Below are 72,089 nucleotides of genomic sequence, written 5' to 3' on the forward strand. Positions count from 1 at the left end.
AACATCCTAGCTCACAAGGGCCTTTCCAAGAAGGTTATTGCAACCATGGTTCAGGCCAGGAAACCTGTGACGTCAAAACACTATCATCATATCTGGAGGAGATATGTCTCTTGGTGCGAGGAATGCACATATCCGCCTGCAGTGTTTCACTTGGGATGTTTCCTGCAGGCTGGTGAGGATAAGGGCTTACGTCTGGGTTCCATTTAGGTCCAGATTTCAGCTCTTTCCATTTTCTTTCAGAAGAAATTGGCAGTGTTGCCAGAAGTTCAGACCTTCTTGCAAGGAGTACTCCATATACAACCTCCCTTTGTGCAGCCTATGGCACCCTGGGATTTGGATGTAGTGTTGAAATTTCTACAGTCCTCCTGGTTTGAACCTCTGATGACGGTGGAAGACAAGTACCTCACGTGGAAGACGGTGATGTTACTGGCCCTGGCTTCTGCTAGACGTTTCTCAGAATTGGGGGCCTTATCGTATAAAAGTCCGTACTTGGGGGGTCATTCCGAGTTGTTCGCTCTGTATTTTTTTCCCCGCAACGGAGCGATTAGTCGCTAATGCGACTGCGCCAAGTAAATTTGCTATGCAGTTAGGAATTTTACTAACGGCATTACGAGGTTTTTTCTTCGTTCTGGTGATCGGAGTGTGATTGACAGGAAGTGGGTGTTTCTGGGCGGAAACAGGCCGTTTTATGGGTGTGTGCGAAAAAACGCTACCGTTTCTGGGAAAAACGCGGGAGTGGCTGGAGAAACGGAGGAGTGTCTGGGCGAACGCTGGGTGTGTTTGTGACGTCAAACCAGGAACGACAAGCACTAAACTGATCGCAGATGCCGAGTAAGTCTGGAGCTACTCAGAAACTGCTAAGAGGTGTGTGGTCGCAATTTAGAGAATCTTTCGTTCGCAATTTTAAGAAGCTAAGATTCACTCCCAGTAGGCGGCGGCTTAGTGTGTGTAAAGCTGCTAAAAGCAGCTTGCGTGCGAACAACTCGGAATGACCCCCCTGGTCTTTTACGAGGACAGAGTGGAGCTCTGGACTTGACAGCAGTTTCTGCCGAAGGTTGTTTCGGCATTTCATCTGCATAAACCTATTGTGATTCTGTCCTGATGCTTCTGCTCCTCCGGAGGCATTGGATGCTGTGCGTGCCTTGAAGATCTACGTCAAGCGTACAGCTCGTATCAGGAAAACTAATTCCTTGTTTGTGCTCTATGATGCGCAGAAAAACGGTTGCCCTGCTTCCAAGCAGTCCATTGCTCGTTGGATTCTACTTCCTATCCAACAGGCCCATGTATCAGCAGCCTTACCTGTTCCTAAGTCTCTAAAAACCCACTCTACTAGATTGGTGGGCTCTTCCTGGGTGGCTGCCTGTGGAGTTTCGGCCTTGCAACTGTGCCGGGCCGCTACCTGGTCGGGGAAGAACACCTTTGTGAAGTTCTACACGTTTGATACCCTGGCCAAAGAGGATACCCAGTTTGGGCAGGCGGTGCTGCAGATGTCTCCGCACGTTCTGAAAGCTTTGGGATATGCCCATCGTACCAATGTGTCCCCAATATCCCTTATGGATGCTAGAGAAAATAGGATTTTAAATACCTACTGGTAAATCCTTTTCTCGTTGTCCATAAGGGATATTGGGCGCCCGCCTCTGTGCGGTGACTTTCTGCAGGTTTTCTGTCAGATGTTACTTGTTAAGCCGTTGCTGTTTATGTTGCCAGCTGTTGCTGGCCCAGTTGTGTTATGGTGTGCTGGTGTGTAAATCTCACACTTCTCATTATGTTCCTTCTCTCAAGTATGTCATTTCTCCTTCGGGCACTGTTTTACCTACAACTGCCTGTAGGAGGGGGCATAGAGGGGAGGAGCCAGCACTCCCAGTGGAAGAAATTTAAAGTGCACTGGCTCCTTTAGACCCTGTTTATACCCATCGTACTAATGTGTCCCCAAAATCCCTTATGGACTACGAGAAAAGGATTTACCGGTAGGTATTTAAAATCCTATTTTTTGGTTAAGGCTGCTGACCATAGACATGCTCCTCAGCGCCCTCTGTTGGTCTCTCATAAACGCACGGTCCCACAGGTGCTCCAGTCTGACTCCGATACTGAAATACCAGAGCTGGATGAAGGAGAGGTAGAGGTGGATGATGACGACAATTCTCTGTCTCTGGGTGTTGAGGCCCTGATTTATTCTATTAGAGAAGTCCTCAACATACCGGATAAGGAGGCAGAACGATAGATGGTTTTTAAAAAAAAAATAATAATAGGATTTTGGCTACCTACCGGTAAATCCTTTTCTCGTAGTCCATAGAGGATGCTGGGGTCCACATTAGTACCATGGGGTATAGATGGGTCCACCAGGAGCCATTGGCACTTTAAGAGTTTGAGAGTGTGGGCTGGCTCCTCCATCTATGCCCCTACCAGACTCAGTCTAGAAACTGTGCCCGAGGAGATGGACATCTTCGAGAGAAGGATTTAACACAGATAGTGGCGAGATTCATACCAGCTCACACATATAAGGCGCATCAAGCTAACTTAGCTTGAAAACTCAGCAACCGCTGAAACAGTACTTACCAAGTAACAATGCAGTACTTAACTAAAAACAAAGTTGTACTGAACCAGATAACAATTGCAGGAAAACTAAGCGCTGGGCGTGTGCCCAGCATCCTCTACAGACTACGAGAAAAGGATTTACTGTTAGGTAACCAAAATCCTATTTTCTCTTACGTCCTAGAGGATGTTGGGGTCCATATTAGTACCATGGGGATGTACCAAAGCTCCCAGTACAGGAGGGAGAGCACGGAGGCTCCTGCAACACTGCTTGACCAAACTTGAGGTCATCAGAGGCCAAAGTATCGAACTTGGCAAACGTGTTCGACCCAGACCAAGTAGCTGCTCGGCAGAGTTGTACCGCCAAGACACCCAAGGTAGCCGCCCAGGAAGAGCCCACTTTCCTGCCGTGGAATAGGCATGCTGGATAGTGAACCTGATCCAGCGAGAGATCAACTGCTTAGAAGCAGGACACCCAATTTTCTTGGGATCATACAGGACAGAGAGTCCAATTTTCTGTGATGAGCAGTCCTCTTCACATAGATTTTCAAAGCCCTTACAACATCCAAGGACTTTGATGAAATAGAGGAGTCAGTAGCAACTGGCACCACAATAGGTTGGTTGATATGAAATGCCGACACAACCTTAGGAAGGAACTGCTGACGCAGGGCTGTCTTTTCGTATGGGCTCAATGGGCACTTGCCCAAGGGCCCCAGGAGTATAAGGACCCTAGGCTGTAAGCTGAGGGTCCCCTCTTTCCAGGGGTACCAGATTTTTGAAAATCCGCCCAGGTGAACTGGAGATATCTGACTTCAAAGCAGTGTTCCCCATCCAAGCCTGTTAATTGCTTTTCCCAGCCAGATATCTCGGGTTCTGTCTGACTTAGAGATATTCTGAGGGTATACTCCAAAATCTGGGACTCTCCCCTTTCGGTAGATACTGGCAGTTTGTCTTTACTGTGCACAGAACCAGAGATATCTGCCTTCCAGCAGCTCGTCCCTGCTCCAGCTCCACACCCCTGGTATGCAGTTTTATATTTTCGTTGGTGGATTGCTCTGGCTCCTAAACTCTGATCCCCATGTCCCCAGCAAATCCTGAAAGGTGGGACTCTCTAGTGTTTTATCCTTTTCAAAGCTAAGAAATCTTATTCCAAGAACTGGAGATATCTGTGGTCAAGCAAGCTGCCCTCCCACCAGCAAATGCTGAATATTAAGCCCACTCCACTATTCACCCCTCCCCTACGTATTAAACACCCCCTACAACCCTGGAAGTCATGTACCAGGGCCACTTCATTCAGCCCAGTGCCTCTTCCACAGTTTAGTGTTATCTCTCTCACCCCATCAGTGCAGTGAAGGAGTAATTAGCAGATATTACTTCTCCAGGAAGATAGAACACCTCCTACCACCCGTGGGACATCAGAGCTGCCACTGATAGCACCCCCTACCCCTACTACTGGAGGATGGGTAGGGGGTCCAGTGCACTGCTGTGCCCAGGGTCCTCCACTGCTGTTAAGACGGCCCTGTGCTGACGCGTTCGGAGCTCAGCTCTGTCTTTATGGAAGATCAAGTATGGGCTTTTACATGACAAAGCCCCCAACTCCGACACACGTCTAGCAGAAGCTAAGGCAACAAAGTGACAGCCTTCCACATGAGAAACTTGAGCTCAACCTCCTGTAGAGGTTCAAACCAGTCCGACCGGTGGAACTGCAACACCACGTTAAGGTCCCAGGGCGCCGTAGGCGGTACAAAGGGAGGCTGGATGTGCAGAACTCCCTTCAAAAAACTCTGAACCTCAGGGAGGGCAGCCAACTGTTTCTGAAGGAAAATGGATAGGGCCGAAATTTGGACCTTTATGGATCCCAACCTCAGGCCCATATCTACACCTGCTTGCAGGAAGAGGAAAAAACGTCCCAGTGGAAACTCCACCGTAGGAAACTTCTTGGACTCACACCAAGATACATATTTTCTCCAAATACGATGGTAATGCTTAGACGTTACTCCTTTCCTAGCCTGTATCAGGGTAGGAACAACCTTGTTTGGAATGCCCTTCCGAGCTAGTAACTGGCTTTCAACCTCCATGTCATCAAACGCAGCCACAGTAAGTGTTGTTAGATGAACGGCCCCTGCTGCAGCAGGTCCTCCCGAAGAGGAAGAGGCCTCGGATCTTCTAGCAGTAGATCCAGAAGATCTGCGTACCAAGACCTTCTTGGCCAGTCCGGAGCAATGAGGATCGCTTGAACCCTTGTGCTCCTTATGAGCTTTAGCACTCTTGGAATGAGTGGGAGTGGTGGAAACACATACACCGACTGGAAAACCCACGGAGTCACTAGGGCGTCCACCGCCGCTGCTTGCAGGTCCCTCGACCTGGAACAATATCGCCGAAGCTTCTCGTTGAGACGAGAGGCTATCATGTCTATTTGAGGTACACCCCAAAGATGTTACCTCCTTGAACACCTCCGGATGGAGACCCCACTCTCTTGGATGGAAATCGTGTCTGCTGAGGAAAACCTCTTCCCAGTTGTCCACTCCCGGAATGAAGATTGCTGATAGTGCCAACGCGTGTTTTTCTGCCCAGAGGAAGATTCTTGTTACATCTGACATTGCAGCTCTGCTCTTCGTTCTGCCCTGTCGGTTGATGTAAGCCACTGTCGTTACATTGTCCAACTGCACTTGAATGGCCCGATATCTCAGAAGATGTGCCACTTGGAGAAGACCGTTGTAGACGGCTCTTAGTTCTAGAATGTTTATCAGCAGTCTGGCTTCCAGACTTGACCACCTTCCTTGGAAGGTCTCCCCGTGAGTGACTGCGCACCAGCCCCGGAGACTTGCATCCGTCTTTAGAAGTATCCAGTCCTGAATCCCGAACCTGCGGCCCTCCAGAAGGTGAGGTAGTTGCAACCACCAGAGGAGTGAAATCCTGACCTTTGGTGACAGACGTATTCTCTGGTGTATATGTAGATGAGATCCCGACCACTTGTCCAGGAGATCCAGTTGGAAGGACCGAGCATGAAACCTCCCGTACTGTAGAGCCTCGTAAGAGGCCATCATCTTTCCCAGAAGGCGAATGCAGTGATGAACCGACACCCGGACCATTGTTTGTATCACCAACGCTTTTTCCTCTGGAAGAAACACCCTCTGCACTTCTGTGTCGAGAATCATTCCCAGAAAGAACAACCTCCTGGTTGGCTCCAAATTTGATTTTGGAAGATTCAGGATCCAATAGTGTACCCTGAGCAGGTGGGTCGTGAGAAGAATGGACTGTAACAGCTTCTCCTTGGACGACGCCTTTATCAGCAGATCGTCCAGATATGGAATTATATTCACCGCCTGTCTGCGGAGGAGAACCATCATTTCCGCCATCACCTTGGTGAATACCCTCTGTGCTGTGGAAAGGCCAAATGGCAGGGCCTGGAACTGATAGTGACAGTCCAACAGTGCGAATCGGAGATAAGCTTGATGCGGCGGCCAAATTGGAATGTGGAGGTACGCATCCTTGATATCCAGGGATACCAGAAATTCCCCCTCTTCCTGACCTGATATCACTGCCCTTAGAGACTCCATTTCGAACTTGTACTCCTTCAAAAAGGGATTTAGTGATTTCAGGTTCAGAATGCGCATGACCGAACCATCTGGTTTCGGTACCACGAAAAGGTTCAAATAGTAATCTTTGTGTTGCATATGAGGAGGGACTGGTACCTCCACCAACTTCTGGACGGCTGCCTGCAGGACCGTCCTGTCTGCCAGCAAAGCTAGCAAGCCTGATTTGAAAAATCGGTGAGGGGGGAGATCTTGAAATTCCAGCCTGTACCCCTGAGACACAATAACTTGCACCCAGGGATCCAGGCCAGACAACTCCCAGACGTGACTGAAATGCCTGAGTCTCGCTCCCACCGGCCCCACCTCTGGGGCGTGCAGTCCGTAGTCATGCGGAGGACTTTGGTGTACCTGAAGCAGGTTTCTGTTCCTGGGAACCTGCAGTAGCAGGTTTCTTGGACTTGGGCCGACCTCCCGGAAAGAAGGTGTTGGACGGCTTGGCCTTTCTGGGCTTGGCAGGCCGAAAGGGCTGTGATGCAGTTGAAGAAAAGGGTTTCTTCGGAGCAGGTGTAGCTGAGGGAAGACAAGGTGACTCACCCTGCCGTAGCCGTGGAGATCCATGCATCTAACGCTTCCCCAAAGCGAGCCTGACCTGTGTAGGGTAGGGTCTCCACACTTCTCCTGGATTCCGCGTCAGCAGACCACTGGCACAACCACAGTCCTCGATGAGCTGAGACAGACATGGAAGAAATTCCCGCAGCCATGGAACCCAGGTCTTTCATGGATTCTACCAGAAATCCTGCTGAATCCTGAATGTTACGTAAAAACAATTCAACATCACATTTCTCCATAGTATCCAAGTCTTCAAGTAATGTGGTTGGCTACTTTACTATAGCTTTGGCAATCCAAGCACTGACAATAGTGGGACGTAGTATTGCCCCAGAAGCCGTGTACACGGATTTAAGTGTATTATCAATTTTACGATCAGCCGGCTCTTTATAGGCAGTAAATCCTGGAACAGGTAAAACCACCTTTTTTGAGAGTTTGGATAGTGACGCGTCAACAATGGGCGGGTTTTCCCATTATTTTCTATCCTCTACCGGGAAAGGAAATGCCACCAGAACCCTTTTAGGGATCTGGAATTTTTTATCCGGGTTTTCCCAAACTTTTTCAAAAATAGCATTTAATTCCTTTGACGCACGAAGGTTAGCGATGGCTTTCTTATTCTCAGTGAAGTAAGCCTCCTCAACCTGCTCCGGTGTTGTATCAGCAATATTCAACACATCTCAAATAGTCTCTATCATCAACTGCACCCCTTTAGCAAGAGATGCTGCCCCCCGCAACAAATCCCCATCACCGTCTGCAGTGTCAGAATCGGAATCCGCGTCATCCTGCATGATCTGTGCAAGAGCACGTTTTTGGGAATAAACAGCGGGGAGCCCTGAGGTACCAGAACTGGGCCAGACTGCCATAGAGTTCTGTAAAGCCTGAGTTGCAGATTAATTTTGTGCAACCCTGTTTGAAATCTGAGAAATCATAGATTTGATAGAGGATAACCACTCAGGCTCCCTTGCTAGTATCTGTGCTAAACCAATGCAATCCTGATTACAGGGAATGGGATCATATCCCCATATGCAGCATATGACACAGAGTCCCTGGACATAGCTGTATGGAGACCACAGACACTCTACACACACGCAGGGGAGGAGATGCAGTCAATTTACCTCCAATCAAAATCCAGACGGTCGTAATCCCGACAGCAATTGACCGACGGTCAAAATCCCGACATGGACAAAATACCGACATTTAAAATACCGACAAGGTCAATATACCGACATGTAAAATGCCGACAGGTCAAAATGCCAACATATGATTTTTTCATTGAAACCGACTTGTTCATACTTTACCATCCCAGTGGACCTGGAGGGAAATAATAAGAATTTACTCACCGGTAATTCTATTTCTCGTAGTCCGTAGTGGATGCTGGGAACTCCGTAAGGACCATGGGGAATAGACGGGCTCCGCAGGAGACTGGGCACTCTAAAAGAAAGATTAGGTACTATCTGGTGTGCACTGGCTCCCCTCTCTATGCCCCTCCTCCAGACCTCAGTTAGGGAAACTGTGCCCGGAAGAGCTGACACAACAAGGAAAGGATTTGGAATCCAGGGTAAGACTCATACCAGCCACACCAATCACACTGTACAACTTGTGATAACCATACCCAGTTAACAGTATGAACAACAACTGAGCCTCCTTTTACGGATGGCTCATAACAATAACCCTTTAGTGAAGCAATAACTATATACATGTATTACAGAGAGTCCGCACTTGGGACGGGCGCCCAGCATCCACTACGGACTACGAGAAATAGAATTACCGGTGAGTAAATTCTTATTTTCTCTGACGTCCTAGTGGATGCTGGGAACTCCGTAAGGACCATGGGGATTATACCAAAGCTCCCAAACGGGCGGGAGAGTGCGGATGACTCTGCAGCACCGAATGAGCAAACTCAAGGTCCTCCTCAGCCAGGGTATCAAACTTGTAGAATTTAGCAAATGTGTTTGAACCCGACCAAGTAGCAGCTCAGCAAAGCTGTAAAGCCGAGACCCCTCGGGCAGCCGCCCAAGAAGAGCCCACCTTCCTTGTGAAATGGGCTTTCACTGATTTAGGATGCGGCAGTCCAGCCGCAGAATGTGCCAGCTGAATCGTGCAACAGATCCAGCGAGCAATAGTTTGCTTTGAAGCAGGAGCACCCAACTTGTTGGGTGCATGCAGGATAAAGAGCGAGTCAGTTTTCCTGACTCCAACCGTCCTGGAAACATACATTTTCAAAGCCCGGACTACGTCCAGCAACTTGGAATTCTCCAAGTCCCGAGTAGCCGCAGGCACCACTATAGGTTGGTTCAAATGAAACGCTGATACCACCTTTGGGAGAAATTGGGGACGAGTCCTCAATTCTGCCCTGTCCATATGGAAGATCAGATACGGGCTTTTACATGACAAAGCCGCCAATTCTGACACACGCCTAGCTGAAGCTAAGGCCAACAGCATGACCACCTTCCACGTGAGATACTTTAGCTCCACGGTCCTAAGTGGCTCAAACCAGTGGGACTTCCGGAAATCCAACACAACGTTAAGATCCCAAGGTGCCACTGGAGGCACAAAAGGGGGCTGAATATGCAGCACTCCCTTTACAAACGTCTGAACTTCAGGCAGTGAAGCCAGTTCTTTTTGAAAGAAAATAGATAGGGCCGAAATCTGGACCTTTATGGACCCCAATTTTAGGCCCATAGTCACCCGTGACTGTAGGAAGTGCAGAAATCGACCCAGCTGGAATTCCTCTGTTGGGGCCTTCCTGGCCTCACACCAAGCGACATATTTCCGCCATATGCGGTGATAATGCTTTGCTGTCACATCCTTCCTAGCTTTTATCAGCGTAGGAATCACTTAATCTTTCTTGTAGTTCTGGGTACCAAGTTCTTCTTGGCCAATCCGGAACGATGAGTATAGTTCTTACTCCTCTCTTTCTTACTATCCTCAGTACCTTGGGTATGAGAGGAAGAGGAGGGAACACATAAACCGACTGGTACACCCACGGTGTCACTAGTGCGTCCACAGCTATCGCCTGAGGGTCCCTTGACCTGGCGCAATATTTTTTTTAGCTTTTTGTTGAGGCGGGACGCCATCATGTCCACCCGTGGCAGTTCCCAGCGATTTACAATCTGTGTGAAGACTTCTTGATGAAGTCCCCACTCTCCCGGGTGGAGGTCGTGCCTGCTGAGGAAGTCTGCTTCCCAGTTGTCCACTCCCGGTATGAACACTGCTGACAGTGCTAGCACGTGATTCTCCGCCCATCGAAGAATCCTTGTGGCTTCTGCCATTGCCATCCTGCTTCTCGTGCCGCCCTGGCGGTTTACATGGGCGACCGCCGTGATGTTGTCTGACTGAATCAGTACTGGGTGGTTTTGAAGCGGGTGCTCTGCTTGACTCAGGGCGTTGTAAATGGCCCTTAGTTCCAGTATATTTATGTGTAGTGAAGTCTCCAGACTTGACCACTGTCCTTGGAAGTTTCTTCCCTGAGTGACTGCCCTCCATCCTCGGAGGCTTGTGTGATACGTGTAAAAGCGTACCTGGAATCTCGCATCTGTTCCGGTCCGGCCTTCCAGTTCCTGCTTGTGTGAAACCGGTTGGAATCTGCGGAGGACACCTATGCAGAACCTGGGCAGAAGGGACGGAGATACCCCAGTATAGGAAACACCCCTAAAATGTGAAAGGACCACTACGGTGGGATACAGTAACAAAGATTTATTATAAACGGGGTTAGTCACTGGTCCATGTGACTTAATTCACCGCTTAGTAGAGTTCAGTGCAATTCAATAAGCCACAATACTTTTAGTCACATACTAAAAATATAACATAACATTAACACAAGAGCATTTCAGAATTTCAACACTCAGACGTCTTATACAGCTGTTTCACGAGTATGCATGCGTTATACTGACGGGTCACTAGATGGCGCTAGATTGGATATGTTCAGTTTATGCTGCTGACAAAATGTTCCAGCTATATCACTGTCCTACAGGGGGTGCTGTAGAATGAGTTTGCACTGTGCACAGTATTTGTAATCCAACGGGTGGTGCCGTGGAGCAGCTACTTGCAATGTATAGCACCAGTTTCCAATAGAGGGCGCTGTGTAGTAAGTCATAGCACAGTGTAGCAACTGTAGGAGCTTCAAATAGAGGGCGCTGTGCAGTAAGTCATAGCATATTGTAGCAAGGAGCTTCAAATAGAGGGCGCTGTGTAGTTGAACTGATGTCAGTATACAAAGGGACACAGAGCAAATGACCCAATCCTGGCACACACATGGTGCTGCAGCTCAAACAGCCTAGGGATAAATGTCACTTTGTGTTTTCCTTGCAATTGAAGTGGTAAGGGGAAGCAGGGGGTTTCACACAACCCCATCCGTCAAGGCTCTCTGGTACAGTGGCAGGCAGCCCCAAATAAATCACACATGTCCCTCTCCTTGTACATAGAGTCCTGCTGTGATCTGTCCCAAGGGGGCTGTGATGTTGAAAGCTGTCAGGGTGATCACTGTTGGTCTGGGTGCCCATAGGTGGGGGGCTGTCTGGGGTGAGGTAGAGTACCTGTATTATCTGCTGCTGTTGCCAGCTCCTGCCGGTCGCTTCTCACTGCTGCTTTTCAGGATGACAGCCTTCTCTCAGTGCCCAGTCTCTCCCAGCGCAGCCTGCCTCCAGACCTTCGCGTACAGCTCCTCACACCCACACACACTGCATCCTGTCTCACTGCCATGCTGCTCTCTGCTCACTTTCCTCCCTGCTTCTCTCCCCACACACCACGGCCAATCAGAGCGCTCCCAGCTTCCCGCTCTGCAGGGATCCTGATGGAAAGCCCAGGGTCCTAGTGCTATACATATTTCTCTCCTGGGTGCCATGGTTGCTTAGCAACCAGTGTAAAAAAAGGATTTTAATTCTCACAGTGCATCTGCAGCTGGTTTAACTAGTAGACGGGGTACCCCAAGCGCGGGTATCACACTTGCATCCATGGTCACCAGGACCCAGTCCTGTATGCCGAACCTGCGGCCCTCGAGAAGATGAGCACTCTGCAGCCACCACAGCAGAGACACCCTGGCCCTCGGGGACAGGGTGATCAACCGATGCATATGAAGATGCGATCCGGACCATTTGTCCAACAGATCCCACTGAAAGATCCTTGCATGGAACCTGCCGAAGGGAATTGCTTCGTAAGAAGCCACCATCTTTCCCAGGACTCGCGTGCAGTGATGCACCGACACCTGTTTTGGTTTCAGGAGGTCCCTGACCAGAGATGACAATTCCTGGGCCTTCTCCACCGGGAGAAACACCTTCTTCTGTTCTGTGTCCAGAATCATGCCCAGGAAAAGCAGACGCGTCGCAGGAATCAGCTGCGACTTTGGGATATTCAGAATCCAGCCGTGCTGTTGCAACACTTCCTGAGAGAGTGCTACGCTGACCAACAACTGCTCTCTGGACCTCGCCTTTATGAGGAGATCGTCCAAGTACGGGATAATTATAACTCCCTTCTTCCGAAGGAGTATTATCCTTTCGGCCATTACCTTGGTAAATATTCTCGGTGCCGTGGAGAGACCAAACGGCAACATCTGGAATTGGTAATGACAGTCCTGTACCACAAACCTGAGGTATTCCCGGTGAGGTGGGTAAATGGGGACATGCAAGTAAGCATCCTTGATGTCCAGCGACACCATAAAATCCCCCTCTTCCAGGCTTGCAATAACCGCCCTGAGCGATTCCATTTTGAACTTGAACTTCTTTATATAAGTGTTCAAGGATTTTAAATTCAGAATGGGTCTCACCGAACTGTCCGGTTTCGGTACCACAAACATTGTGAAATAGTAACCTCTGCCCTGTTGAAGGAGGGGGACCTTGATTATCACCTGCTGGAGGTACAGCTTGTGAATTGCCACCAGTACTACCTCCCTTTCCCTGGGAGCAGCTGGCAAGGCTGATTTGAGGTAACGGCGAGGGGGAGTCGCCTCGAACTCCAGCTTGTATCCCTGAGATACAATTTGTACAGCCCAGAGATCCACCTGTGAGCGAACCTACTGGTTGCTGAAGTTTCGGAGACGCGCCCCCACCGCACCTGGCTCCGCCTGTGGAGCCCCAACGTCATGCGGTGGACTTAGTGGAAGCAGGGGAGGATTTTTGTTCCTGGGAACTGGCTGCCTGGTGCAGCTTCTTTCCTCTACCCTTGCCTCTGGCCAGAAAGGATGCTCCTCTGACCCGCTTGCCTTTCTGAGGCCGAAAGGACTGCACTTGATAATACGGTGCTTTCTTAGGCTGTGAGGGAACCTGAGCTAAAAAAGTCGACTTCCCAGCAGTTGCTGTGGATACGAGGTCCGAGAGACCGTCCCCAAATAATTCCTCACCCTTATAAGGCAAAACCTCCATGTGTTTTTTAGAATCAGCATCACCTGTCCACTGCCGAGTCCATAATACTCTCCTGGCAGAAATGGACATTGCATTAATTCTAGATGCCAACAGGCAAATGTCCCTCTGGGCATCCCGCATATATAAGACGACGTCTTTTATATGTTCGATGGTTAGCAAAACAGTATCCATGTCGAGGGAATCAATGTTGTCTGACAGGGTATCAGTCCATGCTGCTGCAGCACTACACATCCAGGCTGAAGCAATAGCAGGTCTCAGTAGAGTACCAGAGTGTGTATACACAGACTTCAGGATAGCTTCCTGCTTTCTATCCGCAGGCTCCTTTAGGGCGGCCGTATCCTGAGACGGCAGTGCCACCCTTTTAGATAAGCGTGTTAGCGCCTTGTCCACCCTAGGGGATGTTTCCCAACGTAACCTATCCGTTGGCGGGAAAGGGTACGCCATCAGTAACCTCTTAGAAATCACTAGTTTCTTATCAGGGGAACTCCACGCTTCCTCACACAATTCATTTAATTCATCAGATGGGGGAAAAGTCACTGGCTGCTTTTTCTCCCCAAACATAATACCCCTCTTGGTGGTAACCGGGTTAATATCAGAAATGTGCAACACATCTTTCATTGCAGTAATCATGCATCGGATGGCTTTTGTAGACTGTACATTTGTCTCATCCTCATCTACACTGGAGTCAGACTCCGTGTCGACATCTGTGTCTACCATCTGAGCTAGCGGGCGTTTATGAGCCCCTGACGGTTTCGGAGCCGCCTGGGCAGGCGCGGGCTGAGACCCCGGCTGTCCCAAGGCTGCTGCGTCATCGAACCTTTTATGTAAGGAGTTGACACTGTCGGTTAAGACCTTCCACATATCCATCCAATCAGGTGTCGGCCCCGTCGGGGGCGACACCACACTTATCTGCCCCTGCTCCGCCTCCACGTAACCCTCCTCATCAAACATGTCGACACAGCCGTACCGACACACCGCACACACACAGGGAATGCTCAGACTGAGGACAGGACCCCACAAAGTCCTTTGGGGAGACAGAGAGAGAGTATGCCAGCACACACCACAGCGCTATATAACACAGGGATTTACACTATAAAAAGTGATTTACCCAATAGCTGCTTAAATATCTTATTTGCGCCTAAATTTATGTGCCCTCCCTCTCTTTTTTACCCTTCTTGTATCACGATACTGCAGGGAAGAGCCTGGGGAGCTGCTTCCAGCGGAGCTGTGAAGGGAAGATGGCGCTGGTGTGCTGAGGAAGAAGGCCCCGCTAAAGTGCCAAAAGGTATTATAATTGCTGCCCAAGCCCCCCCCCCCCCCCCCCCCCAGCGCCCTGCACCCTACAGTGACCGGAGTGTGTGGTGTGCTGTGGGAGCAATGGCGCACAGCTGCGGTGCTGTGCGCTACCTTAATGAAGACAGGAGTCTTCTGCCGCCGATTTCATCGCTTCTCTGTCTTCTGGCTCTGCAAGGGGACGGCGGCGCGGCTCCGGGAACGGACGATCGAGGTCAGGCCCTGTGTTCGAACCCTCTGGAGCTAATGGTGTCCAGTAGCCTAAGAAGCACAAGCTAGCTGCAAGCAGGTAGGTTTGCTTCTCTCCCCTCAGTCCCTCGTAGCAGTGAGTCTGTTGCCAGCAGATCTCACTGAAAATAAAAAACCTAACAAATACTTTCTTTTCTAGCAAGCTCAGGAGAGCCCACTAGGAGCACCCAGCTCTGGCCGGGCACAGATTCTAACTGAGGTCTGGAGGAGGGGCATAGAGGGAGGAGCCAGTGCACACCAGATAGTACCTAATCTTTCTTTTAGAGTGCCCAGTCTCCTGCGGAGCCCGTCTATTCCCCATGGTCCTTACGGAGTTCCCAGCATCCACTAGGACGTCAGAGAAAATAGGATTTTGGTTACCTACCGGTAAATCCTTTTCTCGTAGTCCGTAGAGGATGTTACCTAGGAACCAGGCAGAACTGAACTATAAAACCAAAGCAGGAAAATGCAGCACTTGGCGGGCGCCCAGCATCCTCTACGGACTACAAGAAAATGATTTACTGGTAGGTAACCAAAATCCTATTTTCTCTTACGTCCTAGAGGATGCTGAGGTCCATATTAGTACCATGGGGATGTACCAAAGCTCCCAGTACGGGAGGGAGAGCGTGGAGACTCCTGCAACACTGCTTGACCAAACTTGAGGTCATCAGAGGCCAAAGTATCGAACTTGTAAAACTTGGCAAACGTGTTCGACCCAGACCAAGTAGCTGCTCGGCAGAGCTGTACCGCCGAGACACCCAAGGCAGCCGCCCAGGAAGAGCCCACTTTACGAGTAGAGTGGGCCTTTACAGATTTCGGACACGGCAATCCTGCCGTGGAATAGGCATGCTGGATAGTGAACCTGATCAGGCGCGAAATAGACTGCTTAGAAGCAGGACATCAAATTTTCTTGGGATCATAGAGGACAGAGAGTCACTTTTCCTATGACGAGCCATCCTCTTCACGTAAATCTTCAAAGTCCTCACTACATCCAAGGCCTTTGAAGTAATTGAGGAGTCAGTAGCCACTGGAACCACAATAGGTTGGTTGATATGGAAAACCGACACAACCTTAGGCAGGAACTGTGGACGAGTCCTAAGTTCCGCCCTGTCCTCATGGAAGATCAGATAGGGGCTTTTACAAGATAAAGCCCCCAATTCCGACACGCGTCGTGCAGAAGCCAAGGCCAACAAGGTGACCGCCTTCCACATGATTAACTTGAGATCGGCCTCCTGTTGAGGCTCAAACCAAGCAGATTGCAGGAACTGCAACACCACATCAAGATCCCATGGTGCCGTAGGCGCCACAAAGGGAGGCTGGATGTGCAGAACCCCTTTCAAAAAGGTCTGAACCTCAGGAAGAACAGCCAATTGTTTTTGGAAGAAGATGGACAAAGCAGAGATCTGGACCTTGATGGAGCTCAATCTCACTCCCATATCCACCCCTGCTTGCAGTAAAAGGAGAAAACGTCCAAGTTGAAACTCCACCACCGGAAACTTCTTGGCCTCACACCAAGAAACATATTTCTTCCAATTGCGATGGTAATGTTTAGACATTACCCCCTTCCTGGCCTGTATCAGGGTAGGAATGACTTCACTCGGGATACCTTTCCAAACTAAGATCTGGCGTTAAACCGCCATGCCGTCAAATGTAGCCACGGTAAGTCTTGATAAGCTAACGGCCCCTGCAGGAGCAGATCCTCCCGAAGAGGTAAAGGGCGTGGATCTTCCAGCAGAAGATCCAGCAGATCCGCGTACCAAGCCCTCCTTGGCCAGTCCGGAGCAATGAGGATTGCCAGAACCTTTGTTCTTCTCACGAGCTGAAGAACCTTTGGTATCAGAGGAAGTGGACATACACTGACTTGAACACCCACGGTGTTACCAGTGCGTCCACCGCCACTGCCTGTGGGTCTCTTGACCTGGAACAGTACCTCCGTAGCTTCTTGTTGAGGCGGGAGGCCATCATGTCTATGTGAGGAACCCCCCACCAACCGGTTACCTCCTCGAACACCTACGGATGAAGGCCCCACTCCCCAGGATGGAGATCATGTCTGCTGAGGAAGTCTGCTTCTCAGTTTTCTACGCCCGGAATATAGATTGCCGACATTGCCACTGCGTGCCTTTCTGCCCAGATGAGGATTTTTGACACCTCTGACATGGCAGCCCTGCTCTTCATTCTGCCTTGTCGGTTTATGTAGGCCACTGTGGTCACATTGTCCGACTGCACCTGAACAGTCCTGTAGAAGATGTGCTGCTTGCAGAAGGGCGTTGTACACTGCCCTGAGTTCCAGGATGTTTATTGGGAGAAGTGATTCCTGATCCGACCATCGTCCCTAAAAAGTTTCCCCCAGAGCGACTGCTTCCCAACCTCTTAGACTTGCATCTGTGGTTAAAAGGATCCAGTCTTGAATTCCGAACCTTCACCCTTCCAGAAGGTGCGGAAGTTGCAGCCACCAGAGGAGTGAAATCCTGGCTTTCGGAGACAGGCGTATCCTCTTGTGCATGTGTAGGTGAGAGCCCGACCACTGGTCCAAGAGGTCCAGCTGAGAAGGTCGAGCATGAAACCTGCCATACTGCAGAGCCTCGTAGGCAGCAATCATCTTCCCCAGAAGGCGTATGCATTGATGAACCGATACCCGGGTAGGCTTTAGGACATCCTGGACCATTGTTTGAATCACCAACGCTTTCTCCACCGGGAGAAATACCCTCTGTACTTCCGTGTCGAGGATCATTCCCAGGAAAGACAGTCACCTTGTCGGCTCCAGATGAGACTTTGGAAGGTTCAGGATCCAACCGTGCCTCCTGAGCAGCTGTGTCATGAGCGCGATGGACCGCAACAACCTTTCCTTGAACGACTCCTTGATCAGGAGATCGTCCAGATATGGAATTATGTTCACCCCCTGTTTGCGGAGGAGAACTATCATCTCTGCCATCACCTTGGTGAAGATCCTTGGTGCTGTGAAGAGGCCAAACGGCAGCGCCTGGAACTGATAGTGATCATCCATCAGCGCAAACCTGAGGTATGCCTGATGCGGCGCCCAAATGGGAATGTGGAGGTAAGCATCTTTGATGTCCAGAGACACCAGGAACTCCCACTCCATCAGTCCTGAAATGACAGCTCTCAGAGATTCCATCTTGAATTTGAACTCCCTGAGATAAGGGTTCAAAGACTTTAAGTTTAGAATAGGCCGTACCGAACCATCCGGTTTTGGTACCACAAAAAGGTTTGAATAATAACCCTTGTGCCACTGCTAAAGTTGGACCGGAACAATGACCTCTGACACCACCAATTTTCTGATGGCCTCCAGAAGAATTGTCCTGTCTGCCAGCAGGGCTGGCAAGCCTGACTTGAAAAAACAGTGCGGCTAGGGATTTTGAAACTCCAGTCTGTACCCTCTGGACACTATACATGACCCAGGGGTCCAGACCCGACGACACCCAGACGTGGCTGAACTGCCGGAGTCTTGCCCCCACCTGACCCTCCTCCAGGCCTAGCTGTCCACCATCATGCGGAGGACTTAGGGGTATCAGAAGTGGGCTTCTGGGTCTGGGAACCTGCGGGAGCAGGTTTCTTTCCTTTGGCACGACCACCTCTGAAGGTGTTCGAAGGCTTATTCTTTCTAGACCTCGTGGGCCGAAAGGACTGTGACGTGGTTGATGAAAAAGGCTTCTTTGTAGCCGATGCAGCTGAGGGGAGAAAAGGAGACTTACCCGCGGTAGCCGTGGCAATCCACGCATCCAGTGCCTCCCCAAAGAGAGCCTGACCTTTGCATGGTAGGCCCTCCATACACTTCCTGGATTCCGCGTCCGCAGACCAGTTGCGCAGCCAAAGACCCCTGCGAGCAGAGACGGACATGGAGGAGATTGCCACAGCCATGGAACCCATGTCCTTCATGGAATCTACCAGGAACCCTACAGAATCCTGAATATTACGTAAAAATAAATCGTCACCTTTATCCAGCGTAGTCGATTCCTCCTGCAGAGTGATTGACCACCTGGCAATAGCTTTAGCAATCCAAGCACAGGCTATAGTAGGCCGCAATATAGCCCCTGAAGCCATGTATTTGGATTTCAGTGTAGCATCCACCTTGCGATCTTCCGGGTCCTTTAACGCGGTAGATCACGGGACCGGTAACACCACCTGTTTGGACAGCCTGGAGACAGAGGCGTCGACTATCTCTTCCTATCTTCCTCTGGGAAGGGAAAGGCCACCAAGACTCTCTTGGGAATCTGGAATTTCTTTTCCGGAGTTTCCCATGCTTTTTCAAAGATAGCATTTAATTCTTTGGATGCCGGGAAGGTGAGGGGGGGCTTCTTATTATCTGTAAAGAAGGCCTCCTCCACCTGTCCCGGAGCTGTGTCCGAAATGTGTAAAACTTGCCTAACAGCCACAATCATCAACTGCACCCCCTTGGCAAGGGATGCTGACGCCCTCAACACATCCCCGTCACCGTCTGCAGCGTCAGAGTCGGTGTCCGTGTCATCCTGCATAATTGCAAGTGCACGTTTGTGAGAATGTACCACAGGGGACCCCGGGAGGCAGTATCAGACCATACAACCATAGAGGACTGGAGGACCTGAGTGGCATGCTCAGTCCTAGCAACTCTATCAGAAATCTGAGAAAAAGTCCCCCTCAGAGAGACTAACCATTCTGGCTCTCTAGCTGGGATCTGTACTAAAACTGTGCAATCCTGATTACATGGAATGGAGTCTCCTGGGAAGACAAATCCTCTGCAGCATATGAAACAGTGTCCCTAGACATGTTGTCACACACCCACCAAACACCCCACAAACACACAGGGTATTATGTAGACAGAGTTTCCACCCCAAGAATGGCAGAGAGACACAGAGATTGGAGCCAACCCACACACAGCGCTATTACAGGTATAGGGAGTCCCTAACCAGCGGTGACCGTGTCCCTTAATAGGTGACACAGCCTTTATACAACCTCCCCCCTTCTACAACCCCCTGGTACCATACAGATAGCTGGAGATTGCTCTGGAGGGACCTAGATCCACTTAGCAGTGAGTGCAGGCAGTAAAAATGGCGCTGAACGCTGCTGGGTCCACTCTGAGGGGAAGCTTCGCCCCCTCAATGGCGCTGTCTTCCCGCTCTTTGAAAGATTATACTGGCTGGAGGATTTGTGCTGGCCTTGATCCACAGACCCCGACAGGCTTGTAGTGGTCAGTGTAGGGTCCGGAGCTGGCTCAAGGCGCCCCTCCCAGCGCCGCACCGCAGTACCGCTGAGCCTTCCAGGAGCGCGGTTAAGACCGCGCTCCTACCCTCTAGCCGCCCTCTTCACATTGTCCCCCCGCTTGCAAGGGGGGACAGTGACTCACTCGCCACACTTCAGCTCCCTGAGGGGGTGGCGGTTGGCTGCCGGGGCGAGCGTTCCCCTGTGGCGGGGCGCGATTGGACCCCTCTGGAGCCCAATGTCCAGTCAGCGGGGGCAGTGGATCAAGACCCTGCAGGGCGGACACTGCTCCCCCCCTCAGTCCCTCGCTGCAGGGAGGCTGTCGCCAGCAGCCTCCCTGTAAAATAACAAACTCTGAAAGAAGAAAGAAAAACTCTGTAGAGCTCCCCTAGCTGTGACCGGCTCCTCCGGGCACATTTTCTAAACTGAGTCTGGTAGGAGGGGCATAGAGGGAGGAGCCAGCCCACACTATTAAACTCTTAAAGTGCCAATGGCTCCTGGTGGACCCATCTATACCACATGGTACTAATATGGACCCCAGCATCCTCTAGGACGTAAGAGAAATAATAGTGTGCCCGATGCATGGCGAGCAGATGCGGTACACTTATATGGTGTCCATGTCGACATACACACAAAAAAACAATGAAAAACGCATGTCGGTATTTTGACCTGTTGCCATTTTACATGTCTGTATTTTGACCTTGTCAGGATTTTGACATTGTGACTAGGCAAGGGGCGATCGGGCACCGGTCAAATTAGTACTGTATTGATATTAGAGAAATATAGATTGGTAAATGCTCAATTAGCTTAGTGATATCATTCAGGTGCTCGAAAGGAAGGGGTATTTCTGAGCAAGAAAAAAAGCAATTGTTTCCCCAGCACACTGAATGGATAACAGTAACCAGATATAAATCCCACATGATAATAGAATTCAGAGATCTTCGTTACACATATTTGCGCAAATGTGTGGTTAAGCCCCAAAGCCGCATCAAGGCCTCTCTGTATATTTGGGGTCCCTAGCGCTATATCTAGGTGCAGGGTGTGGCACCCCAAAACACCAGAATGAGCCAGAAAGCACAGCGTGACATACCAGTGTAAAAAACTATAGTGTTAATAAATTAGTATTTAGGAAGCCGAAGCTATAGAGGGGGTGATACAAAATGAAATGTAATTAAAATGGAGAAATAGTGTTAGAAAATTAATAAGTGAAAAGTGTTAATAGAATGTAAAGGTATGCCACACTAAAGCCATCCAGCTCAGCCAGTCCAGAGGCACCACACCTCACACCTCCATTACCCCAATCTGGGTCTAATATTAACCAGCAAGGAGTCACATGATAATGGCTCCTTACTAAAATATGTCTAAGCTAAGAGCTACTTACCTTGGAGCAACCCCATAATGCTCCATGTGGCATGTCAGGGCCTGCACCTCCTCCTAATGCAGAAACCTCTCTGCCTCTCACAACAGACATATAGATTGGTAAATGCTCAATTAGCTTAGTGATATCATTCAGGTGCTCGAAAAGAAGGGGTATTTCTGAGCAAGAAAAAAAGCAATTGTTTCCCCAGCACACTGAATGGATAACAGTAACCAGATATAAATCCCACATGATAATAGAATTCAGAGATCTTCGTTACACATATTTGCGCAAATGTGTGGTTAAGCCCCAAAGCCGCATCAAGGCCTCTCTGTATATTTGGGGTCCCTAGCGCTATATCTAGGTGCAGGGTGTGGCACCCCAAAACACCAGAATGAGCCAGAAAGCACAGCGTGACATACCAGTGTAAAAAACTATAGTGTTAATAAATTAGTATTTAGGAAGCCGAAGCTATAGAGGGGGTGATACAAAATGAAATGTAATTACAATGGAGAAATAGTGTTAGAAAATTAATAAGTGAAAAGTGTTAATAGAATGTAAAGGTATGCCACACTAAAGCCATCCAGCTCAGCCAGTCCAGAGGCACCACACCTCACACCTCCATTACCCCAATCTGGGTCTAATATTAACCAGCAAGGAGTCACATGATAATGGCTCCTTACTAAAATATGTCTAAGCTAAGAGCTACTTACCTTGGAGCAACCCCATAATGCTCCATGTGGCATGTCAGGGCCTGCACCTCCTCCTAATGCAGAAACCTCTCTGCCTCTCACAACAGACATATAGATTGGTAAATGCTCAATTAGCTTAGTGATATCATTCAGGTGCTCGAAAGGAAGGGGTATTTCTGAGCAAGAAAAAAAGCAATTGTTTCCCCAGCACACTGAATGGATAACAGTAACCAGATATAAATCCCACATGATAATAGAATTCAGAGATCTTCGTTACACATATTTGCGCAAATGTGTGGTTAAGCCCCAAAGCCGCATCAAGGCCTCTCTGTATATTTGGGGTCCCTAGCGCTATATCTAGGTGCAGGGTGTGGCACCCCAAAACACCAGAATGAGCCAGAAAGCACAGCGTGACATACCAGTGTAAAAAACTATAGTGTTAATAAATTAGTATTTAGGAAGCCGAAGCTATAGAGGGGTGATACAAAATGAAATGTAATTAAAATGGAGAAATAGTGTTAGAAAATTAATAAGTGAAAAGTGTTAATAGAATGTAAAGGTATGCCACACTAAAGCCATCCAGCTCAGCCAGTCCAGAGGCACCACACCTCACACCTCCATTACCCCAATCTGGGTCTAATATTAACCAGCAAGGAGTCACATGATAATGGCTCCTTACTAAAATATGTCTAAGCTAAGAGCTACTTACCTTGGAGCAACCCCATAATGCTCCATGTGGCATGTCAGGGCCTGCACCTCCTCCTAATGCAGAAACCTCTCTGCCTCTCACAACAGACATATAGATTGGTAAATGCTCAATTAGCTTAGTGATATCATTCAGGTGCTCGAAAGGAAGGGGTATTTCTGAGCAAGAAAAAAAGCAATTGTTTCCCCAGCACACTGAATGGATAACAGTAACCAGATATAAATCCCACATGATAATAGAATTCAGAGATCTTCGTTACACATATTTGCGCAAATGTGTGGTTAAGCCCCAAAGCCGCATCAAGGCCTCTCTGTATATTTGGGGTCCCTAGCGCTATATCTAGGTGCAGGGTGTGGCACCCCAAAACACCAGAATGAGCCAGAAAGCACAGCGTGACATACCAGTGTAAAAAACTATAGTGTTAATAAATTAGTATTTAGGAAGCCGAAGCTATAGAGGGGGTGATACAAAATGAAATGTAATTAAAATGGAGAAATAGTGTTAGAAAATTAATAAGTGAAAAGTGTTAATAGAATGTTGGGGTATGCCACACTAAAGCCATCCAGCTCAGCCAGTCCAGAGGCACCACACCTCACACCTCCATTACCCCAATCTGGGTCTAATATTAACCAGCAAGGAGTCACATGATAATGGCTCCTTACTAAAATATGTCTAAAGCCCAGTACTCACGGGCCGATCAAGGAGAGATGCGTGCTGAGCGAACCGCTCAGCACACATCTCTCCTGCCGCTCAGCACAGCGCGATCTGTGCTGAGCGTGCGGGGGGAGACGGGGGGGCCGCTCACTTCACCCAGCGGGTGAGGTGAGCGACCCGCTAGATTGGCCTGCATGCAGGCCAATCTAGCAGCGGCGATAGCGATGTGCGGGGCCGCGCATCGCTATCGCCGAGGGGGCTACACACGGAGCGATCCTGCCGATATTCTAAGCAATCTAGTCAGATTGCTTAGAATATCGCTCCGTGAGTACCCCCCTTAAGCTAAGAGCTACTTACCTTGGAGCAACCCCATAATGCTCCATGTGGCATGTCAGGGCCTGCACCTCCTCCTAATGCAGAAACCTCTCTGCCTCTCACAACAGACATATAGATTGGTAAATGCTCAATTAGCTTAGTGATATCATTCAGGTGCTCGAAAGGAAGGGGTATTTCTGAGCAAGAAAAAAAGCAATTGTTTCCCAGCACACTGAATGGATAACAGTAACCAGATATAAATCCCACATGATAATAGAATTCAGAGATCTTCGTTACACATATTTGTGCAAATGTGTGGTTAAGCCCCAAAGCCGCATCAAGGCCTCTCTGTATATTTGGGGTCCCTAGCGCTATATCTAGGTGCAGGGTGTGGCACCCCAAAACACCAGAATGAGCCAGAAAGCACAGCGTGACATACCAGTGTAAAAAACTATAGTGTTAATAAATTAGTATTTAGGAAGCCGAAGCTATAGAGGGGGTGATACAAAATGAAATGTAATTAAAATAGAGAAATAGTGTTAGAAAATTAATAAGTGAAAAGTGTTAATAGAATGTAAAGGTATGCCACACTAAAGCCATCCAGCTCAGCCAGTCCAGAGGCACCACACCTCACACCTCCATTACCCCAATCTGGGTCTAATATTAACCAGCAAGGAGTCACATGATAATGGCTCCTTACTAAAATATGTCTAAGCTAAGAGCTACTTACCTTGGAGCAACCCCATAATGCTCCATGTGGCATGTCAGGGCCTGCACCTCCTCCTAATGCAGAAACCTCTCTGCCTCTCACAACAGGCATATAGATTGGTAAATGCTCAATTAGCTTAGTGATATCATTCAGGTGCTCGAAAGGAAGGGGTATTTCTGAGCAAGAAAATAAGCAATTGTTTCCCCAGCACACTGAATGGATAACAGTAACCAGATATAAATCCCACATGATAATAGAATTCAGAGATCTTCGTTACACATATTTGCGCAAATGTGTGGTTAAGCCCCAAAGCCGCATCAAGGCCTCTCTGTATATTTGGGGTCCCTAGCGCTATATCTAGGTGCAGGGTGTGGCACCCCAAAACACCAGAATGAGCCAGAAAGCACAGCGTGACATACCAGTGTAAAAAACTATAGTGTTAATAAATTAGTATTTAGGAAGCCGAAGCTATAGAGGGGGTGATACAAAATTAAATGTAATTAAAATGGAGAAATAGTGTTAGAAAATTAATAAGTGAAAAGTGTTAATAGAATGTAAAGGTATGCCACACTAAAGCCATCCAGCTCAGCCAGTCCAGAGGCACCACACCTCACACCTCCATTACCCCAATCTGGGTCTAATATTAACCAGCAAGGAGTCACATGATAATGGCTCCTTACTAAAATATGTCTAAGCTAAGAGCTACTTACCTTGGAGCAACCCCATAATGCTCCATGTGGCATGTCAGGGCCTGCACCTCCTCCTAATGCAGAAACCTCTCTGCCTCTCACAACAGACATATAGATTGGTAAATGCTCAATTAGCTTAGTGATATCATTCAGGTGCTCGAAAGGAAGGGGTATTTCTGAGCAAGAAAAAAAGCAATTGTTTCCCCAGCACACTGAATGGATAACAGTAACCAGATATAAATCCCACATGATAATAGAATTCAGAGATCTTCGTTACACATATTTGCGCAAATGTGTGGTTAAGCCCCAAAGCCGCATCAAGGCCTCTCTGTATATTTGGGGTCCCTAGCGCTATATCTAGGTGCAGGGTGTGGCACCCCAAAACACCAGAATGAGCCAGAAAGCACAGCGTGACATACCAGTGTAAAAAACTATAGTGTTAATAAATTAGTATTTAGGAAGCCGAAGCTATAGAGGGGGTGATACAAAATGAAATGTAATTAAAATGGAGAAATAGTGTTAGAAAATTAATAAGTGAAAAGTGTTAATAGAATGTAAAGGTATGCCACACTAAAGCCATCCAGCTCAGCCAGTCCAGAGGCACCACACCTCACACCTCCATTACCCCAATCTGGGTCTAATATTAACCAGCAAGGAGTCACCTGACGATGCCCTGACCTGCCTCTCTATTTCTAATTTTGGTGACCATAAGCCCACTGCTGTTCTGTGTACAAAGTGCACAGACAGCAACACCTTATGTGCATTTATTAACATGCTTTGTTAGACCAATGTGATTAGATCTGTGTAGCACACATACAGATCTCTGTCATAGCGCTGGTGACCGCAAGCCCACTGTGGTTCTGTGGACATTGTGCACAGACAGCAACACTTGATGTGCATTTATTAATTTGCTTTTTTCTACTATATGTGATCAGACCTGTGTAGCACACATACAGTTCATTGTTATAGTGCTACTACCTAAAAGCAAAACTTATATAGTATACAATCTTCCCCTCATCCCTTTTCTTCTTTCCTGATTTTCTAAAAACAAGTATCTGGTAACTAATTTACATTGGTATGCTGAGCTTTTACCAGCAGAGGCCAGTATATTGTCACAAAATTATTTCATTCACTGTGATCCTCAGCACGTGTTTTTGAATTACTACATTTATCCTAGGATGTATGATGATTATTGTTGTGACTTTTCAAATTTATGTTCAAAATATCATGTGGATTTCTCTGAGAACATATATAATCTCATTCTACTTCAACTCCTTACTAGTCTGTTGTGACAATTTTTCACTGATAATTTAATCATATATTTCATACCCCTTGTTCACACTTTACTATTTTTTCGTGGACTCTCATCTGCGATTCACGGAGCACAATACCACAGATGTGGGATTTGATGAGCTGTGTCTAACGTAGAAAGCAGACCCACCCATTTGTACTATACTAATTCATCACTTTCCTTGTGTATACTGTTTTCATTTTCTTTCATTCCTCTCTCTCTCTTTTCTTTTTCTTCTTTTTTCTTATTAGGTGCACTGGCATGTAAATTCTCTACTATCATACCACGCTGCCAATGCCCGATCTCATCCGATCTTGGAAGCCAAACAGCGTTGGGCCGGGTTAGTACCGGGAGAGGAGACTTCCTGCGAATACCCGGTGTTGTAGAGCAGGGATTATTTCCCTCCCCATGTGAGTTGCGACGCCAACAGCAGTATCACCACTAACTCTTACTTCCCTCTCTTCATTTGAGACTTACGACCAATTTTTGTAATTCTTTGTGGCTTACGTTAGGAAGACAGGTCCTGTTTAATGCAGGAGACCATCCATCTTTGAATTAAGTAGCCCTAGTGGGACGTACTTATCAAATAATTCTTATGACCACTCCTTGGTTCCATCAATACAGATATTCTGTACTGGTCAGGGGAAATGGGGGTAAGACGAACCAATGTCTACAACCATTCCAATCACATTTGTGATTAAACAGACCAGAACATTTTTTTAAATTGTTATCAACACACTTTTTTTTTCTCTTATATGGATCAGCTATATGGGTACTTACATTATAAATGTCAACATTAAAAGTTATGTTTTAAGTATTTCTCTTTATATGGTATAGGAATTTTCTTTTCTTTCTAAGAGTGCGCCCACACAAGAGCCTTCTTTTTCTCCCCTTTTTTCTAGGATTTTGACATTGTCGGGATTTTGACCGTCGGTCAATTGCTGTCGGGATTTTGACCGGAGGTATTTCATACCGATCCCCAGGGGAGGGCAGACAGAGTTTCACTCCCAAGGATGGCAAGAGAGACACAGAGATTGGAGCCAACCCACACACAGCGCCCTTCAGGTAAAAAGGTGATCCCCTACCAGCGCTGACTGTGCACCTTAATAGGTTACACAGTCTGTATTTAGCCTCCCCCCCTTCTACATCCCCCTGGTACCGTGAGAGATAGCTGGAGTTGCTGTGGAGGGACTTGCTCTTCCTGGACAGCGTTGTGCAGGCAGGAAAATGGCACTGAACGCTGTTGGGTCCGCTCTGAGAAGCTCCGCCCCCAAAATGGTGCCGTCTTCCCGCTCTTCACAATGATTATACTGGCCTGAGGATAATGCTGGGTGAGATCCACGGACCCCGACAGGCTTTCTGACCAGTGCAGGGTTTAGGCGTTGGCTCAGGGCGCCTCCTCACAGCGCCGCAAAGTGTGCTTCTGAGCTCCAGAGCGCGGTTAATACCGCGCTCCCTACCCTGTTGCCGCCATCTTCAAACTGGCCCCCCGCTTGCCAGGGGGGTCGGTGACTCACTCGTCACCAATCTTCTGGCTCTGTAAGGGGGTGGCGGCATGCTGCTGTGGTGAGAGATCCCCTGTGGCGGGGAACGATCTATCCCCTCCGGAGCTCAGTGTCCTGCCAGCGGAGATAGTGGTTCAGACCCCGCAGGGCGGACACTACTCCCCCCTTAAGTCCCACGAAGCAGGGAGGCTGTTGCCAGCAGCCTCCCTGTAAAATAATAAACTCTACAAAAACTTTTTTCTAAAGAACTTCTGTAGAACTTCCCTAGCTGTGACCGGCTCCTCCGGGCACGTTTTCTAAACTGAGTCTGGTAGGAGGGGCATAGAGGGAAGAGCCAGCTCATAGTCTCAAACACATAAAGTGCCAATGGCTCCTGGTGGACCCGTCTATACCCCATGGTACTAATGTGGACCCCAGCATCCTCTCGGACGTAAGAGAAATATATTTATTGAAACATATAAAGGAAAACATTAATATTGTATAGTACAAGACAGGCATATAAGATACAATAGGAGGAAAGGTATGATCAGTAGTAATAGGGTACATTCTAGAAAATAAAATTGAGTATATCCCATTCCGTCAATTCTCATAATTTTTCAATATATACAGCAGTGACACGTAAAAGCTTTTGTTCAGCAAGGCCAGGTTGAATAGAGACAGTGGGGGTAATTCCGAGTTGATCGTAGCTGTGCAAAGTTTTGCACAGCTACTATCAACTTTCCTGACATGCGGGGGGACGCCCAGCACAGGGCTAGTCTGCCCCGCATGTCAGTCTGGCCCGCACAGCGGCGATGCCTTTGCACTTCAGGAGTAACTCTACTTCTCGCTCCCTGGCCCGCAGCGGCTGCATATGACGTCACGCAGCCGCTGCGGCCCGCCCCCCGTTCGGTCCGGCCACGCCTGCGTTGGCCGGACCACGCATACGAAACGGCAGCCAAACGCCGCTGTTTTGCCCCCTCCCGCCCATCGATTGCCTCTGCCGGTCAATCAGGCAGAGGCGATCGCTGTCCTGCCACGACTGTCGGCTGTGCCACATGCGCAGGCGCACAAAGGCGCAGGCGCACAAAGGTGCCGGCGCATGTGCAGCAGGGACCCGTTCGCTCTGCTGCATGAAAACGCAGCGAGCGAACGGGTCGGAATGACCCCCTATGTTAAAACGGGAAGTCCCATTTTCCAACACATACATGTTGTACCATGTGGTTAATCTAACTAATTTCCGGATGCCATTCTTTTCCATATCTGGTAAGTAAGAATGTATGGCAGCCATACATCAAAACACTTGGATTATTTATTATTATTTATTACCAGTTATTTATATAGCGCACACATATTCCGCAGCACTTTACAGAGAATATTTGCCCATTCGCATCAGTCCCTGCCCCAGTGCAGCTTACAATCTATATTCCCTATCATATGTACACGCACATACATTCATGATAGGGTTAATTTTGTTGGGAGCCAATTAATCTACCAGTATATTTTTGGATTGTGGGAGGAAACCGGAGTACCCGGAGGAAACCCACGCAAGTACGGGGAGATTATACAAACTCCACACAGTTAGGCCATGATGGATGCTCTTGACTCCATATCTAAAGTACACTCGACCCAATCCATATGATACACATAATGTAGCCTGGGTAGCATAAGTGACATAGAGGTTTGGGCAGGTTGTATCCATTGGGACAGGATAGTTTTTTAGCCGTGGCTGCTATCTTAGCCAAAAGGAGATGAACAACCGTTTTTGGTGTAGGAGTAAGGGATGGAGAGTAGTAATTCCACATGGCCCATGCCATAGTAACTGTGAATGGAATGTGGAGAGTATTTGTAATGTAAGTTTGGTTGTCAGTCCAAAATTGTTGTACTATAGTACACGTCCATAAACAACGGGTGATGTCGGCATCAGGTAATGAACATGTAAAACAGTTGGAGTCATTAGACACCCAAGTTATGCATCGTAATTTCGTGGAATAATAGACCCTATGCAATATTTTATATTGCATTTCTGCGAAAGAGGCCGAAACCAATTGTTTATATAGTTGGACTGACAGTCTAACTAAATCTTGGGATATGAGATCGGGGAAATATATGTTATGGTAAGACCTTACTGTTGATAACTGTATTTCTCCTAAGTCCACAGGATAATAGTGGGATATGATGAAGCGACAGTGGATTTGCACCAATCGGTCAAAACTTTCTGGCCTACCAGCATGCAATGGGCCCGCCCATATATTCCTGCCTCCTGGCTCAGGCAAATCAGTTGTATTCCAAAGCTCAAGGCAGGAGCATCATAGATAGCACTAATCAGGCGATAAGAACACATATGCACACCCTTCCGTACAAGAAGGAAGTGGTTAGTGAGTAAAAGGATCCTCAAATCACGTGCGTCAGGGTGGGATCCCTATAGATCCTGTGGACTTAGGAGAAATACCGTTATCAACGGTAAGTTCTTACCATAACATATATTTCTCCAGCAGGGTCCACAGGTTATCCACAGGAAAACAATGGGAATTCAGCGTCATGAGAGGCAAAGGTATCCATCGCCTAATGTCTAATAAATGTGTTAATGGAAGACCATGTGGCTGCCTTACATATCTGTTGTGCTGCCCATGATGGACCTACCTTACGAGTAGAGTGAGCAAAGACATTAGCTGGAACAGGGAGATCAGCTTGAGAATATGCTTATGAAATAGTCATTATGAAGCCATCTTCCCAGTGTCTGCTTGTCAGCAGGCCATCCTCTCTTGTGAAATCCATAGAGAATGAAGAGAGAATCTGTCTTTCTGATGGCACTGGCACGATCCACGTAGATCCTTAATGCATGGACCACGTCCAGTGATGCATCTCCCGCGGAAAGGCCCGGTAGCTGGAAAGCCAGGACTACAGTTTCTTCATTAAGGTGGAATTTAGACAGCACCTTTGGAAGATACCCAGATCTAGTTCTTAGAACTGCTTTATCTGGATAAAAAATCAGAAATGGGGGACGACATGATAAAGCCCCTAAATCTGATACTCTTCTAGCTGACGCCATAGCCAGTAGAAAGAGAACTTTAGCTGTCAACCATTTAAGATCCACTTTATTAAGTGGTTCAAATGGGGAAACTTGAAGGGCTTTCAGGACTAGACTTAAGTGTCAAGGCACTGTAGGAGGAACAAAAGGAGGTTGAATGTGCAGCATTCCCTGGAAAAAAGTATGCACATCCTGTAAGTTGGTAATTTTCTTTTGGAACCATACAGTCAGTGCCAACACTTGCACTCTCAAGGAAGCCACCTTCAAACCTTTATCCATTCCTGCCTGAAGGAATGCTAAGACCCTGGAAACTTTGAAAGACTTAGGGTCCATTTTCCGTTCACTGCACCAATGAATATAGGTTTGCCATATTCGGTGATAAATGCGATCTGAGGAAGGTTTCTTTGCTCTGAGCATAGTTTGAATTACCTGTTGTGAGAATCCTCTTGACTTCAGGATAGTTTCAAGAGCCAGGCCGTCAAAGACAGTCGACCCAGATGTCTGTGATAACAAGGACCCTGCCTCAGTAGATCTGGATGTTGAGTGAGCAGAAGTGGAGCGTCCATCGACATTCTCTGCAGAACTGTGTACCAATGCCTTCTGGGCCAGGCCGGAGCTATTAGTATCACGGCACCTTCCCCTTGCTTTATTTTTCTCACCACCCTTGGTAATAGGGTGATTGGAGGAAACACATAAGCCAGATGAAAGCCCCATCTCACCGACAGGGCATCCACAAAGATCGCTCTGGGATCCTTTATTCTTGACCCATATGCGAGCACTTTGTTGTTCAGATGGGATGCCATGAGATCTATCTCTGGCAACCCCCACTTCTCTGCTAGTCTGGAAGACCTCTGGGTGTAGTGCCCATTCGCTTGCCCGAATGGTGTGTCGACTGAGAAAGTCCGCTTCCCAGTTTAGGACTCCCGGAACGAACACTGTGGACAAGGCTGAAAGATGAAGTTCTGCCCACTTTAGTATGTGACTTACCTCCTTCATTGCTTTTCGGCTGCGAGTTCCTCCCTGATGGTTGAGGTACGCTACTGCCGTTGCATTGTCCGAGCGGATCTGGACCGGTTTTCCCCGAAGAATGTCCTTTGCCTGAATCAGTGTCATGTATATGGCCCGAAGTTACAATATATTTGTTGGCAGGAAACCTTCCTTGGTCCATTGCCCCTGGAAACACAACCTTCCTGACACTGCTCCCCAGCCCTGGAGACTGGTATCTGTCGTCAGAATTTCCCAATCTTATATCCAAAAGGGTCTCCCCTTGTCCAGATGGGATGTATGTAGCCACCAGGCTAATGACCTTCTTACTTCTATCGTAAGAACCATAGTGTTTTTATCGTCTGATGCAACCCATTCCATTTGGCAAGAATCAGACGCTGCAGAGGCCTCGAGTGGAATTGTGCATACTCCACCATATCGAATGATGACACCATCAAACCCATCACATGCATTGCTGCGTGAATGGATACCCTTTGACTGTGTAACAAGTCCTGAATCCTTGACTTAACCTTGGATATCTTGTTCAGAGGTAACATTACTCTATGAAGACTTGAATCCAGTACAGCCCCCAAGTGAGTCATCCGCTGTGATGGTACCAGAGACTATTTTGCCCAATTTATGAGCCACCCGTGCTTCTGCAGACATGTGATTGTCTGTTGCAGATGACATAGGAGCAATTCCTGCGACTGTGCCACGATTAAAAGATCGTCGAGGTATGGAAAAAATAGGATTTTAATACCTACCGGTAAATCCTTTTCTCTTAGTCCGTAGAGGATGCTGGGCTCACTTCAAGAACCATGGGGTATAGACGGGATCCGCAGGAGACATGGGCACTTTAAGACTTTCAAAGGGTGTATCACTGACCTGGTTTGAGGAGGTTGTGGACTCGGGGTTTCTTCCGATGACCGGGAAGTGGAACCGCAACTGGGCCGCAGCAGAGATGGCCGGATGTAAGTCTTCCTCATGCAGGATCAGATCGGCGGACAGGAGGCACGTGCGGACGCTGAAGGTCTCCTGAAAGAGAGAACTTGACAGGTGCTGGTGAATCACAGAAAATACTAGGTGCTGGAGGCACGGAGGTGCTTGGAGGTAAGGAGGTGCTTCAGGCACGGAGGTGCTTGGAGGCACGGAGGTGCTTGGAGGCACGGAGGTGCTGGAGGCACGGAGGTGCTGGAGGCACGGAGGTGCTTGGAGGCAGTGCTGGAGGCACGGAGGTGCTTGGAGGCACGGAGGTGCTTGGAGGCACGGAGGTGCTGGAGGCACGGAGGTGTTTAAAGGCACGGAGGTGCTGGAGGCACGGAGGTGCTGGAGGCATGGAGGTGCTTGGAGGCACGGAGGTGCTGGAGGCACGGAGCACTGGAGATCACAGGTACAGTAGAACGATGATACTCAGGCGCCGGAGCACTGCCCGACGTCTGAATTTAAACTTCCCGCCAGGGCCTGATTGGAGGATGGGCCGATGACGTCACCCGCAGCTCCCGAGGACGTCGGACATGGAGGCCGGCTAGACGGAGCGCCGGACGCCGGGACCTGCCAGCGAGGATGGCCGCACGGAGACCCAGCGCGCCTGGAGAGGTAAGTACGAAGACCGCGGCGCCGTGACAGTACCCCCTCCTCTAGGAGTGACCCCTGGACACTTTCCCGGCTTCGTAGGATGTCTAGCATGGAAGATCCGGACTAGTCGAGGAGCCGAGACCTCAGAAGCCTTTATCCAACTTCTCTCCTCAGGACCATATCCTTTCCATTCCACCAGATATTGCAGATTCTTGTGAAGGTAACGCGAGTCTAGAATATTTCTGATCTCGAAGTCTGTTCCTGTTTCAGTCTCCACTGAGGTGGGGCTAGAGGTCTTTGAATGGAAACGATTAAGGACGAGAGGACGAAGAAGAGAAACATGGAAGGCGTTAGGTATACGTAGGTGCGAAGGTAAACCCAGCTTGCAGACCACAGGATTCAGGACTCGTAGCACAGGGTAAGGACCGATGAATCTTGGAGCAAACTTCATGGTGGGCACCTTCAACCGGAGATTACGTGTGGACAGCCATACCCTGTCGCCAACCTTGTATTGTGGAGCGGCTCGCCGTTTCTTATCCGCAAAGAACTTGTACCGGACTGAAACCTTCTTAAGATTAGCATGAACCTTACTCCAAATTTGTCTGAAGTGTAGTAGAGTGGACGTTACGGCTGGAACCTTTTCCATCGGAAGGATTGGTAATTCTGGAACACGTGGATGGAACCCATAGTTGCTGAAAAATGGAGATTCACCAGTGGAAGAATGAAACGAATGATTATGGGCGAACTCCGCCCAAGGTAACAACTCCACCCAGTTGTCCTGTGAAGGGGAGAGATAAAGACGGAGGAAAGTCTCTAGATCTTGATTGACTCGTTCCGTTTGTCCATTCGTTTGGGGATGATAAGCGGACAAAAACTTAAGTTTAATCTGTAGAGTCGAACAGAGGGCTTTCCAAAACCTTGCGGTGAACTGTACCCCACGATCAGAGACTATTTCCTGTGGCAACCCATGCAACCGAAAATGTTCTTGGATGAACAGTAGAGCTAGTGTCGGGGCTGTCGGTAGACCAGTCAAAGGAACGAAGTGTGCCATCTTCGAAAAACGGTCGACGATTACCCAAACGGTGTTGCAACCCTTGGAATGGGGCAAGTCAGTGATGAAGTCCATGGAAATATGAGTCCAGGGTTTCATAGGAATGGACAGAGGACGAAGCAACCCAGCAGGGGGTAAACGGGGAGATTTATGCTGTGTACACTGGGGACAGGAATTAACGTAATCCTGCACATCCTTCCTCGTGGAGTCCCACCAGTAAGATCTTTGCAGAAACTTGTACATCATCTGGGCGCCGGGATGACCGGAGAATTTGGAGATATGGGCCCACTGAAGTATCCTCGACCGGAATTTGACCGGTACGGACATTCTTCCAGGAAGAGGGCCTGGAGTAGTCGAGGCAGCAGAGACAGAAATTGGATTTAGAATTAAACTCCGTTCAAAGGAATCCTCATCATCTGTGGGAGTTTGTGAACGGGACAGTGCATCCGCTTTGGTATTGAAAGTCCCGGCTCGGTACTTGATAACAAAAGAAAATCGAGTGAAGAAGAGTGCCCATCTAGCTTGGCGAGGATTCAAGCACTGTGCGGTTTTGATATACAACAAATTTTTGTGATCAGTGTAAATGGTAGTCACATGTTTGGCCCCCTCTAAGAGATATCTCCACTCTTCCAAGGCAGATTTAATCGCCAAGAGTTCCTGCTCTCCAATAGTGTAATTCCGTTCAGCCGGAGAGAATTTACGAGAGTGAAAGCCGCACGGATGTAATTTCTTATCTGAGGCATACTGAGAGAGAACGGCCCCAACTCCGATTGAGGATGCGTCGACTTCTAGGAAGAAAGGTTCCTCGAAATTTGGTTGTTGGAGTACTGGAGCAGACATAAAAGCTGATTTCAAGTGGGAAAAGGCCTCTATGGCTTCGGGAGACCACAACCCCGGGTTGGAACCCTTTCTCGTTAGGGCGGTAATGGGTGCAACAATGGTGGAGAAACCTCTAATGAACTTTCTATAATAGTTCGCAAAACCCAGGAACCTTTGTATTGCTTTCAAGGAGAGTGGCTGTGCCCAGTCCCGAATGGCAGAGAGTTTCTCCGGATCCATGCGAAGCTCCTTCCCCGAGATAATATAACCGAGGAACGGTATTGATGTTACTTCGAAGGTACACTTGGACATCTTGGCATAGAGATGATTCTCACGTAGACGGCGGAGTACCTCTTTGACTTGTATTCTGTGTTCAGCAAGGTCTTTTGAAAAAATCAGGATGTCATCCAAATACACCACGACACTTAGGTATAACATGTCTCGGAAGATTTCGTTGACGAATCCCTGGAAGACAGCAGGAGCATTGCTAAGACCGAACGGCATCACCAGATACTCATAATGCCCATCCCAGGTATTGAAGGTGGTCTTCCATTCATCTCCCTCTCTGATGCGTATAAGGTTATAGGCCCCCCTCAAATCGAGCTTGGAAAAAACATGGGCACCACGAACTCTATCAAACAGCTCTGTGATTAGAGGCAAGGGGTATTTATTTTTGATGGTAATATCATTTAAGCCGCGGTAGTCGATACATGGTCTTAACCCTCCGTCCTTTTTTTTCACGAAGAAAAAGCCCGCTCCAGCCGGGGAAGTAGAGGGGCGGATGAATCCCTTGTGAAGATTGGTTTTGATATAGTCAGACATAGCCTGTGTCTCAGGGAGGGACAGAGGATAAATGCGACCCCGAGGCGGCATTTTCCCAGGGATAAGGTCAATGGGGTGGTAACTGGTCGGCTGCTTGTTCCGAAAACACATCTCTAAATTCTTGGTACGCCTCTGGAATAGGTTCCTCCTCCGCCTTAGAAGAAACACGAAGTGGACAGACAGGGGTGAGACAGTTAGCGTGACAAAAAGAACCCCAAGACCGAATCTGTGCGGTCTTCCAATCGATATGGGGATTGTGACTTTTGAGCCAAGGTATTCCGAGAACCAGATCGTGATGTATTTCCGGGATCACCAGGAACACCAAATATTCTTGATGTAGAGCCCCGACCTGTAGTTTAACTGGAACCATACGTTCTGTTATGATACCCTTGGATATCCTAGTACCATTGATGGCTGTCAAGGAAATAGGCCGTTCGATGGACCGTACTTCCAAATTCAGGCTTTGGACACAGAGGGAAGAAACGAAATTCCCCGAAGCTCCAGAGTCCAACAGGGCTTCAAAAGACTTGGAAGTAGCCTTGGTGATTAACGTTACAGGAAGCAAACAGTCCGAAGTGGGAGAAGATTTGGTCGTAACCCCCAACTTGACTCCTCCAGAACAAGCTAGGCCTTCTCGTTTCCCGGACGGGATTTGCAGGACTTGATGAAGTGACCCGCAGCTCCGCAGTACAGGCAGAGCTTACCCTCATGACGACGCTGCCGCTCCTCCGGGGACAATCGGGATCGGTTAATCTGCATGGGTTCGTCCGTGTCAGGTCCGGGTGTTTTTGTGAATCCGTTAACCCGGAACCAACCACAGGTGTAGGTGCTGGGCTATGAAGAAAGCAGGGAGGACGAAGAAAGTTCCGATTCATATATTTATTCAAAATAATAATTCAGTAAAGGGTTAACTGACAAGTTGGTAATCATCATATTATACTGAAGTATTGCAGGAATAATATGCAAGAGAAAACTCAAAAATAAATAAAAGAAATGTTCATGGAAACATATGCAAAACAAGCTGAAGAATAAATGTTGGATTGTCCAAATATAAACAAGCTTTGATGCAGAACTGCAGAATGTGATTAACTGGATAATGCAGACATGAAGAGATAACTGTAAGGATTTGCAATGGAGTTTTGAGAGTTAACTGAGAGACTGAAGAATTATCCTTGTTATGACAACATAGCAAATATAAACAAACTTTGATGCTGAACTGTAGAATGTTATTAACTGGATAATGCAGACATGAAGAGATAACTGTAAGGGTTTGCAATGGAGTTTTGAGAGTTAACTGAGAGACTGTGAAGAATTATCCTTGTTATGACAACATAGCAAATATAAACAAACTTTGATGCTGAACTGTAGAATGTTATTAACTGGATAATGCAGACATGAAGAGATAACTGTAAGGATTAGCAATGAAGCTTTGAGAGTTAACTGAGAGACTGTGATGAATTATCCTTGTAATGACAACATAGCAAAAGTACTGAATTGGGTTACTTGCGGGTTCCGGAGATCACTGTGAAACTGTAGTAGAAGACAAGGTGATGAATGGGTTAAATGCAGAGTTGAACAAACGAACAGCTGAGAGAAATGAGATCCTGCAGACTTTGTAGGATAGGCAGACTGACAAGGTAACCTCATGCAGGACACTGGGAATCCAAGTATTTCCAATAGGTGTGCAATTGACTGATAGCACAATGGAGAGCCGGTAGATCTTTGGCAGTGAAGGCTGCAAACGGACCTCTGGGAACGGAGGCGATATCTGGACCACGGGAATCACACAGGAATGCACGGAGAGAGTTCAGAGCTAGAGCACAGCTTTGATACAACAAAGCACTGGCCCAGAGTGACATAAACCCAGCCTACTTAAAGGCAGCACAAGCACGGGATTGGCTTACACCTGCCCACAGGTGTTTTCACAAGTGCTCAGTATTAGCTATTTGGTCTCCAACATGGCCACCTCCTATACAGCAGACACACCGCAGTGCCTTAGGCCATTTGGTCCCCGCACTCACAGTTCCCAGACTCTGCATCACCTGTGCCATTGATCACGCCGTGTCCCCACACGGGCGCACAGCACCGCAAGCAACCGCACTGGCAATGGATGAACCCCAGAACCCGCAGAGGTGAGAGACCGGTTCGTGACAGTACCCCCTCTTCTACGGGTGGTCTCCGAACACCTTTGAACCTTGTCAGGATTTTTGGAGAAGTATTTCTGTACCAGTCTTGGAGCATGAACATCTTCAGAGAAAACCCAGGATCTCTCCTCCGGACCGTAACCCTTCCAGTCGACCAGAAACTGTAAACGACCATATCGGGAACGTGAGTCCACAATCTCTTTAACTTCAAATTCCTCATTCTGCAAAGAGTGAACTTTAGGAGATTTGGACTGGGTAGTACGGAACTTATTGAGAATCAAAGGCTTCAGTAAAGATGTATGAAAGGCGTTAGGAATTCTCAAAGACGGTGGCAATTTGACTTTGTATGACACAAGGTTGAGTACCTTTACAATGGGAAATGGACCAATAAACCTGAGAGCAAATTTCTTAGAAGGAACTTTGAACTTGAGATTGCGCGTAGAAATCCAAACTTGGTCTCCCACTTAGTAATTCGGTACAGCTTTACGTTTTCTATCTGCAAAAGATTTATAACGAGTGGAAGTTTTGACCAAGGACTTACGTACACAACTCCAGATGCTAGATAGACGTTGAAGCTCTTGATCTGCTGCTGGAACCTCTAGGGCTGGCAAAGGATGAAACTCTGGTGGAGAACTTCTTGGACTCTTATGTTGGGCACATTTAGGACATGCTGCTATAAACTCTTGGACATCGGCTTTGAGACGTGGCCACCAATAAGACTGTTGAATAAATTCGAGAGTCTTTAGAACCCCATGATGACCCATGAAGGAAGAGGAGTGAGCCCAGGTAAGCAGCCGTTTTCGGAGACTTGTGGCAACAAAGGTCTTGCCAGGCGGAGGAACTGGAGAGGTTCGAGTCATTAAAAAGGACGTAGGATTCACAATGGCTTGATTCGTGGTAGCATCATTTAATTCAGAAGAAGCAAAGGGCCGGGAAAGGGCATCTGCCTTTTTGTTCTGAGACCCTGGACGATAGGTGAGTTTGAAATCAAATCGTGAGAAGAAAAGCGCCCATCGAGCTTGTCGTGGATTCAAACACTGAGCTGACTGCAGATATAGAAGATTCTTATGATCAGTATAAACTGTAATGCGATGTTGAGCTCCTTCTAGAAGGTATCTCCACTCCTCAAATGCCAACTTGATGGCAAGTAACTCTTGGTCACCGATTGCATAATTACGTTCTGCCGGGAGGAACTTACGGGAGAAATATCCGCAGGGATGGACCTTTTTATCTTCAAAGACTTGTGACAACACAGCTCCTACTGCTTCTGTAGATGCATGCACCTCTAATAGAAAGGGACGATTCAACTCAGGCTGTCGAAGAATGGGGGCTGACACAAAGGCTTGCTTTAAATCAGAGAAGGCTTTGATTGCTTCAGAAGACCAGTTCGTAGGATTTGCTCCCTTGCGAGTTAGGGCTGTGATAGGAGCAGCTAACGTAGAATAATTCTTAATGAATCTCCTATAGAAATTAGCAAAACCAAGAAATCGCTGAATCCCCTTGAGAGTTGTAGGAGTGGACCAATCCCGGATAGCTCGCGTCTCTGGGATGGATAGCGGATGAATTTGTCCCCTAGGAGGGGTCTTGCCCGGAACCAGGACGACTGGGCAGTCCCATTCACTATGAGGAGGTAGAGAGTCTGCTGCTTGCTTACTGGAAACATCCACAAGGGATTGATACACCGGAGGTAGATCGGAAAGGCTAATTGACCGAAGAGGTACAATTGCAGCTACACAGTCCTTGGTACAAGATTTACCCCATGAAAGGACTTCCATGGTTTGCCAATTGAGTTGAGGATTATGTTTCTGCAGCCAAGGTAAACCAAGTATCACATCTTGAGAGGCTTTGGGAATCACGTAGAAGGAGAGGTATTCGGAATGGAGCTCACCAACTTTCATCTTGAGACATACGGTTCGATGAGTAATTATACCATCTGGAATTCGACTTCCATCCACTGCTGTAACGGCAACTGCTGCTTCCAGAGGCATGGTTCGAACTTTAGACCGCATGACAAAGGCTGAGGAGATGAAGTTCTCGGCTGCCCCGGAATCTAGGAGAGCTGAAACTTTCACTGTAGAACTTGGAACTTCTAATTGAATAGACAAGGTCGGCTCTTTCCCAGAACGTGATTCTAGAGTAACTCCTAGCTTAACCTCTCTTGAATAAGCTAGGAGGCGAGAGTTTCCCGGTCGGAGTTTGCAGAATTTAACTAAATGTTCGGAGGACCCACAGTACATGCAGAGGTTACCCTGTCGACGACGAAGTCGTTCCTCCTCTGTGAGGCGAGAGCGCCCAATCTGCATAGGTTCTTCAGTCATTACTGGAGACTGTGATGAAGAATCTTGTCGGGGTCTAGGATGATCACGTGGACTGGATCGCTCTGCCCTGGATTTCTCTAAACATCGCTCCCTGTGACGTAGGTCAAATTTGTTACAGAGAGAAATCAATTCATCCAGTTTAATTGGCACATCCCGGATAGTTAAATCATCCTTGATTCTCTCTGAAAGTCCATTCCAAAACGCGGCGATCAGGGCCTCCTCATTCCAGTTTAACTCTGAAGACAACGTGCGAAACTGAATAATATATTGACTGACAGGACGTAAACCTTGACGTAGACGGAGAATCTCCAAGGATGCTGAGGTGGTCCTGCCTGGTTCGTCAAAGATTCTCCGGAAGGAAGATACGAACTCTTTGTAATTAGAGAGGATAGGATCACCTCTCTCCCATAATGGTGATGCCCACTCCAGAGCCTGACCGGAGAGGAGGGCAATAATATATGCAACTTTAGAACGAGCTGATGGGAAACTGGAGGACAACAGTTCGAACTGGATCTCGCATTGATTCAGGAATCCTCTGCAAAGTTTTGGGGTTCCGTCAAACTTACTCGGAGAGGGTAACTGCAAGCGGGACGTAGGTAGCGTCACAGGAGAAGCTGTAGTGGTAACTGGGACATCCAGGGTTGGACTCTGGACTTGGAACGTTTTAATAGCCGTATGAAGAGTCTCTAAACGGTCTGCCATAGTTTGCATAAACTGCACTATTTGTGTCTGTATAGACTCCTGATTTTCCAGACGGGAAAGGATATCTGACGTAGCACCGCCTCCTGCGAATTGGTCACTTGACGGATCCATGTGGCCAGTGCTTACTGTCAGGTCCGGGTGTTTTTGTGAATCCGTTAACCCGGAACCAACCACAGGTGTAGGTGCTGGGCTATGAAGAAAGCAGGGAGGACGAAGAAAGTTCCGATTCATATATTTATTCAAAATAATAATTCAGTAAAGGGTTAACTGACAAGTTGGTAATCATCATATTATACTGAAGTATTGCAGGAATAATATGCAAGAGAAAACTCAAAAATAAATAAAAGAAATGTTCATGGAAACATATGCAAAACAAGCTGAAGAATAAATGTTGGATTGTCCAAATATAAACAAGCTTTGATGCAGAACTGCAGAATGTGATTAACTGGATAATGCAGACATGAAGAGATAACTGTAAGGATTTGCAATGGAGTTTTGAGAGTTAACTGAGAGACTGAAGAATTATCCTTGTTATGACAACATAGCAAATATAAACAAACTTTGATGCTGAACTGTAGAATGTTATTAACTGGATAATGCAGACATGAAGAGATAACTGTAAGGGTTTGCAATGGAGTTTTGAGAGTTAACTGAGAGACTGTGAAGAATTATCCTTGTTATGACAACATAGCAAATATAAACAAACTTTGATGCTGAACTGTAGAATGTTATTAACTGGATAATGCAGACATGAAGAGATAACTGTAAGGATTAGCAATGAAGCTTTGAGAGTTAACTGAGAGACTGTGATGAATTATCCTTGTAATGACAACATAGCAAAAGTACTGAATTGGGTTACTTGCGGGTTCCGGAGATCACTGTGAAACTGTAGTAGAAGACAAGGTGATGAATGGGTTAAATGCAGAGTTGAACAAACGAACAGCTGAGAGAAATGAGATCCTGCAGACTTTGTAGGATAGGCAGACTGACAAGGTAACCTCATGCAGGACACTGGGAATCCAAGTATTTCCAATAGGTGTGCAATTGACTGATAGCACAATGGAGAGCCGGTAGATCTTTGGCAGTGAAGGCTGCAAACGGACCTCTGGGAACGGAGGCGATATCTGGACCACGGGAATCACACAGGAATGCACGGAGAGAGTTCAGAGCTAGAGCACAGCTTTGATACAACAAAGCACTGGCCCAGAGTGACATAAACCCAGCCTACTTAAAGGCAGCACAAGCACGGGATTGGCTTACACCTGCCCACAGGTGTTTTCACAAGTGCTCAGTATTAGCTATTTGGTCTCCAACATGGCCACCTCCTATACAGCAGACACACCGCAGTGCCTTAGGCCATTTGGTCCCCGCACTCACAGTTCCCAGACTCTGCATCACCTGTGCCATTGATCACGCCGTGTCCCCACACGGGCGCACAGCACCGCAAGCAACCGCACTGGCAATGGATGAACCCCAGAACCCGCAGAGGTGAGAGACCGGTTCGTGACAGTACCCCCTCTTCTACGGGTGGTCTCCGAACACCTTTGAACCTTGTCAGGATTTTTGGAGAAGTATTTCTGTACCAGTCTTGGAGCATGAACATCTTCAGAGAAAACCCAGGATCTCTCCTCCGGACCGTAACCCTTCCAGTCGACCAGAAACTGTAAACGACCATATCGGGAACGTGAGTCCACAATCTCTTTAACTTCAAATTCCTCATTCTGCAAAGAGTGAACTTTAGGAGATTTGGACTGGGTAGTACGGAACTTATTGAGAATCAAAGGCTTCAGTAAAGATGTATGAAAGGCGTTAGGAATTCTCAAAGACGGTGGCAATTTGACTTTGTATGACACAAGGTTGAGTACCTTTACAATGGGAAATGGACCAATAAACCTGAGAGCAAATTTCTTAGAAGGAACTTTGAACTTGAGATTGCGCGTAGAAATCCAAACTTGGTCTCCCACTTAGTAATTCGGTACAGCTTTACGTTTTCTATCTGCAAAAGATTTATAACGAGTGGAAGTTTTGACCAAGGACTTACGTACACAACTCCAGATGCTAGATAGACGTTGAAGCTCTTGATCTGCTGCTGGAACCTCTAGGGCTGGCAAAGGATGAAACTCTGGTGGAGAACTTCTTGGACTCTTATGTTGGGCACATTTAGGACATGCTGCTATAAACTCTTGGACATCGGCTTTGAGACGTGGCCACCAATAAGACTGTTGAATAAATTCGAGAGTCTTTAGAACCCCATGATGACCCATGAAGGAAGAGGAGTGAGCCCAGGTAAGCAGCCGTTTTCGGAGACTTGTGGCAACAAAGGTCTTGCCAGGCGGAGGAACTGGAGAGGTTCGAGTCATTAAAAAGGACGTAGGATTCACAATGGCTTGATTCGTGGTAGCATCATTTAATTCAGAAGAAGCAAAGGGCCGGGAAAGGGCATCTGCCTTTTTGTTCTGAGACCCTGGACGATAGGTGAGTTTGAAATCAAATCGTGAGAAGAAAAGCGCCCATCGAGCTTGTCGTGGATTCAAACACTGAGCTGACTGCAGATATAGAAGATTCTTATGATCAGTATAAACTGTAATGCGATGTTGAGCTCCTTCTAGAAGGTATCTCCACTCCTCAAATGCCAACTTGATGGCAAGTAACTCTTGGTCACCGATTGCATAATTACGTTCTGCCGGGAGGAACTTACGGGAGAAATATCCGCAGGGATGGACCTTTTTATCTTCAAAGACTTGTGACAACACAGCTCCTACTGCTTCTGTAGATGCATGCACCTCTAATAGAAAGGGACGATTCAACTCAGGCTGTCGAAGAATGGGGGCTGACACAAAGGCTTGCTTTAAATCAGAGAAGGCTTTGATTGCTTCAGAAGACCAGTTCGTAGGATTTGCTCCCTTGCGAGTTAGGGCTGTGATAGGAGCAGCTAACGTAGAATAATTCTTAATGAATCTCCTATAGAAATTAGCAAAACCAAGAAATCGCTGAATCCCCTTGAGAGTTGTAGGAGTGGACCAATCCCGGATAGCTCGCGTCTCTGGGATGGATAGCGGATGAATTTGTCCCCTAGGAGGGGTCTTGCCCGGAACCAGGACGACTGGGCAGTCCCATTCACTATGAGGAGGTAGAGAGTCTGCTGCTTGCTTACTGGAAACATCCGCAAGGGATTGATACACCGGAGGTAGATCGGAAAGGCTAATTGACCGAAGAGGTACAATTGCAGCTACACAGTCCTTGGTACAAGATTTACCCCATGAAAGGACTTCCATGGTTTGCCAATTGAGTTGAGGATTATGTTTCTGCAGCCAAGGTAAACCAAGTATCACATCTTGAGAGGCTTTGGGAATCACGTAGAAGGAGAGGTATTCGGAATGGAGCTCACCAACTTTCATCTTGAGACATACGGTTCGATGAGTAATTATACCATCTGGAATTCGACTTCCATCCACTGCTGTAACGGCAACTGCTGCTTCCAGAGGCATGGTTCGAACTTTAGACCGCATGACAAAGGCTGAGGAGATGAAGTTCTCGGCTGCCCCGGAATCTAGGAGAGCTGAAACTTTCACTGTAGAACTTGGAACTTCTAATTGAATAGACAAGGTCGGCTCTTTCCCAGAACGTGATTCTAGAGTAACTCCTAGCTTAACCTCTCTTGAATAAGCTAGGAGGCGAGAGTTTCCCGGTCGGAGTTTGCAGAATTTAACTAAATGTTCGGAGGACCCACAGTACATGCAGAGGTTACCCTGTCGACGACGAAGTCGTTCCTCCTCTGTGAGGCGAGAGCGCCCAATCTGCATAGGTTCTTCAGTCATTACTGGAGACTGTGATGAAGAATCTTGTCGGGGTCTAGGATGATCACGTGGACTGGATCGCTCTGCCCTGGATTTCTCTAAACATCGCTCCCTGTGACGTAGGTCAAATTTGTTACAGAGAGAAATCAATTCATCCAGTTTAATTGGCACATCCCGGATAGTTAAATCATCCTTGATTCTCTCTGAAAGTCCATTCCAAAACGCGGCGATCAGGGCCTCCTCATTCCAGTTTAACTCTGAAGACAACGTGCGAAACTGAATAATATATTGACTGACAGGACGTAAACCTTGACGTAGACGGAGAATCTCCAAGGATGCTGAGGTGGTCCTGCCTGGTTCGTCAAAGATTCTCCGGAAGGAAGATACGAACTCTTTGTAATTAGAGAGGATAGGATCACCTCTCTCCCATAATGGTGATGCCCACTCCAGAGCCTGACCGGAGAGGAGGGCAATAATATATGCAACTTTAGAACGAGCTGATGGGAAACTGGAGGACAACAGTTCGAACTGGATCTCGCATTGATTCAGGAATCCTCTGCAAAGTTTTGGGGTTCCGTCAAACTTACTCGGAGAGGGTAACTGCAAGCGGGACGTAGGTAGCGTCACAGGAGAAGCTGTAGTGGTAACTGTGACATCCAGGGTTGGACTCTGGACTTGGAACGTTTTAATAGCCGTATGAAGAGTCTCTAAACGGTCTGCCATAGTTTGCATAAACTGCACTATTTGTGTCTGTATAGACTCCTGATTTTCCAGACGGGAAAGGATATCTGACGTAGCACCGCCTCCTGCGAATTGGTCACTTGACGGATCCATGTGGCCAGTGCTTACTGTCAGGTCCGGGTGTTTTTGTGAATCCGTTAACCCGGAACCAACCACAGGTGTAGGTGCTGGGCTATGAAGAAAGCAGGGAGGACGAAGAAAGTTCCGATTCATATATTTATTCAAAATAATAATTCAGTAAAGGGTTAACTGACAAGTTGGTAATCATCATATTATACTGAAGTATTGCAGGAATAATATGCAAGAGAAAACTCAAAAATAAATAAAAGAAATGTTCATGGAAACATATGCAAAACAAGCTGAAGAATAAATGTTGGATTGTCCAAATATAAACAAGCTTTGATGCAGAACTGCAGAATGTGATTAACTGGATAATGCAGACATGAAGAGATAACTGTAAGGATTTGCAATGGAGTTTTGAGAGTTAACTGAGAGACTGAAGAATTATCCTTGTTATGACAACATAGCAAATATAAACAAACTTTGATGCTGAACTGTAGAATGTTATTAACTGGATAATGCAGACATGAAGAGATAACTGTAAGGGTTTGCAATGGAGTTTTGAGAGTTAACTGAGAGACTGTGAAGAATTATCCTTGTTATGACAACATAGCAAATATAAACAAACTTTGATGCTGAACTGTAGAATGTTATTAACTGGATAATGCAGACATGAAGAGATAACTGTAAGGATTAGCAATGAAGCTTTGAGAGTTAACTGAGAGACTGTGATGAATTATCCTTGTAATGACAACATAGCAAAAGTACTGAATTGGGTTACTTGCGGGTTCCGGAGATCACTGTGAAACTGTAGTAGAAGACAAGGTGATGAATGGGTTAAATGCAGAGTTGAACAAACGAACAGCTGAGAGAAATGAGATCCTGCAGACTTTGTAGGATAGGCAGACTGACAAGGTAACCTCATGCAGGACACTGGGAATCCAAGTATTTCCAATAGGTGTGCAATTGACTGATAGCACAATGGAGAGCCGGTAGATCTTTGGCAGTGAAGGCTGCAAACGGACCTCTGGGAACGGAGGCGATATCTGGACCACGGGAATCACACAGGAATGCACGGAGAGAGTTCAGAGCTAGAGCACAGCTTTGATACAACAAAGCACTGGCCCAGAGTGACATAAACCCAGCCTACTTAAAGGCAGCACAAGCACGGGATTGGCTTACACCTGCCCACAGGTGTTTTCACAAGTGCTCAGTATTAGCTATTTGGTCTCCAACATGGCCACCTCCTATACAGCAGACACACCGCAGTGCCTTAGGCCATTTGGTCCCCGCACTCACAGTTCCCAGACTCTGCATCACCTGTGCCATTGATCACGCCGTGTCCCCACACGGGCGCACAGCACCGCAAGCAACCGCACTGGCAATGGATGAACCCCAGAACCCGCAGAGGTGAGAGACCGGTTCGTGACAGTCCGGACTTGGAACCACCGCTTGCCTTGCAGGAGGAAGCCGGAACCTAGAACGATCCGATCGACTACGTTCTCCTCCACGTTCCTGCATCCGGAGATCTACCTTGACACAGAGAGAGATCAATTCCTCTAAAGAATCCGGAAGCTCTCGAGTGACCAACTCGTCCTTCAGGCGATCAGAAAGACCGTTCCAGAAAGCAGCTCTCAGAGCCTCATTATTCCAACGAAGTTCAGAGGCAATGGTTTGGAAATGAACCACATACTGACCCACGGATCGGGAGCCTTGACGGATGCGGAGTAAGTCAGAAGAGGCCGAGGTCATCCTGCCGGGCTCGTCAAAAATTCGTCGAAAAGACGTGATGAATTCGGAGTAATTGGAAACCAGTGAATCAGAACGTTCCCATAATGGAGACACCCAATCCAAGGCAGATCCTTCCAGCAGAGAAATAATATATGCTACCTTGGACCGGTCTGTAGGAAAGTTGTGAGCTAGTAGCTCGAAATGTACCTCGCATTGGTTTAAGAAACCACGACAATTCTTAGGATTCCCATTATAATGGGATGGCGTAGGCAGCTGAAGGCGCGGAGTGGCACCGGCCGATGGTTGGACATTGCTGGAGGTGGCAAGTGGTGCAGCTACCGGAACTCGTGCCGGAATTACTGAGGCTAGAGACGCCTGAATCTGATCCAGACGTCCGGACAACTCCTGGAGGTACTGCATCACCTGACCTTGTGCCGCTTCCTGACTTTGTACACGGGAAGCCAGGTCCTGGATGGCACTTGAGTCCGTGTTCCGATTCCCCGGGTCCATGTGGCCTGAGTATACTATCACTGACCTGGTTTGAGGAGGTTGTGGACTCGGGGTTTCTTCCGATGACCGGGAAGTGGAACCGCAACTGGGCCGTAGCAGAGATGGCCGGATGTAAGTCTTCCTCATGCAGGATCAGATCGGCGGACAGGAGGCACGTGCGGACGCTGAAGGTCTCCTGAAAGAGAGAACTTGACAGGTGCTGGTGAATCACAGAAAATACTAGGTGCTGGAGGCACGGAGGTGCTGGAGGCACGGAGGTGCTTGGAGGCACGGAGGTGCTGGAGGCACGGAGGTGCTTGGAGGCACGGAGGTGCTGGAGGCACGGAGGTGCTTGGAGGCACGGAGGTGCTTGGAGGCACGGAGGTGCTGGAGGCACGGAGGTGCTTGGAGGCACGAAGGTGCTGGAGGCACGGAGGTGCTTGGAGGCACGGAGGTGCTGGAGGCACGGAGGTGCTTGGCACGGAGGTGCTTGGAGGCACGGAGGTGCTTGGAGGCACGGAGGTGCTGGAGGCACGGAGCACTGGAGATCACAGGTACAGTAGAACGATGATATTCAGGCGCCGGAGCACTGCCCGGCGTCTGAATTTAAACTTCCCGCCAGGGCCTGATTGGAGGACGGGCCGATGACGTCACCTGCAGCTCCCGAGGACGTCGGACGTGGAGGCCGGCTAGACGGAGCGCCGGACGCCGGGACCCGCCAGCGAGGATGGCCGCACGGAGACCCAGCGCGCCCGGAGAGGTAAGTACGAAGATAGCGGCGCCGTGACAGGGTATAACTTGGCTCCTCCCTCTATGCCCCTCCTCCAGACTCCAGTTTAAGGAACTGTGCCCAGGGAGACGGACACTTTGAGGAAAGGATTTATTGTTAAACCACGGTGAGCATCTTACCAGCTCATACCGCAAGCATGTCGCAGAACGTGGCATTCAACAGAACACAAGCCAATGGCATGAAGAAATTTGCAGCAATATGCTGACAAAAACCGTAACACAACCTGTGTGTAACCACAACCAATAACTGCAGATACAGTACGCACTGGGACGGGCGCTCAGCATCCTCTACGGACTAAGAGAAAAGAATTTACCGGTAGGTATTAAAATCCTATTTTCTCATACGTCCTAGAGGATGCTGGGGTCACTTCAAGAACCATGGGGTTATACCAAAGCTCTAGAACGGGCGGGAGAGTACGGACGACTCTGCAGCACCGATTGACCAAACTTGAGGTCATCTTCGGCCAAGGTATCAAACTTGTAAAACTTAGCAAAAGTGTTTGATCCCGACCAAGTAGCTGCTCGGCAAAGCTGTAACGCCGAGACCTCTTGGGCAGCCGCCCAGGACGAGCCCACCTTTCTAGTAGAACGGGCCTTCACCGATTTCGGTAACGGCAATCCAGCCGTGGAATGAGCATGCTGAAGCTCACCACAGATCCAGCGCGCAGTGGTCTGCTTGGAAGCAGGACACCCAACCTTGTTGGGAGCATACAGGACAAACAGAGCCACTGTTTTCCTAATCTGAGTCGTTCAGGCGACATAATCTTCAAAGCTCCAATCACATCCAGAGACTTTGACTCAGCGAAGGTGTCAGTAGCCACAGGCGCCACAATAGGTCGGTTCCTGTAGAAAGAGGAAACCACCTTCGGTAGAAAACGCTGACGTGTCCTCAATTCAGCTTTATCTTCATGGAAGATCAAATAAGGGCCCTTGTGAGACAAGGCTGCTAACTCAGACACCCGCCTTGCAGATGCCAAGGCCAACAGGATGGCCACTTTTCAAGTGAAAAAAATAAGATTTTAAACCTACCGGTAAATCTTTTTCTCCTAGTCCGTAGACGATGCTGGGGACTCCGTAAGGACCATGGGGTATAGACGGGCTCCGCAGGAGACATGGGCACTATAAAGAACTTTTAGTATGGGTGTGCACTGGCTCCTACCTCTATGCCCCTCCTCCAGACCTCAGTTAGAGAAACTGTGCCCAGAGGAGATGGACAACATGAGGAAAGGATTTTGTTAATCTAAGGGCAAGATTCATACCAGCCCACACCAATCATACCATATAACTTGGAAAATACGCAACCAGTTAACAGTATGAACAAAAAACAGTAGCAGTCAAAGACCGATTCCAACTGTAACATAACCCTTATGTAAGCAACAACTATATACAAGTCTTGCAGATTTAGTCCGCACTGGGACGGGCGCCCAGCATCCTCAACGGACTAGGAGAAAAAGATTTACCGGTAGGTTTAAAATCTTATTTTCTCTTACGTCCTAGAGGATGCTGGGGACTCCGTAAGGACCATGGGGTTTATACCGAAGCTCCAAACCGGGCGGGAGAGTGCGGATGACTCTGCAGCACCGACTGAGCAAACGCAAGTTCCTCATCAGCCAGGGTATCAAACTTGTAGATTTTTGCAAAAGTGTTTGAACCCGACCAAGTAGCTGCTCGGCAAAGCTGTGATGCCGAGACGCCTCGGGCAGCTGCCCAAGAAGAGCCCACCTTCCTAGTGGAATGGGCCTTTACCGAATTTGGTAACGGCAATCCAGCCGTAGAATGAGCCTGCTGAATCGTGTTACAGATCCAGCGAGCAATAGTCTGCTTAGAAGCAGGAGCGCCAACTCTGTTGGCTGCATACAGGACAAACAGAGCCTCTGTTTTCCTAACCATAGCCATCCTGGCTACATAAATTTTTAAGGCCCTGACTACATCCAGGGACTTGGAGTCCTCCAAGTTCCCCGTAGCCACAGGCACCACAATAGGTTGGTTCATATGAAATGAAGAAACCACCTTAGGCAAAAATTGAGGACGAGTCCTCAACTCCGCTCTATCCACATGGAAAATCAAATAGGGGCTCTTGTGGGACAAGGCCGCCAATTAGGACACCCGCCTTGCAGATGCCAAGGCCAATAACATGACCACCTTCCACGTGAGAAATTTTAATTCAACCGTTTGAAGAGGTTCAAACCAGTGAGATTTTAGGAAACTTAACACCACGTTAAGGTCCCACGGTGCCAATGGGGGCACAAAGGGGGGCTGGATGTGCAGCACTCCCTTCACAAATGTCTGGACTTCTGGGAGAGAAGCCAATTCCTTCTGGAAGAATATAGATAGGGCCGAAATCTGTACCTTAATGGAGCCTAACTTCAGGCCCATATCCACTCCTGTCTGTAGAAAGTGGAGAAAACGGCCCAGATGGAAATCTTCTGTAGGAGCATTCTTGGCTTCACACCAAGATACATACTTCCTCCAGATACGGTGATAATGTTTTGCCGTCACCTCCTTCCTAGCCTTTATCAGAGTAGGGATGACTTCCTCCAGAATACCTTTCCCAGCTAGATTTCGGTGTTCAACCGACATGCCGTCAAACGTAACCGCGGTAAGTCTTGGAACACGCAGGGCCCCTGCTGTAACAGGTCCTCCCTGAGAGGAAGAGGCCACGGATCTTCTGTGAGCATTTCCTGAAGATCTGAGTACCAGGCCCTTCGAGGCCAATCTGGAACAATGAGTATTGTCTGCACTCTTTTTCGTCTTATGATTCTCAATATTTTTGAGATGAGAGGAAGAGGAGGGAACACATAGACCGACTGAAACACCCATGGTGTCACCAGGGCATCCACCGCTACTGCCTGGAGGTCCCGTGACCTGGCACAATACCTCCGAAGCTTCTTGTTGAGGCGTGATGCCATCATGTCTTTTTGAGGAATTCCCCAAAGACTTGTTATCTCTGCAAAAACTTCTTGATGAAGTCCCCACTCTCCTGGGTGGAGATCGTGTCTGCTGAGGAAGTCTGCTTCCCAGTTGTCCCCTCCCGGAATGAAGACAGCTGACAGAGCGCTTACGTGATTTTCCGCCCAGCGAAGAATCCTGGTGGCTTCCGCCATCGCCACTCTGCTCCTTGGCGGTTTACATGAGCCACGGCTGTGACGTTGTCTGATTGAATCAGAACCGGTAGGTCGCGAAGAAGATTCTCCGCTTGTCGTAGGCCGTTGTAAATGGCCCTCAATTCCAGTATGTTGATGTGTACACAAGCCTCCTGGCTTGACCATAGTCCCTGAAAATTTCTTCCTTGTGTGACTGCTCCCCATCCTCGGAGGCTCGCGTCCGTGGTCACCAGAACCCAGTCTTGAATGCCGAACCTGCGACCCTCTAGAAGGTGAGCACTCTGCAGCCACCACAGGAGAGACACCCTGGCCCTGGGGGACAGGGTTATTTTCTGATGTATTTGTAGATGGGACCCGGACCACTTGTCCAGAAGGTCCTACTGAAATGTCCTCGCATGGAACCTGCCGAAGGGGATGGCCTCGTAGGCTGCCACCATTTTTCCCAGAACTCGAGTGCATTGATGAACAGACACTCTTTTTGGTTTTAGCAGGTCTCTGACCATGTTCTGGAGGTCCTGGGCCTTTTCCAATGGGAGAAAAACCCTCTTTTGTTCCGTGCCCAGAATCATGCCTAGGAATGATAGCCGAGTCGTTGGAACCAATTGTCACTTTGGCAGATTGAGATTCCAACCGTGCTGTTGCAGCACTCTCAGGGAGAGCGACACGCTCTTCAGCAATTGATCTCTCGATCTCGCCTTTATCAGGAGATCGTCCAAGTATGGGATAATTGTGACTCCCTGCCTACACAGGAGCACCATCATCTCCGCCATCACCTTGGTGAAAATCCTCGGGGCCATGGAAAGCCCAAACAGCAACGTCTGAAACTGGTAATTACAGTCCTGTATAGCGAATCTCAGGTACTCCTGATGAGGGGGATATATGGGGACATGAAGGTATGCATCCTTTATGTCGAGTGACACCATAAAATCCCTCCCTTCCAGGCTGGATATTACAGCTCGGAGCGATTCCATCTTGAATTTTAAATTTTTCAAGTACAGGTTTAGGGATTTTAGATTTAAAATGGGTCTGACCGAACCATCCGGCTTCGGGACCACGAACAGGGTTGAATAGTACCCTTTTCCCTGTTGACCAGGGGAACCTTGACAATCACTTGCTGTTGACACAGCTTTTGAATTGCAGCTAACACTACTTCCCTCTCCGGGGGTGAAGCTGGCAAGGCCGACTTGAAAAATCGGCGAGGGGGCACCTCTTCAAATTCCAGCTTGTAGCCTTGGGAAACAATTTCCATCGCCCAAGGATTCACGTCTGAAAGAACCCAGATCTGGCTGAAAAGTCGAAGACGTGCCCCCACTGGTGCGGACTCCCTCAGTGGAGCCCCAGCGTCATGCGGTGGATTTTGTAGAAACCGGGGAGGACTTCTGCTCCTGGGAACTAGCCGAAGCAGGCGTTCTCTTTCCTCTACCCTTACCTCTGACAAGGAAGGAGGAGCCCCGACCTCTTCTGGACTTATGCGACTGAAAGGACTGCATCTGATACTGTGGAGTTTTCTTTTGCTGTTGGGGAACAAAGGGTAAAAAGGTAGATTTACCCGCGGTAGCTGTGGAAACCAGGTCCGCGAGCCCATCCCCAAACAACACTTCACCCTTGTAAGGTAAAACCTCCATATGCTTCTTTGAGTCTGCATCACCCGTCCATTGGCGGGTACATAGAGCTCGTCTCGCAGAAATAGCCATGGCATTGGCTCTGGAACCCAGCAGCCCAACGTCTCTTTGAGCGTCCCTCATATATAAGACTGCGTCTTTAATGTGGGCTAAGGTCAATAAAATGGTATCTCTGTCCAGGGTATCAAGGTCAGCTGACAAGGTATCTGTCCACGCTTCAACTGCACTACACACCCATGCTATTGCCGGTCTGAGCAAAGCACCTGTATGCGCATAAATAGACTTTAAAGTAGTTTCCTGTCTGCGATCAGCAGGATCCTTGAGGGCTGCCGTGTCCGGAGATGGTAGCGCCACCTTCTTGGGCAGGCGTGTTAAAGCCTTGTCCACCCTGGGAGAGGATTCCCAACGTACCCTGTCCTGTGCAGGGAAAGGATACGCCATAAGAACCCTTTTGGAAATCTGCAGTTTTTTATCTGCAGTTTCCCAAGCCTTTTCAAATAACTCGTTAAGCTCATGGGATGGGGGAAAGGTTACGTCAGGTTTCTTTTCCTTATACATGCGCACCCTCATGTCAGGGACAGAGGGGTCATCAGTGATATGCAAAATATCTTTTATTGCAATAATCCTATACTGAATATTTTTTGCCACCCTTGGGTGTAATTTTGCATCATCGTAGTCGACACTGGAGTCAGAATCCGTGTCGGTACCAGTATCTGCTATTTGGGATAGGGGACGTTTTTGAGACCCAGAAGGGCCCTGTGACCCAGTCCAATCCGTGGATTGGCTCCCTGCTTTTTCTCTGGACTCTGCTTTGTCCATACTCTTATTTATGTAATGAGGTCACACTTGCATTTAACATATGCCACATGTCCATCCAATCATGAGTCAGCGTTGCCGACGGAGACACACCACTCATCTGCTCCACCTCCTCCTTGGACGAGCCTTCCGCTTCAGACATGCCGACATGCACGTACCGACACCCCCACACACACAGGGATATATCTATAAGGGGACAATTCCCCAACAAGGCCCTTTGGACAGACAGAGAGAGAGTATGCCAGCACACACCCAGCGCCAACTGACACTGGAATAAAAACCCAGATATAGCGCTTTTTATATGTATAATAAATGTGTATACACTCACTGCGCCTTACAAATGCCCCCCCCCCCCCCCCCCTCTTTTCAGCCCTCTGTCACCGTGTTCAGCAGGGGAGAGTCCGGGGAGCCAGCTTCTCTGCAGCGTTCTGTGGAGAAAATGGCGCTGTTAGTGCTGAGAGATCAAGCTCCGCCCCCTCCAGCGGCGGGCTTCGATCCCGCTCCAATATACAAAAAATTGCGGGGGATTTTTTTCATTTACTGCCTCTGCAGCCTAATGTACCCTGTTGCCAGTCCAGAGTTTTATATTGCTGCCCAGGGCGCCCCCCCCCCCCCCCTGCACCTTGCACTTATCAGTGCCTTCAGTGTGTGTGTAGTGTGTGGGAGCAATGGCGCTCAGCGTTACCGCTGCGCGCTTACCTCAGTGAAGATCTGAAGTCTTCTGCCACCTTGAAGTCTTCTTTTCTTCTTATACTCACCCGGCTTCTATCTTCCGGGTCTGCGAGGAGGACGGCGGCGCGGCTCTGGGACGAACGGCGGGGTGAGACCTGCGTTCCGACTCCCTCTGGAGCTAATGGTGTCCAGTAGCCTAAGAAGCAGAGCCTATCATTTAAGTAGGTCTGCTTCTCTCTCCTCAGTCCCACGATGCAGGGAGCCTGTTGCCAGCAGTGCTCCCTGAAAATAAAAAACCTAACAAAATTATTTTTAAGAGAAACTCAGGAGAGCTCCCCTGTAATGCACCCTATCTCCTCTGGGCACAAAATCTAACTGAGGTCTGGAGGAGGGGCAAAGAGGGAGGAGCCAGTGCACACCCATACTAAAAGTTCTTTATAGTGCCCATGTCTCCTGCGGAGCCCGTCTATACCCCATGGTCCTTACGGAGTCCCCAGCATCCTCTAGGACGCAAGAGAAAACAACTTCACCTTCTTAAAGGTTCAAACCCACGTGATTGAAGGAACTGCAACACCACATTACGATCACATGGTGCCACTGGAGGCACAAAGAAGGCTGGACGCGCAACACGCCTTCCACGCAAGACTGAACTTCCGGAAGGGAAGCTAATAGTTTCAGAAAGAAAATTGGCAATGCTGAAATCTGGACTTTAATGGAGTCCAACTTCAGTCTGCATTCCCTCCAGCCTGTAGGAAATGGAGAAAAGGCCCTAACTGAAACTCTTCCGTTGAAACTTTCTTGGATTCACACCAAGACACATATTTTCTCCAAAAACAGTGGTAATGTTTAGACGTTACTCCTTTCCTGGCATGAATAAGAGTGGGGATGACTTCCTTGGGAATACCCTTTCGGGCTAGGATCCGGCGCTCAACAGTTATGCCGTGAAACGTAGCCGCGGTAATTCTAGGTACACGCACGGCACCTACCGTAGTAGGTCCTCGCGAAGAGGAAGAGGCCCAGGATCTTTTAATGAGCAACTCCTGAAGATCTGGGCACCAAGCCCTCCTTGGCCAGTCTGGGGCAATGAAAATTGCCCGAACCCTTGTTCTTCTTATGATCCCAAGAACTTTTGGGATCAGTAGAAGTGGAAGGAATACATACACAGACCAGAATAGCCACTGGGTTACCAGAGCATCTACTGCTATTGCCTGAGGGTCTGGAACAATATTTCTGAAGCTTCTCGTTGAGACGAGAAGTCATCATGTCTACTTGAGGAACTCCCCAAAGACTTGTCACCTCTGCGAAGACTTCTTGGTGGAGGTCCCACTCTCCCGGATGGAGATCGTGTCTGCTGAGGAAGTCTGCTTCCCAGTTGTCCACTCCCGGAATGACAATTGCCGACAGAGCCCTTACATGTTTTTCTGCCCAGAGGAGGATTTTCGTCACCTCTGCCATTTCCGCTCTGCTTTTCGTTCCGCCTTGCTGTTACATTGTCCTACTGGATCTGCACTGGGTGATCTCGAAGAAGATGTACCGCATGTCGAAGGCCGTTGTAAATGGCTCTCAATTCCAGCATGTTCATGTGAAGGCAGGCTTCCTGACTTTAGCATTTTTCTTGGAAGCTTTTCCCTTGAGTGACAGCTCCCCAGCCTCGGAGACTTGCATCCGTGGTTACCAGGACCCAGTTCTGAATCCCGAACCTGCGTCCCTCTAGTAGGTGCGAGCTGTGGAGTCACCGCAGGAGTTAAATCCTGGCTTTCAACGTCAGGACTATCTTCCGGTGCATGTGCAGGTGGGATCCACTCTTCCAACAAGTCCCACTGGAATACCCTGGCATGGAACCTGCCAAACTGTACGGCCTCGACTCGTAGGCCGCCACCATATTTGCACTGATGGATCGACCCTCTTGATGGTTTCAAAACTAGTTTTACCATTTTCTGGATTGCCAGAGCCTTTTCCACTGGAAGAAAAACTCTCTGAACTTCCCTGTCCAGAATCATCCCGAACAAAAAAGATAATCTTTCATGGAAAATTTATGATCCAACCGTGTTGTTGGATTATGGACAGGGAGTGCGCGATGTTTTGTACCACCCGCTCCTTGGATCTTGCATTTATCAGGAGATCGTCTAGATAAGGAATTATATTGACTCCTTCTTGACGCAGGAGGACCATCATCTCCGCCATCACCTTGGTGAAAACCCTCAGCGCCGTGGAGAGGCCGAAAGGTAACGTCTGGAATTGGTAATGGCAATCCTGAACCGCGAATCTCAGAAAAGCCTGGTGAGGAGGATAAATGGGAACATGCAGGTAAGCATCCTTTATGTCTACGGACAACATGTAGTCCCCCTCCTCCAGACTGGATATCACTGCCCTCAGCGATTCCATTTTGAACTTAAATCGTTTCAAGAAGAGATTCAGATTCTTTAGGTTTAGGATCGGTCTGACCGAGCCGTCCGGCTTCGGAACTACAAAAAAGGCTTGAATAAAACCCCTCCCTTTGTTGAGACATATGTACCAGGACTATGACCTGATCCTGACATAATTTTTGGATTGCCGCTGTTACTGCTTCTCTTTCTGGAAGAGAAGCTGGCAAGGTTGATTTGAAAAATCGGCATGGGGAAACGTCTTGAAACTCCAGCTTGTATCCCTCGGACACTATCTGCAACACCCAGGGATCCAGGCCAGACAGAATCCAACCTTGGCTGAACAGTTTGAGACGTGCCCCCAACCGAGCGGACTCCCGCAAGGGAGCCCCAGCATCATGCTGAAGAATTTGCAGTAGGGGTAGACTTCTGCTCCTGGGAACCTGAAGCCACTGTGGACTTCTTTCCCTTTCCCCTACCTGCAAAGAAGGAGGAACCTCTCGCTTTTTTTTTTTTTGTATTAATTGGGCCGAAAGGACTGCATGTGAGAGAGAGATGTCTTTTTTGCCGATGCAGGCGCATAGGGCAAAAATGTCGACTTACCTGCGGTAGCCGCCGAGACTTTTGCATGAGTATGCCCCCCACATTCTCCTACCCACCCGTACTATGATCTTACCAAAATAATGTTATCCCAGTTTTACTTCTGCCACTAGTTACCTGCTATTGTGTGTTTTTTTTTTCTTTTTTTCCCTTCAATAGCTCGCTTCCACCCCTTTTCCTGTAATGTTTACCTCCACTGATTGCACACCTTTCCATTGTGCCCTACATGCAGGGTACATCATACTACTACATAAGCATCAGTTTTCCCATATATGAACTTGGCCCTTGTATGGCTCACCTCCCACAGTGTAACCTTCAAAGTGCGCCCAACATGGCTGCCCCATATGGTACACTTTTGGATTGGATGAAAAATACATGGACCTTGTGGTTTTGTTGGAACCCTACTCTAAACTGTAGGACTCTGAAATCACCCCCATTTTGTGTCATCTCTTCTAGGGGTGGACTATTCCACCCTGGGTAATCCTACGCTGAGCGCCCAAGATGGCTGCCGCACTTGGTACCTGTGAGGGTGGAATACACAACCCTTGGAAGTTATTACCTAAAATGCCTACACCAATCCTGCATTATGCTTTCTGTGTGCTTAAGGTTTTCTTTTATGTCTGTGTGGCTTATCTATTGTTGTATTACTTAAATCCTCTGTATCATGTGTATTGTTTTTGATGTCTGTAAAGCGCCTTGAGTCCTGTTGGAGAAAGAGCGCTATATAAATAAAATTATTATTATTATTATTATTATCAGTCCATCCCCAAATAAGGCCTCACCTTTATATGGGAGAGCCTCCATATTTCTCTTGGAATCTGCATCCGTATTCCACTGGCGAATCCACAACGCCCGCCGAGCCGATACTGCCCTGGTAGCAGCTTGTGAACTCAAGAGTCCAATATCTTTCATCGCCTCTAGCATTCCCTAACTTAAGAAGTATCTCATCTTAATCAATCGTGTCAATTTCTGATGACACGCTTTCAGACCATTTTTCAATAGCGCGACTCACCCACGCGCAAACACTAGTGGGTCTGAGTAGTGTACCATTTGCAACATAAATGGATTTTAATGTAGTTTTCACCTTTCGGTCTGCCGGCTCTTTTAGTAATGCCGTGCCTGGTGCAGGGAGAATTACTTTGTTTGTCACCCTGGACAGTGCACTAATCTAACACCGGGGGTGACTGCCGGGAAAGAATATATTAAGCTCGTGGGAGGGACTCTTATTAGATCTATTTCCCTGGAGTCCCTATCGTCGACACAGGACTTAGAGTCCGTGTCGGTATCAAGAGTCATAACATTTGTAAATGGACTTTATGTGACCCAGGGAGGATCGCCTGCAGATGGAAGAACAGAATCCTGAAAAAACACATCTTTCACCTATCCAGCATGCAGTATTAGATACAGCCTTATCTAATCTCCTATTGATATGATGCATACTACCACGTATTCCTTTCACCCATGCAGGCTCTTGGTGTGTCGGAATCGCCACCACCTTACAACTCTGTGTCCCTACAATGGCTTCCTCCAGGGAGGAACTCCCTGCCTCAGACATGTCACACACGTGTACCACACACACTCACAGACACACTGGGACTTATAGGGAACAGACCTCTGTCAGATGGACACAGAGAGGAAAAACCAGCTCACACCCCAGCGCCAAGCACACACAATCTGTGAAACATATCATTGAAAAACAGACCTGCAGCGCTTTTATTATTATAATACAAGCACCATATACATACCCCCCTCCCGTTTTTGCACCCTGATACATGTCAGTAGTGAAGGGAGGACCAGCGTTTCTCTTGTGAAGAGAAAATGGCGCTGATTAGTGTGCTGGCTTAGTGAGGAAGAAGCCCTGCCCCGTACTGGCGCGCTTCACTCGCTCTTAAATAAATAGTTAATTATACTGGCGGGGGTAGGACAATGTGCCTTTTGCCATTTTATGCTGCACAGGGCGCCCCCCCCTGCGCCCTGCACCCTGCAGTTGTCAGCAGTGTGTGGGTGAGCTGTGAGGAATAATGGCGCGCTTCCTTCCACAATTTCAATAAATATTTATACTATTAAATTGTAAAGCGCAACGGAATTTGCTGCGCTATATAAGAAACTGTTAATAAATAAATAAATATACTGGCGGGGGTTAGGACAGTGCCTTGGCACAAATGTCCCCTCATGCCAGTGTCATAATGAGGATTTATATGCTGCCCAGGGCGCCCCCCCGCGCCCTGCACCCTGCACCCTGTAGTGCCGCTGTGTGTGGGAGCATGGCGCGCAGCCTGCGATCGCTGTGCAGTACCTCAGAAGCCGTCACTGAAGTCTTCTTACTTCTTCTACTCACCTGTCTTCTGACTTCTGGCTCTGCAAGGGGTGTGACGGCCGGCTCTGGGAACGAGCATCTAGGCGTACCTAGCGATCAGACCCTCAGGAGCTAATGGTGTCCTGTAGCCAAGAAGCAGAGCCTTTAAACTCACTAGAAGTAGGTCTAACTTCTCTCCCCTAAGTCCCACGAAGCAGGGAGACTGTTGCCAGCAGTACTCCCTGAAAATAAAAAACCTAACATAAGTCTTTTTCAGAGAAACTCAGTAGAGCTCCTCAGAGTGCATCCAGTCTCACTGAGCACAGATTCTAAACTGGAGTCTGGAGGAGGGGCATAGAGGGAGGAGCCAGGTCACACCCTTTGAAAGTCTTAAAGTGCCCATGTCTCCTGCGATCCGCCTATACCCCATGGTTCTTGAAGTGACCTCAGCATCCTCTAGGATGTATAAGAAATTCTTATCCCCTGCCATCGGAGATAAGCTGCCATTACCAACATATCTTGGTAAATACTCTGAGGCTGTGGCTAACCCAAAAGGTAGGGCCTGGAACTGAAAATGGGACAGTGCTATAGGAACATGTAGGTAAGAATCCGGTATATCCAGGGATACCATATAATCCCCTGGATCCATGGCCAAAATGATGGAACGTAAAGTCTCCATGTGAATCCGAGGAACCCAAATGTATTTGTTCAGCACTTTGAGATTGAGAATGGGCCAAAATGACCCATTTGGCTTCTGAACTAAAAACAGGTTGAAGTAAAAATCCTGTCCTCGTTGTGCAGGAGGAACTGGAATGACTACTCCTGACTGAAGCAATTTCTGAACTGCCTCTTGCAAAGCCCTGGACTTCGTCTCTACCCGAGACCCGAGACGGGCTGGTACAAAAAAACCTTCAAGGAGGGTACTTTTTGAAGGCAAAAGCATAATCTAGAGATACTGCTTCCTGCACCCAGGCATCTGTTGTAGACTGCTGTCTACAACAGATGCAAACTGTGCAAACTGAAGATGTCGGCCTCCCAGGTGGAGGCCGTACCATCAGGCTGATGGCTTATTATCTGTTTTACCAACTGTTCCTCTGGTAGCCCAATGCTTTTTAGTCTTACCAGACTTGTTGTATTGGGACTGACCTGCTATCACTTTTACCTTTAGCTTTTCCTTGAGACCGAAAGGCCAGAACTTTAGGTTTGAATTTGTATGTGGAAGGAAACTATACCTTCTTGGAGTCTGCTTCTGACTCCAAAATATGTCAATTCTTTACGAAAAAGAATATCTCCAGAAAAGGGCAAAGATTCCAAAACCTTCTTAGATTCTGAATCAGCTTTCCGCGTACGTAGCCAAACGGCTCTGCGAGCAGCTATTGTTGAAGCTGATGCCCTGGAGGCAATAGTACCCATATCCAATGCTGCTTCTTCCAAGAACATTGCAGCCTGTTTTATATGTGCTAAATGGGATTTTTGCTCTCTAGAAGCTATTGAAAAATCCCCCTCCAATGCATCAGCCCAGGCAGCCACTGCCTTTGCCATCCAAGCTGAAGCCATGGCTGGCCTTATGACTGCCCCAGACAGGGTAAAAATGGTTTTTAGAATGATGTTGAAGGCAAAGGTAATTTAGATTTTTGCACTAATCAAATCACATGCGTATCTACTTTAGAAGCGACCTTCCTTTTTAAACCATCCCCAGCTAGAAGAGGATAATTGGAATTCCATTTCTTAGGAATTCTAAACTTCTTATTAGGCATAGCCCAAGCCTCTTCCATGATTTCCGTCAGCTGATCTGACCCTGGAAACTTAGTCTTAACTGGTTTGGGATGTTTAAACACAGGTGCCTTGGCTCTGCAGAATCATCTAAGGATAGAATGGCTTTCATTGCGTTAATTAACTCAGCTATATCCATTGGGCTGAGACCTTCCTCCTCCTCTTCGTATGTCGAAGTAGAATTAATTGAGCTTTCTTCCTCCAATGAATCCTCATCTGTACTATGTGTAGCCCGTGAGGATGAAGATTTACTTACCACCGGCTTATCAGCCTGTTTCTTTTGAGAGGCTGCTGCTGGAAGTGATACAGAACAGGTGGGAAGCTGCATGTAAGGGTTAATCATGTAACCTATCCCCGGTACAGGAGTTGGAGGAATTATTCGTTCAGCTTATCTGGCTAAAGTCTGTTCAAACATAGCCCAAGGTGGATCAACCTGCACCTGAAACTGCCTTGTATTTTTCAAGAAACCCTGGTGAAAGCTAAAACAATTTGCAAACAAACCATCCTGAACTAGATCCTGAGAGGATAAAACAGCTTTGCAAGACAAACATGATATGAGTGTTGGTGTTGCTGTGAGTGTATCTTCCTCACCTTTGCCGCTCTTAGACATGAGAAATAATCAACACTTCCACAGTGTACTACACAATTTGTGACTGTAATCACGTTAAGTTTTTTAAAGTGACATACAATCCGACCCTACCCATGCACCAGCATTGAGGATCGTAATAAAACAAAACTGACAGAATATAGTAAAATCAGCAATCACACTAGCAGTCAGTCACATGTTATACATTAGTATAATAAGCAATATGAGCAAATCATCAACTACAACTACATTTCAAGTATGTAGGAGAACATATTACTGAATCCTGTTTAAACAGATCTACCGTATTCAGACGCATTGCAAAAGAAACAACCTATCTAACTATTCATACTCAAAAATGGTAGAGACTTAGTGCTGTATTACCCATACTCAGTAGAGTGGGATACAGGGAGACTTACCTCACTTCCAGGACCGATCAATACGTTAGCGAACGCTAAGTGGATCCAGACGCTACTAGTGTACATGCCGCTCCATGAACCTATAGTGAACACAGATGCTCAGTGAGCACAGACGCACCAGTCACACAGCCGCCTATGCTGCAACTGGGTCCCCTTCGTGTACAGCGTCTGAGACGGAAGCGGGAAACAGTTCATGGCGGGAGACTCAGAGGAAACTGGTCATGAACCGGGGGAAGGGACGACCAGGAAAGCGTCTGACTCCCCACTGCTGACATCAACCCTAGGGATTGCGGCCTCATACTATTCCTGGAGCCTGTGATCCCTAAGGCCTAGCGCTAGTGCACCCCAGGTGGCAGCCGCGTCAGCGACTGCTTGGTAGTTTCCTCCCAAAACAGTGTGGCTGTGTCTCTTCTAAGTGGAACCGATGCCTTACCTTCTCCCCGTGCTCCGGCCACAGCCTGGTAATGTCTGCTGGACCTGCTAGTATATCCGTCACAGACGCCCGCCGAAACAGCACTGTACTCATGGGTAAGCGTTGTCGCGACCCGGCGGAGAGTTGTTGGTGTGACTCTTTCTAAGGTACGTATAAGACTCTGTTTAGAAAGATTGCTCATAAAAAATAGTAAGACTATAAAAATAAAATAAGAAAGCTAGGGCTGCTAAAAATCAGCAGCCCTCTGACCATGGTCTGGCTGCTGCCACACCAAACAAAAAAATGATTTGCCTGAGCCAGGAGGCGGGGATATATGGACGGGCCTGTTGCATGCTGGGAGGTCGGAAAGCTTTGACCGATTGGTGCAAATCCGCTGTTGCTTCATCATATCCCATTGTTATCCTGTGGACCCTGCCGGAGAAAGAATCTCTCCACCTTGTGAAGCCTGTAGTAACTGTCGAAAGATCTAGTTTTTTCCCCGAATTTGATCATATAGCATAGAGGTGGAAAGAGGTCTACCTTTACCATTAATAATTAATATATTTAAGGTGTTATTTTATTCAGTTGGTGTGAGTTCACTCAACAACTTCATAATATAACTACGAGCTTGGAAGTAAGCAAACAGCAAAGCATAGATTGGGAAACAATTCCTTGAGTTTGGATAAAGCAAGAACAGATGTAAAATCCACATTCAAAAGCTGATATACTAGACGTAAACCCCCGAGGTGCCAAGTTCTAGAAACTACATCCGCGTTACCTCCTTAAAAATCATGATTATTAGTCAATGTTAAAAAAAAGGAGCAAGTATTTGTTAAATGAAATCTTTTACGAGATGTAGGCCAGGCCATATAGAGGGCATATAGCAGGGGATTTTCCTTTATCTCCTGTGGGAGGGAAAATATTGGCATATGTTAAAGTGTCACGAATGAAATTCCTATGAGAAATGCCTGGTCTAAGGTCCGGTGTACATAATTATCGACTCCTCCCACCCAGTCCAGAGCGTATCTTAGGTTAGAAGTGAAAGCGTAATCTTGAATATTTGGTAGGTTAATGCCCCCCAAGAACAAAGGCTGCTGTAGTTTAAATAATGAAATCCTATGTCGTTTTCCCATCTATATAAACTTAGTAATAGCCCTATTGATAGATGTAATGTCATGATTAGTCAGAAGATAGGGTAACATCTGGACTGGGTAGAGAAGCCAGCGGGAAGGAGACCATTTTAAACAAATGGCATCTACCAATGTATGACAGCAGCAGATGTTTCCATTTGTCGAAGTCATTTTTCATTTGGTTAATAAAATAAGAGAAATTTGCTGAATATAAATCAGACAACTTCTCAGGAAATCTCAGACCTAAATAAAGTAAAGATTCTTGGGTTCAACAAAAAGGAAATGGTGAGGTCCATCCCAGTTTAGCATCAGCATGGAACGCTAAAGCTTCTGTCTTATCGAAATTAATTAAAAAGCCCAGATATCATTTGCAAGTCCGCCAAGATCTTTTGCAGGCCTGGCATGCTGATTTGGGATTGCTGATGTATAATAATAAGTCATCTGTAGAAGCCGAGACCTTGATTTCCTTATCCGCTAACTGTATCCCTTTCCATACCTTATCATTAAAGAAAGTACGAATTAACAGGTGTAAGGCCAAATTAAAAAGTAGGGGTGAGAGAGGGCATCCCTGAAGTGTTCCCCTAAATGAGAAATAAGGTAAATTTAAGCCATTGATCGTTAAATGTGCAGTAGGGAAGGTGCATAGCATTTGAAAAAGATCTATAAAGCTTTTACCAAATTGCTGTGTGTGAAGTACTCTAAGAATATGGACCAGGAAACCCTATCAAAAGCCTTATTGGCATCACAACTAACTATAATAGCGTCTTTATTATGAAACTGATTAATGCGATGTATGGCAGCTACCAACAATATGATATTGTGCACGGAGTTACGTCCTTTAACAAATCCATTTTGTGCAGGGTGTAAAATTCTGTGAAGAATGGATTGCAGACGTTGGGCTATTAGTTTAGTGAACATCTTTAAATCCTGATTCAATAAGGATATCGGTCTATAGCAGGCATTCCCAAGCGCGGTCCTCAAGGCACACCAACAGTGCAGGTTTTAGTGATTTCCAGGCTTCAGCACAGATGGTTAAGTCAAAATAACTGAGGTACTAATTAAGTCACCTGTGTTCAAGCCTGGATATCACTAAAACCTGCACTGTTGGTGTGCCTTGAGGACCATGGTTGGGAAACACGGGTCTATAGGACTGTACATTTGTGGGATCTTTTCCAGGTTTTGGAAAGACAACTATCCTGGCTTCAGTAAATCCCAGGGGTGGCGGCTTACCAGTATGTAAGGAATTAAATAAAGATATAAAGTAAGGCAGTAATTGGTCATGAACCATTTGAGAATATTCAGCCCCAAAGCCGTCTGGGCCTAGGGATTTACCCTTAACCAAAGATTTCATAAGAGGGGACAGCTCTAATTCAGTGACAGGAGCAGTTAATAATTCTCTTTCCTCTTATGTGAGGAATTGTTTTTTAATGTGAAACCAAAATCCTCTACTACCTTTCCTGTCTCGAAGGAATTAAACTCCCTCTCTAAAGAAGCGTGGGCCAATCCTGACAAGAAAATAGGATTTTGGTACTTACCAGATAAATCCTTTTCTTTGAATCCATAGGGGGCACTGGAGTACTCTTGGGATATGGACGGTGTTAGCATGACAGGCCCTGAATATTTAAATCAGTAACTCTCCTCCCCTCCATACTCCCATAATACCTCAGTGTTTTTTACTGAGCCGAACAGGAGCGATAGAGAAGATGAACAATGGAGAATTACATATAACATTATAACATAACGGACAACAATAAAGTTGACACATAACGTAACGGACAACTAAACAGTTGACAACATAACCGATATAACCTGAACATTTGAACAAGTCGGTGAGAATTTGTTACCATAAGATCCACGGAACTAACCACAAAACAGGTAAAACTGCTCTGGGTGGGCGTCCAGTGTCCCCTATGGATTCAGAGAAAAGGATTTATCTGGTAAGTACCAAAATCCTATTTTCTTTTTCATCCACTAGGGGTCACTGGAGTACTCTTGGGACGTACTAAAGTTTCCCCCTTGGGCGGGAGAGCTGTTTGACACCTGTAACACTAGGCGACCAAAGCTAGATGCTGATGCCGCAAACGTATCAAACTTGTAAAAGCGCACAACGTGTGCACTGATGACCAAGTAGCCGCATGGCCAAGCTGCGTCGTAGAAGCCCTATGACCTGCTGCCCATGAAGTTCCCACAGAACGTGTGGAATGAGCTGTAACTGATGGAGGCGGCTGTAGCCTAGCATGAAGGTAAGCCTGATGTATGGTCAGTTTAATCCCTCTGGATAAAGTCTGCTTGGAAGCTGGCCAACCCATCTTGACAGCATTATAGAGAACAAACAATGTATCCGTTGTCAAAGTCGAAAAATATTGCAGTACACACATCATGTACAAACTACACACAGATGGCCTCCGTGCGTGTACTTGTTCTGCTGTGCGTGCACATATTCGCAATTTGCGTACGGTTGCTCCCGCGGTCCTGCGCATTAGCGCCTGGTATGAGTATTTACGGTAGAGTTTGTGAGCGCATGGAAAAACTATCAAAACACATTACATATTTAATCCAAATAGTGCACAATGTACACATAGTCTCCCTGCACCACATCAGCAAGTTACAACAGTTTAAATGGTATCAGAACAAAGGGATTCACCTTTACAGGACAGGAGGGGACAGAACAAGGTTATAAGGTGGTGTTTGGTATCCAGCTGTAGGGTATTAAAAGGGTAATATTCCGGTGTTGGTTTGCAGAAGATCGCATGTTCCTGCGAATAGTTATGTGCAGGAGCAGAATATAGATATAAACTGTATTTACTGTACATTAGGTATGCGGCGGGAACCCAGAGGAGACCACCCACAAGTGCATCTTGAACAGACATCGCCCACCTATTCAAACCAATCTATGACCTCTCCTGTACTGTAAATGACCATTGGACAAAGAGATTACAGTATCCATTGTGTTAAGTTTTGGAAGATTGCATAAAAGGAGCCAGCTGCAGGCCTGGTCACACAAGACTCTAAAAGTTATCTATCTAGATGACCGAGGACCAGACTGGGCAGCGCGGCGAAATCCAAACAAGTATGTACCATTGACTGTAGCCATTATTCTTTTGTATGTCATTGCTTTGTTATTGTAACCCCCTTTCAGCAATAATATGTTGTGGTGTCGGAACCCGGCATTTTAAATACAATCTGGTGTCGTGTTTTCCTTTCCCTGCTAAGGTATTAAAGTGTATTTACAGCCACTCGGGCTGCTGCATTGTGCTAACAGCGTATAGGCCTGTGTACGCAAACTGTGTAGTCACTACGCCCTTTAGGCGTACTTGCGCAGAGTGCGTACACTGTGCGACTTTGTGTACGTAAGGTTTGTGAATAATATAAAGGTGAAAGGTTACTTATAGCGGCCGCAGCGGCTCCATTTAAAGTGTATGAAATGTCTTTTTAAAGTGTTGCTTTTAGTCCTGTATGTAAATCAGCATTTACAATTGGGGGCTCATCCGATTTTCCACATACTCACAGCCTAACAGGTCATAGCAGACTTAATCTATCAGCAAAGGGCGGACAGAAAGTATCCTACGTAACCTTTTCTTGGTCGATGGATAATCTGAAAACCCTACTTGTGTGCTGATTAGATGACGTCTGCTCTGTATGGTCTGCAGAGGTGCTGGTAGAACCTGTAAAACACAGGAAAAAAGCTATTTAAAAATCTGTGAATTTTTTGGGCGAAAAAAAGCGTACACAAAAGTGCACCGATACTTTGCATACCCTCTCACATTGTTGCAAAACAAAGTTCAAATAAGTCATATTGTGGTTGATTCAGATTGGATTGTTTATCTGTTAAGTAGGTTTAAAAGTACATTTAAAAGTTGCTGCATAGCCTTGATATAGTTTTTTTTTTTTAACTCAGGCCTAAAATAACTTCTGGTGCTTGTATGGTGTGTGATTTCTTTGTGACAAAGGAAGCTGCATGGTCTGTCCTCCATTTTGGACTAACCACATGGCCTGTCCACCATCTTGTGTAAACCTCATGGATGTGGAAGGGGGAGGAGCAGTGGCCATTTTAGGAAGATCATTTTCTAAATAGTTGGTTTTCAGTCTGCTCAGAACAAATAGTTTCCTTGGTCACATCAAACACCATTTATGATTTACCAATGCATTTATTTAACCCATGCTATAGTCAATTACAAATAGTTTCAATTGGGCCTAGTGAGAGTAAATGGTGAGATAAATGCTTGAGAAAAAAATACTTTTTTTCTTCTTCTTTCCCAGGATTTAGTTAACTCTCTGTTTGCTATAGGATAGCCATTGAAATGCAAATTAACATGTGTAACTGCTTTTTCTTAGCAGTGAAAACCAAATAGCTTTGATATGCAAATACGAGGTAAGGTGTCTCATAGGAGACCAGTGAATGGTACATATATATAATATTATTATAATTATGTGTATATTTATATCAGTGTATGTTCTGCAAGATAGCTATCCAATCTGAATCATATCATTTAAATTATAGATTATTAGATTCATTTAGATCTGTGTGAATCCGGATACATTTGTGGCTATATAGTTAAAAATTAAAATAACAGTGTTTAAGGAAGTAAGTGTAAAGACACAAACGCAGTTCTGGCCTGGTTGTAAAGGTTTATACAGAAAAAAAACGGTGTTGTGTTAAGTGAGCGATTATAGTTAGTATTGCTCACATTTATAGAAGTTGTGGGATTTGTTTTATTTCGGACGCAGGGTTTTGCACACGTGTCTCGGACAAAGTACAGGACTGTGCACGCAGCGTAAGAGACACGCACGGTCGCGTGTTTACGCAAAGTGCGTAAAAGTGCGGGCGCTAAGTACAAATTACACAATAGTGTCGTTTAGTTCAAAGATGGGACAGTAGCCATGCTACAATAGCACAAAACTACTCGGTTTCTAAAGCAGATTAGTAGAAAACTTTTGATTAAACTGTATTGCCTCTGGGGGTAAAGCTGCCTATCTGAATGAAGTAAAATTTTCTGTACAGAAAAACCAAAGTGTATTTGAGTGAGCGAACGTAGGAGTGAGTGGATTCGAACCCCGGAATGCGGGATCCCGTCGTTCGGTACACCAAGTGAGTGGAGGCTTGGTGGCGTGAGGCGGCTGACTCACCTTAGTATAAGGTTTAATACGTAAGTCGAGAGGAGACTTACACAGGAGCATGGTAGAGAATTGTGAATTGTGACCCATATAGTTTTTTTGATACGCTCCGGCTGAGGTTTCGCAGCTTGTGATCGATTCCAGTGGTCGTATGGCAGATAAGTAACAAGTACCTATACGCTGTGCGATTGGGCCGCGTGTTTGTGGGTGCGATATATAGCGCAACTTGATATCCCTTTTATGAGCTTTTGCGTAAAATCGCTGTATCATTAGCGCTGTATACAACATACGCAAGCGTGATTTGTGTATAAAAAAAAGTGCATAGGGAGTTTTCGCTGGTCTCTCTCAGGAAAATCTCCAACATCAGATACTTTACTGGAAAGGGTAAGTTATTCCTAAAAACTTCCAGTAAAATATAGGTCAATAGGGGCCCTAAGTTGGGTACATTGCCTTCGCTATCAACATTGTATGGTAGTACTGGCCAGCATGGGCGAGAGTGGGTGAAAGCGCTCGGAGAACTTTCACCGTCGCCTTATATTGAGTATTTTGGTGTTTGTTGGAAAAGGCCCACAATCAGGCCCGGCGCTACCCGCTCAGCAAAGGGATGCAGTGCAGGTAGGCGCCAGGAAGGAGAGGCGCTTTCCCTACACTGCATCCCCGCTGCTGCGCCTGGCCTCCCTGCTGCTGCTGCCGACCATCAGTGGAGGCTGGGAGTGTGTGCCTTGCCGCTACCATCTCTAGCTGCAGCACAGCAGGGCTGTAATCAATCAGTCCTCGCTGCGCTGTGAGTAATCTCTGTATGCTGCTGCTGTGGAGATTTCTAGATCAATTATGATGTCTGCCGGAGTCTGGATTAATCGAGCACAGAGCTGCTCAAGATCATGAACCTTCCTGACCCCAGAGCAGCGCTGGTGTATATCTCTCTACCAGCCTGCATGATGACCTGCTCAAATGTCACAGCAGCAGCAGCGATCCCGGCAGTCTCCTAACAGAAAGATAAAAAAGTAGGGTGGAAACTTTAGGCCCAATTCGGCCATTTTCTGGGACTTTTATTTATGTTCTTTAGAATGTTTATCTTTTACTTCCATATGGAAATGATTACTGGCGTTACTGGGCATTTTCAATGCTTGATAATTGTCTCATTACAGAGAAAATATTGTCTTATGTGAAGGCAGTGTTTCTCTGAATACTACTGTGTATCTTCACTTGGCAGCCCCCTTAATATTCTGTCCAGCAAAATCACTTTTTACGCACTTTTATAGTTAGATTTGCAACTTAAGTTGATAATTTTCAAAGTACTAAAAGCAGACCCATGTATCAGGCCCTTGAGTGGAGAACATGGATCTACAACAGGGGGGCATTACGTGTGTAAGCGTCACTGGTACAGGGGGGGGGGCGTTACGCGCGTAAGCGTCACTGGTACAAGAGGCGTTACGCGCGTAAGCGTCACTGGTACAGGGGGCGTTGCGCGCGTAAGCGTCACTGGTACAGGGGGCGTTACGCGCGTAAGCGTCACTGGTACAGGAGGCGTTACGCGCGTAAGCGTCACTGGTACAGGGGGCGTTACGCGCGTAAGCGTCACTGGTACAGGGGGCGTTACGCGCGTAAGCGTCACTGGTACAGGGGGCGTTACGCGCGTAAGCGTCACTGGTACAGGGGGCGTTACGCGCGTAAGCGTCACTGGTACAGGGGGGCGTTACGCGCGTAAGCGTCACTGGTACAGGGGGCGTTACGCGCGTAAGCGTCACTGGTACAGGGGGTGTTACGCGCGTAAGCGTCACTGGTACAGGGGGGCGTTACGCGCGTAAGCGTCACTGGTACAGGGAGCATTATGTGAATACATGTCACTGCTACAGGAGGCATTATGTGCACTGTCCCTTTGTAAAGTATAGGAGGGCGCAAATTTATAGTTTGCAGGAGGGCGCCGAACACCCTAGCACCGGCCCTGCCCACAGTTATGGGAGCCAGTTGCTCAAGTGAGGGACGTTTAGCCAGGGTTCAGGCTGAAGAGCCGCGGCCCACGGGGTCAGCGAGGTTTAAAGGAAAAAGTATTATGTGTGGTCCACACGCTGAAGACTTTTTGTCTGAATGGGTATGTATGACTGACAAAGATAGGGTACCATTCCCAAAGGTGGGCAGCTTTGAACCCGAGGTACTGCAGAATGTAAGCAGTAAAATATGTCTTCTTAAATCCAGAAAACAAAGGATTAGACATAACGATTGTTTAAATTTATGGCAACAAGAGGGGGAGATGCAAAGGGAACAAACTCGCAAAGCAGGTTCCAAACCTACCAGGAATAAGGACACAAACACACCATTATCGACACAGGTCGAGAGGGAACAGATGGCTACAGTCAATGGTATATCTTTGAATGATAGTATAATGCAAGAGGAATGTATTAACCATAATTTTTGCAAGATGTATCCTGTTTTGAAGTCTTTTCAAGGTTATAGGTCACAGGAAGATAAAGGATCCAGCCAAATCGCAGCTCT

General features: G+C 47.4%; 1 pseudogene; it reads left to right on the forward strand.

The window, feature by feature from the left end:
• The first annotated feature begins 26,427 nt into the window (after positions 1–26,427).
• LOC134930700 (5S ribosomal RNA) lies at positions 26,428–26,546 on the forward strand (annotated as a pseudogene).
• Positions 26,547–72,089: the final 45,543 nt, after the last annotated feature.

This window comes from Pseudophryne corroboree, chromosome 5 (genome assembly GCF_028390025.1).
Source record: "Pseudophryne corroboree isolate aPseCor3 chromosome 5, aPseCor3.hap2, whole genome shotgun sequence".
In the NCBI taxonomy this organism is placed as follows: Eukaryota; Metazoa; Chordata; class Amphibia; order Anura; family Myobatrachidae; genus Pseudophryne; species Pseudophryne corroboree.